This window comes from Panthera uncia, chromosome B1 (assembly GCF_023721935.1).
Source record: "Panthera uncia isolate 11264 chromosome B1, Puncia_PCG_1.0, whole genome shotgun sequence".
NCBI classification, from domain to species: domain Eukaryota; kingdom Metazoa; phylum Chordata; class Mammalia; order Carnivora; family Felidae; genus Panthera; species Panthera uncia.
This window is the reverse complement of record NC_064811.1, coordinates 57,415,609-57,481,734: the sequence shown is the minus strand read 5'-3', so window position 1 is coordinate 57,481,734 and position 66,126 is coordinate 57,415,609. Positions and strand designations below refer to the sequence as shown.

Here is a 66,126-nt window from a genome sequence, read left to right as displayed (position 1 = left end):
TTTTTTGCATCTTTTCAATTTTTCATGTGACATCTCACATATATTTTCAATATTTATTTGCTTCACATAATTGTAGATTTTAAAGAAAAATCTATCATAAGCTTATTTCATTTTAGTTTACATATGAAGAAGTTGAACAAAGAAAGGTTGTATAATATTCTTATGTTAAAAAGTTAAGTCTTAACACAGAACTAGTATCTAGAATTCCTAAACTCTTAGGATTTTATTTTATTAAATGTTTATTTATTTTGAGAGAGAGAGAGAGAGTGGGGAAGGGGCAGAGAGAGAGGGAGACACAGAATCCAAAGCAGGCTCCAAGCTCTGAGCTGTCAGTGTAGACCCTGACACAAGGCTTAAACCCATGAACCATCAGATCATGACCTGAGCTGAAGTCTGATACTTAACCAACTGAGCCACCCAGCCAGGTTCCCCTTGTGATTTTAAAACTGACAAGGGCTTTTATTCCTTGGAGATATTGTAAGGGCAGAGGGTTTCCTGACAGCCAATTCAACAAAGTCTTCTCTGGTTTTACCTGGTTTATATGTTGGGTTTCTATGTTAGAATATATATATGGAATATATATATGGAATATATATATATATATATATGAGTATATATATATAATATAGCTAGAATATATATAGACATATTGATATATTAATATATATTAATATACATTTGATTTCTTTTGTTTTCACTTATTGATTTATTATTTTCTTTATATATGTTTTATTTTCTTTATTTTAATATATATTGTATATGAATCAATAATTTGTAAATGAAAACAAAACAAAAGAAATCAATAAATATTTGCTGAGTACTTTCCATGTACTGGGCATTTTGTGGGCATTGTACAGACAAGCATAACAAGACAAAAATAGATACTACTCTCAGGTAGCTGATGGATTTGACACCTAAAAAGTGATTCTTGAGGGGGCCAGGGTGGCTCAGTTGGTTAAGTGTCTACCTCTTGATTTCGGCTTAGGTCATGATCTCACGGTTCATGGAATCAAGACCCATGTTGGGCACTGCACTGAACGTACTGAGTCTGCCTGGGATTCTCTCTCTTCCACTCTCTTTGCCCCTTCCCCCTTGCATGCAGGCTCTCTCTCAAAGATAAATAAATAAATATAAAGTAAATAAAGTACTTCTTTAAATTAAATAGAATCCTATTTATTTGTAATTTTCTCCTCAGGGTACACAAAGAAATGCCAGTGGCTTAATTTACAAAAAATTCTTAAATTTACAGAGGTAGGTTGATACTATCTTTTCTTCTCCAGAGTAAAACTCCCTAGGTCCTTCATTTTTTTTTGTCTAAAATTTTTGTTTCTTTTAAAAAAAAAACACTTTATTTTTTTACAGCAGTTTTTGGTTTGTGATAAAATTCAAAGGGAGGTACAGAGATTGCCCATACACCCCTGTTCCCACACATGTATAACCTCTTCCATTAGCAACATCCCCGACCAGAGTGGCACATTTTTACAAGGATGAACCTACATGGACACATCGTAATCACCCAAAGTCCATAGTTTACCTAAGATTCATTCTTGGTGTTATACAATCGGGCTGAACAAATGTATAATGGCATATATCCATCATTAGACTATCATACAGAATATTTTTACTGCCTTAAAAATCCCCTGTGCTCTGTCTATTCATCTCTCTTTCTCATTCCCTATCCCTGGTAATCACTAATTTAAAAATTTTTATCCATAGTTTTGTCTTTCCAGAATGTCATTGTAGTTAGAATCGTATAGTGTGTAGCCTTCTCAGATACACTTCTTTCACTTAGTGATATGAATTTAAAGTTTCTCCATGGCTTTGTAGCTCATTTCTTTATAGTATTGAATAATAACCCATTGTCTGCTTATGCCATAGTTTTTATCCATTCACTTACTAAAGAGCATCTTGTTTGCTTCCAATTTTGGCACTTGTGAATAAAGCTGCTATAAACATTCATGTGCAGATCTTTGTGTAGATATAAGTTTTTAATTCCTCTGGGTAAATACCAAAGAGCTCCATTGCTGGATTGTATGGTATGAGTATGTTTAGTTTTAGTAATAAACCACCAAACTGTCATCCAAAGTGACAGAATACAATTTTGCATTCTTACCAGCAATGAATGAGATTTCCTGTTGTTCTGCATTTTTGCCAGCATTTGATGTTGTCAATGTTCCAGATTTTGGCCATTTTCTCATTTGCATTTCCTAGAGGACATATGAGTGGAGCATCTTTTCATGTTTATTTGTCCACTGTATATCTTCTTTGATATTAGTAATTTGCATCCTCTTTCTTTTTTCCTTAGTTAACCCAGCCAAATGCTTATTAATTTTGTTGATATTTTCAAAGAAAGAGATTTTAGTTTCATTGATATTTCTCTATTGACTTCCTGTTTTAAATTTTGTTTATATTTGCTCTAATTTTTACTATTTCTAGTTTTCCTATGGTGGAAACTTAGTTTATTGACTTTAGATCCTTCTTTTCTAGGAAACTCATTCAATGCTATAAATTTCCCTTCAAGTGCTGCTTTTACTTCATCCCACATATTTTGATAAGCTTTGTTTTCATTTTCATTTGGTTCAAAATACTTCAGCATTTCTGTTAGCTTTCTTTTTTGACTTATGTGTTATTTAGAAGTGTGTTGTTTAATCTCCATTTTTGTATTGTTCAGTTATCTGTTATTAATTTTTGTTTAATTCTATGTGGTTTGAGAGCACATGCTATATGTTTTCTATTCTTTAAATATTTTTAAGATGTGTTTTATGGCTCAAGTGGTCTATCTTGGTAAATGTTCTGAGCTTGAGAAAAATGTATATTCTGTTGTATTCAGGATGAAGTAGTCTATAGATGTAAATTATTCAACCAGGCCTTTAGTGATTTTCTTCTGACCAGACCTATCCATTTCTGAAAGAGCAGTATTGAAATCTCCAGCTACGAAAGAGATTTCTCTCTCTCTCTCTCTGCAGCTCTGTCAATTTTTGCCTCAAGTAGTTTGATGCTCTGTAGTTAGGCATGTACATTAAAAAAAAAATTTTTTTTTTACATTTATTTGAGAGACAGAGTGAGAGCACAAGCAGGGGAGGGACAGAGAGAGTAGGAGACACAGAATCTGAAGCAGGCTCCAGGCTCTGAGCAAGCTGTCAGGACAGAGCCTGACGAGGGGCTCGAACCCAGTAACTGAGGCACCTATATGTTAAGAATTGTTTTATCCACAGTGTGCCTGTGTGGCTTGGCTGGTTGAGAATCTGACTTTTGCTCAGGTCGTAATCTCGAGGTTTGTGGGTTCGAGCCCCCTGTTGGGCTCTGTGCTGACAGCTCAGAGCCTGGAACCTGCTTTGGATTCTGTGTCTCCCTCTCTCTCTGCCCCTCCCCCACTCATGCTCAGTCTCTCTCTGTCTCTCAAAAATAAATAAAACATAAAAAAATAATTGTTTTTTCTTCTTGGAGAATTGACCCTTTTATCTTTATACAATGCCCTTATTTATCTGTGATAACTTTCCTTACTTTGGACCTCTGCTCTGTCTGAAATAAACACAGCTACTCCTGTTTTATTTTGATTAGTGTTAGCATGGTATATTTTCATCCATCCATTTAGTTTTAATCTGTATGTGTTTTTATATCTACAGTGGGCTTTTTTGTGTGTGCAGCTAGGTGGCTCAATTGGTTAAGTACTGACTCTTGATTTCGGTTCAATCATGTTTGGTGATATCATGATTGGTGAGATGGAGCCCTGAGTTGGGCTCTGTGCTGACAGCGTGGAGCCTGCTTGGGATTCTCTCTCCCCCTCTCTCTCTGCCTCTCTCCCCCTCTCTCTCTGCCTCTCTCTCCCTCTCTCTCTCTCTCTGTCTTTCTCTCAATAAATAAATAAACTTAAAAACAATAAAGTGGGCTTCTTATAGACAACCAATAATTGGGTCATGTTTTTTGATCCATTCTGACAATCTCTGTCTTTTAGATGAGGGTGCATTTGGACCATTGCTATTCACAATGATTTTTGATATAGTTGGATTGATATTTATCATATTCATTACTGTTTTCAACTTGTTGCCCTTGTTCTTTGTTCCTATTTTTATCTTCCACTCTTTTTATATCTTTTGTGGCTTTAATTGGGCACTTTATATGATTCCATTTTTTATCCTTTCTTAGTATATCAATTACACTTTATTTTTCAGGGTTTTTTTAGTGGTTGCCCTAGAGTGTGCAATATACATTTATAACTAATTCAAGTTTACTTTCAACCAACACTATACCACTTTCAGGTAATGTAAGTACCTTATAGTAACAAAATAATCCTAATTTCTTCCTCCTGTCCCTTGTATCATTGCTGTAATTTATTTTACTTATATATAAGCATATGCAAGAATATATATATATAAGATATTTACATATGATTCATAAATATATTGTTGCTATTATTATTTTGAATAACTGTAATCTGTTAGGTTAATTAAAAATGAGAAAATAAACGTTTTTACTTTACCTTCACCTTATTTTATTTTACCTTATTTTTTACCTTTACCTTATTTACCTTTATTTATTTTACCATACCTTATTTTACTCCTTCTTTGATGATCTTCCTTTCTTTATATAGATTAGAGTTTTGACCTATATTATTTTCCTTCCATCTAAAGAAATTCTTTTAATATTTATTGTATGGCAACAATTTTTTTAACTTTTGCTTGTCTTTATTTTTCCTTCACTTTTAAAGGATAATTTTGAAGGATACCGAATTCTAGGTTGTTGATTTTCTTTCTCTCAACACTGTAAATGTTGCACTCCACTCTTCGAGCTTGCATGACTTTTGAGAATTCGGATATAAATCTTTCTTCTTCTATAGGTAAAATGTGGTTCCCCCCCCCCCCTTTGGCTTCTTTTATGTTTTTTCATTTTTGGTTTTCTGTAATTTGAAAATGATATACCTAAATATAGTTTTTTATTTTTGTTTTTGTACATTTATCCTGCTTAGTGTTCTCTGAACTTCCTGGATCTGTTGTTTGGTGTCTGACATTAATTGGGGGAAATTCTCTGTCATTTTTTTTTCAAATATTTCTTCTGTTCCTGTCTCTTTTTCTTCTCCTTCTGGTATTCCCTTTATATATATGTTACACCCTTTGTAGTTTTCCCATAATCTTTAGATATTCTAAAATTATTGTTCAGTTGTTTTTCCTTTTTGGTTTTCAAGGATTCTATTTATATATTCCCTAACTCAAAGATTTTTTTGTTTTTCTTAGCTGTGTCCAGTCTTTAAAAGCATTTCTTCTTTTCTGTTATACTGCTTTTTTATCTCTAGCACTTCTTTATGGTTCTTTCTTAAGATTTTCACCCCTCTGTTTACATTGCCCATCTGTTCATACATGCTGCCTACTTTATCCATTGGAATGCTTTGCATATTAATTATAATTGTCTTATATTTTTAGTCTGATAATTCCAAAATCCTTGCCATGTCTGGTTCTGATGCTTACTCTGTCTCTTCAAATTTTGCGTCTTGATGCCTTTTAATTTTTTCTTGACAACGGGACATGATGTACTGGGTAAACAAAACTGCTGCTAAATAGAATGTTAGTAATGTAGTGGTGAGATGTGGGGGGAGGGGAAGTGTTCTATATTCTACAATTAGGTCTCAGTCTTTTAGTGTGCCTATGCCTCTGGGCTATAAATTCATATGTGTTTTTAAGTTTTTCCTTCCCTTCTGAAGTGAGACAGGGTGAGTAGGGCAGGTTGGACTTGGGTATTTCTTTTCTTCAGGTCAGTTCGCCTCTGATACTACCTTGGCAGGTAAGGCTCTGGTTAACTACTTTCTCCTGAGGTCAGGTCTTGATTATAAAAACAGAATGGTCTGTCATATTTCAAAGTCATTGTATCCCCGCCCTCTACTCCCATCCCCCACTTGCTAAAAGGCTGAGATGATTTTTCTGAAATATTTGCTGTGGGAACCTGGCAAAACTCCTGAAGGCAAATCTCACAATATGACTGGTTCTCCCTGGAGTCTTTAACTCTCAGAGTTGTCTGCACTGAGCCTCTAGCAATTAATCAGTTATAGTTCAGGTTTTCCTATCCCTTCACTGTTTTCCATGGTGGTTTCTGCTTGTGAGTCTATTCAGGTAAGCCACTACTCCCTGCATTTGCCTGTCTGTCCCTCCAGCCTTATGGGCACCAGTCTGTTCTATGTCTTCCCCCTCTCTTATGGAACAAAGAAGAGTTAATGATTTTTGTCTGTTCAACTTTTGACTTGTTGTTAGGATGGAGTAGTGGCTTCCAAGTTCCTTATTTGTGTGATATTGGAAACTGGAAGTCCCTTCAACTATTTTTTTAATGACATGGCATCAAGTTGATATACTACTGGAGACACTTAACTCCATACATGTTCCAGTTGCCAACATATCTCTGAAGTGTGTGGTACCTAAACCTTTACAGAGGTAATCAAGTTAAAATGATATCTTTAGGGTAGGTTCTAATCCAGTTTGATTGGTGTTCTTACTAAAAGGGGAAATTTGGAGACAGATAGATACACATAGAAAAAAAGACCATATGAAGAGACACAGGGAGAAGATGGTCACCTATGAGCCAAGGAGAGAGGTCTGGAACAAAATCTTTTCCTCACAGCTCCCAGATGGAACCCACACTGCTGACATAAGACTTGATTTCAGGCTTTTGGGCTCCAAAATTGTAAGCCAATAAGTTTCTGTTGTTTAAGCCATACAATTTGTGGTACTTAAAAAAAAATTTTTTTTAATGTTTATTTAGTTTTGAGAGAGCACAGGTGGGGAAGGGGCAGGGAGAGAGGGAGACACAGAACCCAAAGCAGGCTCCAGTTTCTGAACTGTCAGCACAAAGCCTGATGCAAGACTCGAAACCACAAACTGCAAGATTATGACCTGAGCCAAAGTTGGTGCTTACCTGACCGAGACACCCAGGTGCCCCTTGTGGTACTTTGTTATAGCAGACCTAGCAAGCCTATGTAGGTTATATAGAATTGTTCTCAAGTATAAAAAATGCTTATTACAGATAAGATTTACTTAATCACTTCTTTACTTAATCACATTATTAGGAATATCTAAACAATCTAAATATATTAACACATTATCATTCCCTCTTTGAGAAGTAAAAACCCGCTCACAGAGGGATTTCTAACATTGTTCTAAGTCACCCAGTTTGAATTTTGGTAGCTGGCCTACAGAGTCCATACTTTTAAGATTACATTGTCCAGAGAGAATGTGCCAAATTGTAGGATTATTTATTTATTTTTCCAGAATTTAGGAAGATTCCATTTTAATTGGTGAGATTTTTCAGTGTTAGTGCTGGTATTAGTTTTCTGTGATTGCCATAACAAGTTGACACAAATTGGGTCACTTAAAACAACAGAAATTTATTCTCTCACAGTTCTGGAGGCCAGAAGTCTGAACTCAGGGCTACAATCTCTCCAGAGGCCCTAGAAGAGATCCCATATTTTTGCATTTTCCAGTCTCTGGTGTCTCTTTGCATTCCTTGGTGTTCCTTGGCTGCATTACTCCAATCTCTGCCTTGATGGTCACATTGTCTGTGTGAGCATATCCTTTCTATGTATCTTATAAGTGCACTTCTCATTGCATTTAGGGCCCAGATAATCCAGGATGATATTTTCATCTCAAGATCTTTAACTATTTAAAAAATGAGGTAATATTTACAGTTTCCAGGGATTTAATTTGACATGGGCACATCTTTTGGGGACTCACCATGCAACCCACTACAGTGCTATCTTGTATTTTTAAGTTAATGAAGTTTTCTTGTGATCACAGTGAACCAAAATCATTTGGGTAAAAACTAATGAATAAATACAGTGACAAGAGGGAAGGGAAGGAGAGAGGGAGGGAAGGATACGAGGAGATGAGAAGAAAAAGTTACCGCTAGGGAGAGTGACCATTACAAACCACTATATATTTCAATATTTGCTAGCAAAGCTTAATCCTTGTTATTTGAGAATAGTTTAAAATAAGTGAAAAAGTTATTGATTTGTTTGGGAAAAGTATAGTTAAGTGTTTGTATAAAAATGGGGGAAAAGAATTTTTAAGGCAACTGAGATGATCTATTTTAAAATTATAAGCCCTTCAAAAGAGCATTAGCAGAGAGAAACAGCAATTAAGTCATCATCATAATCTACAACAGATCTGTCTTCCTACCTCTGTTTCTATGGCAAACAAATAATATTTCAGCATAGTTTTGTACTATTACTACAAGACTAAGAAACAGTTTGTCATTGGCAAGCCTTGTGAATGCAAGACATCAATGAGTCTTCTGCATATGAATGTTCATAATAACTTGCCAAATCCTAGTTTAAAATGCAGAATTATAAGAAACTGAAATGTTATTCATCATGAAGTTGGACCTTTCTTAACAGCTTTTCACACCCTAATAATAATATAACAATGAGCATGAACAGACAATTCACAAAAGACATCCTATAAACACTAAAAATGAAGTTCAAACTCAGTAATAAACAAATGCAAGTTACATATTTTTATCCAACGGAGTGGCAGTGATTAAAAAGAATAATGATATCCAGCATAGTAAAATATGTGAATGAAAGGGCGTTTTTGTAATTACTGGTGGGGTGTAAACTAGGATAAATTTTCCTAACAGAAAGTCTTCAAAATGTGCAGATAGTTTGACTCAACCATTTCAGTTCTAGGCAGTGTATCCTTAGGATATAAAAACGTATGTACTCAAATATGTATGCACAATGAGACTTTTTCTAATATGTTTATTTTAGTTACAAATTATTTGGATGACACTTTTGCTTTTGAAAAAAGAAGGCTACAGGGGTGTCTGGGTGGCTTAGTCAGTTGAGCATCCAACTTTGGCTCAGGTCATATCTTGTGGTTTGTGGATTCAAGCCCTGCATTGGGCTCTCTGCTGTCAGCACAGAGCCCACTTTGGGTCCTCTGTTCCCTTCTCTCTGCCCCTCCCCCATTCATTCTCTCTCTCTCTCTCTCTCTCTCTCTCTCTCTCTCTCTCCCTCTCTCCACCCCCCCCCCAACCCCCGGTCAAAAATAAATAAACATTAAAAAAAACTGTTGAAAAAAGAAGGCTACAGAAGGATATGAAGCAATTTTGTGAAAAGCATATTTTATTTACGGATCTTTTTCAAATATATGTTTCACATACTTATTACAGAGAAAGAAATATCTTGCAGCAAAAACAGTAAGAATATTAACTAGAATAGAGATTGAAAATAGATACCAAGGTTATGTGAAACTTTTAAAATACTTATTACTTGTATTCTAATTTTTTAATAATGAATTTTAACCACATGAAAAATAAACAAGAAAGTATTTTAGTGATATTTAAATCACTCTTTAGTGGGTTCTACATCAAAGAAACATTGCCTATATGCCTATATGTTAGGTAATGTTTTATAAGCACAGTTTTTATATTTTCCCCATTAAATTTTGCATTGTGGACATATGTAGTAAATAAAAAATACACATAGAGATTTTTTAAGGTAAAAATTTGTAATTTGTTGCCATAGAGAAAAATAAATTTCCAAAACTATAAACAAACCCAGTAATATGTTTCTGCTTGCTTCACAAGGATAGGCACTAAAATATACAGTAGATATATGTTTGACAACTGAAGAATGTTTAGGACTCAAAGAAATAAGGTTAAATGAAGGGGAAATAGGTATTAAGGTAAAATAGAGATTTTCTCTTTTTATTCATGTTTATTCATATTCATATTTATTCATATTCAACTCAATTCAGTAAATATTTATTGAGCTTATAGTCATCATGTTCAAGAATGAAGAGGTTAATGAGCCATAGTCACTATTTTCTAGGAGATCAAGGCTGAATCCTCTCATATTCAAGAAATTTCTAGATTCATACAAGAGACACTTCACTAGTAGCACTCAAAAACACTGCCTAAGCAATGTGACTCTGAAATTCTAATTTTTTAGTTATTAGTTTGCTTTTATCCGTGCTGCACTGAATGCCATTATAGGCAGAAGATTGAAATTATAAACTAATACTTCCAAGGGGCACCTGGATGGCTCAGTTGGTTAAGCGTCTGACTCTTGGGTTTTGGCTCAGGTCATGATCTTGTGGTTTGTAAGTTCGGGTGCCATATATCAGGCTCTGCACTGGCAGTGTGGAGCCTGTGTAGGGTTTCCTTTCTCTCTCCCTTTCTCTGCCCCTCCCGCTCTCACTCTATCTCTCTCTAAAAATAAATAAATAAACTTAAAAAAAACCACAATACTTCCTCAAAGTAAACATTATGATGCCTCTGTACCTTTGTACCTTTACCTTCTTCAATAGCAAATTGCTCTTAGCCCATTCGGGCTGCTATAACAAAATAACAGACTGCATGGCTGATAAACAACAGAAATTTATCTCTCATAGTTCTAGAGTCTGAAAAGTCCAAGAGCAAAGTGCTGACATGGTGACACTTTGGCCCTTTTGAGGGCCCTCTTCCTGGTTCAAGCTGGCACATTTTCACTGTGTTCTTCAGGGTAAAAGGGGCTGGAGAGCTCTCCAAAGCCTCCTTGATACAGCACAAATCCCATTCATGAGGACTCCATCCCCATAGCACTCCCTAAAGGCCCCACCTCCTCATACCATCATCTTTGGCATTTACAATTTCAACACATGAATTTCGAGGGGACACAAATATTCAGACCATAGCATGCTGCAAGAAGAGCTGTAAATGTGACAGGTAACACTAAGGAATGGACTCTCAGTATTGGATATTGTGGACTTCATTTACTTTGAACTTGATCATCAAGTTGAAGGTGATTATAACTTTAACAGGTCTCTATCATCTCATGCTTTGGATCTGTTTAATTAAACATATTTTAAATATTTATAACACATACAAATTGTATTAAAATATATAAATTTATAAAACACACACATGTTAAAAAACAAAATAGAACCCAAAAGACTCAAGACAAAGGGGAAACGCTACTGTTTTTCACTCTTTCCCACCCTCACTACAGTTGCTATAGAGGCAACTATTTTAACCTATTTTCTTGCAGTGCCCTGCATGTTACTAAATAATACATCTATACATATTGCACTCTCTGCTTCCTGTTAGGATATTGAAGAGTTAATTTCTTTTTTTTTTTTTTAATTTTTTTTTTTTTAATGTTTCATTTATTCTTGAGGGAGAGAGAGACAGCGCATGAGCAGGGACGGGGCACAGAGAGAGGGAGACACAGAATCTGAAGCAGGCTCCAGGCTCTGAGCTGTCAGCCCAGAGCCTGACGCGGGGCTTGAACTCATGAACCATGAGATCATGACCTGAGCCGAAGTCGTATGCTCAACACACTGAGCCACCCAGGCGCCCCGAAGAGTTAATTTCTTAAACTTCCTTCCAACTTTACACTGATCCTTGCAAAGTAATCATGTATCTTAATTTTAGGTACATCAATTAACAATATTTGCATTAGGAAGAAGAAATAAATGATTCTTATAGTGTTAAGTATTGACCTTGGATTGGATTTCTTTTCTGGTAAAATTTTGTCCCCTAAAGCTGTTAATTGTTTTACATTTTATTAGAGGATTCTTTTATCAAAATGGTTATATTTCCTAACAGAACATCAGAGCCATTTTGCTAGAAAACACTACAGCCACAGTGTTGAGATTTCCTTTGTGTATGACCCTGAATAGGATGCACTGTGTCCTAGGTCACAAACCTTTTCCTTCTTGATGTACTCTTTGGTGTAAGGTTTAATGCACCCTTAAATATTTTCTAGAAAGTGTACAAAACAGTAAATATATGCAGTCATGCATGTCTGAAAGTCTTTAATCAACCCACACTTAAGATTGATGGCTTTTTAGGATACAGAAACAGGCAAAGAGCTCTTAAATATAAGAAAAAAGTAAGAGACAAATTAGTGCTATCTCACATTTGACTAATAGGTGTTCCAAGAAAGAGACAAATAGAACTTGGGGCAGGATGTTGTGGGAAAAAATAAATAAATCAATAAATAGCCATAAATCTCCAAACTGAAAGAGCAAGCTGCAATTCTTCCTTGGAATTTTTAAGAGATATTCCATTGCCAGCTAGCATCTAGTGTTATATATGAGAAGTCTGAGAATATTCAGGTTTTCATTTCTTTGCAGTTCCTTCTACGCTCTGGAAGATTTTAGGATCTTTTTTTACCTCTAGAATTCTAAAATGTCATAGAGATGTGCTTTTCTGTCAGTATTTTAGAATACTCTCAGTGTGAGCCTTTATGGTTCTTTAGTTCCAGCAAGTTTTTATTTTTGTTTTGTTATGTAAATTTGTTTCTTTTCCTTTTCTGAAACTCTTATCATGCAGATGTTAGATCTCCTAGATTTGTCTTTTACGTCTCTTATTTAAAAAAAAATTATTGTAGTTTTTTGTCGTTTTTTTCTATTTTTCTGAGAAATGTTTTTAATTTTATTTTCTAAACTTTCTGCTGATTTTCAAATATTTAATTTCCAAGAACTCTGTGTTTTCTTTAATTGCTTTTTATAGTGGCATGGTTAATGAAAATCAGTCTGTTTTGTAAACATATTGGAGGAAATCATTTTTATTATTTTTATTATTCTCTGATCTCAGTTTTCTCTTTTTCTTCTGGGACTTTTTTTTTTTCCTGTTTATCTTGTTTGTCCTTAACATAGTGGCCTTGTTTTTATGAAGCATGATAATTTTCAATTGTCCATTAAAAATCTGGCTGTGACCTCTCTTTAATTCTACTTTCAGTTGGCAGCCCTGTTAGTGATCAGACAGAGAGCCAGGAGACTCACAAAATGTCAAAATACCAGACATCTGTTTTCTGGGATTCTTCATTATCTCCAGAGAAAAGCCTTCATACTCTTGTCTCAGAATTAAATTCCTGACTCCTCTTTCTCCTATCCAATCTCAGTGGGGTGTGTTAGTGTGGACATGGGGTTGGGATGAGTGTATGCAGACTTTGAACTAATCCCACGTTTCCAGCCCATCATCTCATTACCTACCACTGCCTTTCTGTCTATGGTTCTACAGGATATGTTGCTTCCTTTCTTCTGAGCCCTTTCTCCAAGCATTTATCCAAGCTAATGTCTCCTCTGAGGTGCTGCATCAGTTACCACTCTTCCACCTGCTTTTCATTTTCCAAAGTTCTGTGAAATCTGTCATCCATTGATAGCCCTCTCCTATCTTTTGGTAATTCTTGGTTTAACTGCATGTTTCTTAATCATCAAGTATTTGTCAAGTACCTGCTTTGCTTGTGTGCTCTGAAAGGTACAAGAGAACTTCAAGAAACAAAGACTGTGCCATGAAGAAACCTATAATTAATGGAAGAGAAAAGGCTGATACAAGTAATAGCGATCAATGGGCAGTATTATACAGCATTGAATTATGGGCCCCAGTCTTATAGTACTGTGGGTGTTCAGAGGACTTGGAGAGAGCTCTGAAAGAAAAAAATATTTCTGAACTTGCGGAAGAAAGACAATTTATTGAAAGTACATATTGTTGATCATTCTGGGTCTTTATTCTTTATTCAGGAATGTGAAGATTTTACAGACTATTAGGAAGGCTGACTGGCTAGTGCAAAGGTTAAATGTTGAAAAGTAGTAGCAACAGGTAATCAGTACTTTAGGGTTTAAACTTCATGTGATAGTAATGATGATAATAAAAAATGCAAGAATTTATATATTGCATGGAAGTTGATTTCTCATAACTCTGTTGAACAGATAAGAAAAACAAAGTGCTGATAATTTAATTTGTCCTTGAGTAAAAGAAAGGGTTCCAGGAACCCAGCCTGGGGATGTAGACCTGATGATTGGTCTGAGGCCCTTTTAAATGCATGTGGTCTAAAGCTAATTTCTGGTGATAATTTATAGGTTTTGTTTCTTTTACGTAAGAATTCTTGCACATACCCAGAGATGTTACTAGCTGAACATTATAATGAATAATTGTAAAGCAGAGGCATACTTTTACAAAATTATTTTGAATCATACCTTTTGTAGTCTTCATTGATCCATTCACTTGCTCCCTAATGCATTCAATATTTTATTCATTCTTTTCATGTAGGTGCTGAATGCTGGTAATGGAAATATGAGTGAGCAAAAGGCTCATTTTATGGATGTAAAGGGATAATATTCATATTTATTTGTTTTACATGATTCAAGCAACTAATTTAGTTTTTTGGATTATTAGCATTATTTCTAGACCATGCTAGTGTTTTTTTAATTAATTAATTAAAATTCCAGTATAATTAACATACAGTGTTATATTAGTTTCAGGTGTACAATATCATGATTCAACAATTCTATACATTATTCAGTGCTCATCATGATAAGCGTACTCTTAAACCCCTTTCTTTACCTATTTCACCTATCCTCCTCACTTTCCTCCCCTCTGGCAACTAGTTTGTTCTCTATATTAAAGTCTTTTTTTGTTTGTCTTCTTTGTTTATTCATTTGTTTTGTTTCTTAAATTCCATGTATGAGTGAAATCATATGGTATTTGTCTTTCTTTGACTTATTTCACTTAGCATTATACCCTCTAGATCCATCCATGTTTTTGCAAATGGCAAGATTTCATATTATATATATGAATAATATTTCATATTGTATATATGATATATATAATATATTCTTTATTTCATGTTAGTAAGGATATTCAATTTGAGTTTAATCATAAAGGATAAAGCAACAACCTAAATCATAAGAAGATAGCAAAACAAAGAGATTCAACATAACAAATTACATGGAATTTTCAGCAAGTCAAAATGTTCTTACAAAAGCAACTTTTGTGAGTTTTTTTTAAAAGCTGAGGTAAAGCTATGCTATTTGTATACAACATCTTCTTTATCCATTCATCTATCAGTGGACATTTGGGTTGCTTCCATATCCCGGCTATTGTAAATAATGCTGCAATAAACATAGGGGAGCACATATCCTTTTGAAGTAGTGTTTTAATTCTCTTTGGGTAAATACATAGTAGTGGAATTACTGGATCATATGGTAATTCTATTTTTAATTTTTTGAGGAACTTCCATACTGTTTTCCACAGTGGCTGCACCAGTCTACATTCCCACCAATAGTGCACAAGGGTTCCTTTCTTTCCACATCCTTGCCATCCTTGTTTCTTGTATTTTTGATTTTAGCCATTCTGACAGGGATAAGGTGATATCTCATTGAGGTTTTAATTTGCATGTCCCTGATAGTAAATGATTTTGAGCATCTTTTCATGTGTCTGTTGGCCATCTGTATTTCTTCTTTGGAAAAATGTCTGTTCATGTCTTCTGCCCATTTTTAAGTCAGATTATTTGTTTTTTTGGTGTTGAGTTGTATAAGTTCTTTAGATATTTTGGATGGTAATCCCTTATTGGATATGTCAATTGCAAATAATCTTCTCCTGTTCAGGGAGTTGTCTTTTTGTTTTCTTGATAGTGTCTTTGCTGTGCAAAAGGTTTTTATTTTGGTGTAGTTCCATAGTTCAACTTTGCTTTTGTTTCCCTTGCCAGAGGAGATATATTTCGAAAAATGTTTCTACAGCTGATGTCAAAGAGATTACTGCCTATGTTTTCTTCTAGGAAGTTTATAGTTTCATGTCTCACATTTAGGTCTTTAATTCGTTTTGATTTTGTTTTTGTGTGTGGTATAAGAAACTGGTGAGGTTCATTCTTATGCATATAGCTATCCAGTTTTCTCAACACCATTTGTTGAAGAGATTTTTGCCTCCTTTGTCATAGGTTAATTGACCAAATAACCATGAGTTTATTTCTGGGGACTCTATTCTGTTCTATTGATCTATGTGTTGGTTTCTGTCATGATAGTGTTTCTGTTTTGTTTTTTCATTGAAGTCTACCCACAATCTGAAAAACAGTTCACCTTTCCCTCTTTCTGATAACCCTCAGCAAGAACACAATGGCCAGGTATTAGAGTTAACAAATATATCCCCAAAATACTTTTTTCCAAAATATTTTAAAAATATTTTGGGTTTAATAGAACCCAAAACACAATGTATTCAGAACATTTTCCCTCTTGATTTCTAAATTCTGACTCATTTATGTGTAACTCAGTGCTACATTATTTTGTGAGAGTGGTTCGATGTCCAAGATTTTTCATGAGTTTTTGACATTTATTCTTTTTCAGTCCTAAACTCCAAGAACCCCCACTCCATCCCACTCCCATCCCACCAGGAAAGCTCATTATATTTACACAGCCCTAAATATCCAGGTTCTGCTTAAAACCAAAAATACAAAAAGTTTGAGTGAAAGTATATATTCATGGCCCTATTCCATATCTGCCCCTCCCACTGAATGAAGGATATTTCAGAAAAACAAGAGCTAGGGAAGGAAGGGAAGGGAAATTTCTTTCTACTAATGTTTTGGCTTATATGTGTTCTGCTGGATTTTCCCCACATGCAAGTGTGATCATGAAGATAGAGCAGGAAATTCTTTTTCCTTGAAGAATATACTGGCATGGGTATTTTTATTGGAACCTGGGCTTTTGTAAAAGCTATGTTGAATCAGAAGAAGAAACAGTGGTGGAAAGTTTCAGCCTCATTCTGTCTTCTCCTCCTTTTCACCCCCAAGGCGGGGGGGAACCCACAGAGAGTATGCAGCACATTCCAAGAGAGTTGATCATTACTGTGTTTTAGCAGTCCTTAAAACTTATAAATAAATACCAGGTTAAATTAACCTGGTGGAGCCTGTAGTTTCATATCTTTTCACTTTCCAAATGTTCCTATTATTTCTGTGGTCATTGCCGTTGTTATTATTACAGGCATCTCACTATGTTTTCAAACAAAAGCCTGGCTCCCATTTATAAAAATGTCATACGAATTAAACTCTCTGTAAAATTTTAAGGAAACATTTTAAAACTAAAACTGCACAGGTTCAATCTGAACTTCATTAATGGCCTCCTTGAAGCCAAACATAGTCTTGAGAGGCCTATTAGTGTGATCTGGAGATGCTGAAGGCCCACATAGTTTCTTAGAGTCCAAAAATGCCTCCCTCGAGTTGGCATCATTCCCTGAACTGTGTTGTTTGAGGCCTTTACTGGGTCCAGGTAAAATTCACATCTTATTTCTTTCTCTTGATTCTGTCAGCTAAGAAAAAATATAAGACAGCACTACCCTGCCTGGAGAATTAGCAGCCAGACGAAGGGCCTTCTTTATTGGCAGGACTGAGAGAGTTTTTCTGCTTCCATGTAAGCGGAATGTCCTGATGTTGCCCTGTGGCGCATGCATTTATGGTTCCTTAATTAAAAATGCACATTCCCTCATGCTATGGCCAAATACATAACAAGGCATTCATGGGAAATAGAATTCTTCATAGGACCCTCAGTGTATCTGAATCTTCCTGAAAAGAAAAATTTATGAAGGCACTTCTGATCCTTAGGCTGTAGGATCAGACCCAGTGGTGAACAGGCTTACTTTTAAATAGCCTATTTCCAACTCTAGTAGGAATGACTTTCATTACTCATCCAACTAATATTTATAAATGACTTCCTATGTACTAAGCACCATCTTATGTGCTGGGAGAAAAATGGTGAGCAAGACAGAAGAAATAGATCCCTCAAGGAACTTGTAATAGAGTGATAGAGACAGACACAGAAAAGCATACATTTTTTTAAAAGAATGTTTTGGATAATAACTCTAAAGAAAATGAAAGCAAGATAACAGGATGGAGAATAATAGGGTGTGTATATGTGTGTGTGGTAGGGGTGGCAGCTATTTTAGATATGCAATCAGGGAAGGACTTCCTAAGGAGTTGGCATTTAAGAGATATCTAGATATAATGAGACAATGAAGCATGGAATATCTAGGAAAAACCCATTCCAGAAGGACAGAAAGGTGAGGGCCAGGGCCCTGAGGTTAAGATGAGCTTCATACACTTTCGGAGAAACAAAACAAAACAAAACAAAACAAAACAAAACAAACAAAAACCAGTCTGGATTGAGGGAGTTAAAATAGGAGAAAGAAAGTATTAGAAGATAAGGTTAAAGTATATGATGTGTTGAATGACTGGCCCAATTCTTTACCTCTCACTGTCTCACAAAGGTTAAAATATATCTCTTGCTCCTTGACCTTGGGATTGTCCAAAGAAATTACATGGTTTTCTTTGGTGAATGGCAAGTGAGCAGAGACAATAGGATGGCAATTCTGAGCAGAAAATTTCAGAGGCTTGGCACATTTCCATTTCTACTGTAGCTAACTCACTGGTCCTAGGAGAAGGATGAGAGAGGCAGGTGGAACCTTCCAAATTGCTGCAGCCTGAGCAGTTCTGCCTCAGGAATGACTGGCTGAAACAGATCCACTAGCCAACTCACAGATCTGTGAGAATACATTATTGAAGTCTTTGAGTTCTGTGGTTGTTTTTCATGCAGCATACTGTGGCAATGGCTAATCAACACAGATACCTGATCATTTAGGATCTTGGGAGCCTTGTTAAAAAGCCAGACATTTCTGATCTTCACTTTCTGAAGAATAGACTATAGAAAAAAAGTGGTATCAGGCAGTTCAGGAGCAGTGATTCAGGAGGAAGATGTTGGTGGCCAAGACACCCCCTTGTTTATCAAGAAAAAAAAAGTAAAAATAGTAAATTATGATTTCTATCTTAGCAACTTGGCAAATATATTAGTGAAATCAAAGGCATTAATTTGTTTTGTGGTAGAGATCTGTGCTTTACTACTGGTATGAGTGTTGATATGGTGTAATCAGTCAAATCTAGGAGAACTATTATCTTTTTTTCCACTGGGGAGGCAAGGAAACCCAGAGCTTGAAATTAGGAAGAATCTCTTCTGATGGCAATTTTTAAATATAAAAGGGACAAGCCAGGGCATGTAGAGAAGAAACCAAATTGTTTTGTTGGTGCTATACTTTCAGGCCTCAAGAACTAGACAGATATTATGTGGTAAGGAGGAAAGTGCAGGAAAGAGAAAAAGAGCCTACTTGGTCAGTAAGACAAGATAGCTCGTGTCTCAAAGGTCTCCCTAAATAATCTTGAGCAAGTGGTAGTCTTCCTCAGGTTTCTGTTTACCCACCAGAAAAATGGGATAATTGCCTGACCTTCTTTTTAGTTATCCTGAGTATACTCATATGCTAAAGTACTTTAACGAAAAGTATGAAATACTCTATCTATGGAAAGTAAAATTATTAAACTTGAAAACTAGTCAAGGTCTTTGCTAGTGAAATATAATTAGTACTATAAATGCAAAAATTCCTGCTAATTTACTTCAAATATTATAATTACTAACATATCCAGGGAATTTTCATTTTTACTGAATACAGGTTAGAATAATTCTGAGTAAGTGTGACCCACTGTGTCTGCTCTTATATTTAAATTTTGAGCTAATATGTCCTAACATGGTAGCAGAAAATACATTCAGACTTTAAAGGTTCTTTGCTGTTGTGGAGGTATTAGAGGATTTGAATTGTTCCAGACAGTGAAATTTAAATGCTTTTTTCTCTCTCAGAAGAAAAAAAAAAAAGTCTACTAAAATTACAGATAATTCCCCAAGTCTAGGACTTCACCCACAGCACACACGAGTTGTCCGTTCTAATGTTTGTGCTTAAAGAGAAACAAGAAATAATGTGAGCTCTCGTGCATGCTTTTCCAATCTCTGCTGCCCACTTCTCTACAATCCCTGTGTCCTTTGAGGGAAAATTCTCCTCCACTTACAACGACAACCATAAAACCTTCATGTGAACTGACATTTTCTAAACCAAACTGCCCACTTACATTTTATCATTTGGTAAAAAATATTCTTGATCTTGTGTTCCAAATTAAACCAAAATGAGGCCATAAGTGGAAAAGTTGGGTAAGGCAGTGAGGACACTGTCCAGAGGAGTGTGACCTGGCCAGCTGGGTTTCCTTCTCAGGTAATAGGGAATTTCAGAGCTGCCAGCAGAGGTGACCAAAAGGCAGAAGTGTTTCTTCATTTCCTTTACCCTTTCATGTCCAATAAGGCAGAAGGGAGTTCTGGAGGGAGCCCACCGTCCAGTCTGGGATTCAACCTCCTCACTTTGCACTGTATTTATGGCTGTTATTGTGGCCTCTTGCCTTGTACAAGCCGACAGCGGACTCTGTTGATTCTCCTGGTGAAATAGCAACAAGTCCTTCCTCTCCTTAGCTTCCTGGCCTTCATATCATCATATGTTGTGGGAAATTATAGGTGGATAAATCAAATACTTCCCCAAACGCAAATGTTGCTGTGACTACCACTTCTTGCTGGCAGCTGGAGGGCAGCTAGGGTAGCACTTGATGGCTTTTTCTGTTGAGATATTAATAGTTCCACACTGCTGTTTCAACTGAGTTGGTTCTTGATTTCGTGTTTGCTTTGGCTTTTTTTTTTTTTTTTTTTTTGCATGAGTATTGTTTATAGCACTTCATGACCTATGGCCTTTGAGCTTTAAGGAGAATGTATGCACAACTGTGTGCGTGAATGAATATGTGTATTGTGCAGCTTGAGGATGAGAGGCTTTCATGATATTTTCAGAGGTCTGTGAGGCAAAAAAATGGGTTAAATACTGTTAGTCTTGCTAATAAAGGTGTCGCTCGGAGTAGCTCCAGGAAATTGGCGTTAAGCCATTAGGACACCATCTAACCCACACTCTGATGGGATATAATAAAAACCAGGGAAGCTACCCAGATTCCATTACCTAACTACTTTTAGACCTGAACTTGTACCCTCCTTCAGACTTCACATTCGAGAATCCTTCAGCTTAGAACCTAGATGTTCCTTTTAAGCCTACTACCTCATTATTGATAGGTTATTTGAACAATTTATCCTTTTGATTTGAACCTTCTTTGCACTGGATCAAAAAAGGGGAGAGGAATTTGGAAGGGCTAGCAAGGGGTTGGGGGGAAGAATGAGAAACTAGAAAAATTTCCCTTGTTTTTAATTAGGCTTCCTTGATGTCACTCCCCCATTCTGAATCCAGAACCACAGATTTCAAGGTTCCAGGGCCTCTGACTAAGTGGGAAAGCAATTAGGACGGTAATTAGGACGTGTAATATAAGTTTTGGTGGTTCTAAGAATAAAAAGGCCTTTAAGACCTGTCTTTCATCTACTACTAATTCAAAGACTCCATTCCAACCATCCAAGCCATATGGAGCCTGTTTCTTTCAATGTCTAACAGATGAAATGGGTTACTTCCCTCTCTGACTTGGATTGACTTGACAGGCCCCAGAAGGCATCTGCACTTAGTTTGGTGCTTCCTGTTGTCTGGTTTCCTGAAGATGATCCTTCCTTTCCAGGATACTTGGACTAGAAGAAGGGTGTGGCTTGGCTTCTTATCTTTGTTCAGTCCTCCTCTCGAACTGCTTTATCAGACAGGATCTGACAATAGCTCTCTTTCTAACCTCTAAACATGTCTATTTAGCAGGTTATATCATCTTTTCTTGATCTCTTTGTAAGTAATCCAGTGGATGGAAGAGCCCCAAGTGTGTAGGCATTTCCTGCCTTTAGATATTCTAGAAATAAGCTGCCAGAGATTAATTTAGCACTTCTCAACTTTGTTCAAAAAATTTACAAACACCAAAATGAACAAAGTTGGAATAATAATAAAGATTGTTATGAAGCTAGGGGGAAATTAAAATGACTTTTTCAAATATGTATCACTGGAAAATAGAGGGTAAAAGTTTGGCCATATAATTTATTCTTCAAAGGGAAGTGAGTCTTTTGTCCCATGTAATGACTCCTCAGTCTCTGAAGGCCAAGCCAGAAATAATTTCTGTTTATATTCTAGTTCTTATTCTGTCTTGTTGACCATGGGTTACCTTGGGCCTTAATTCTTAATTATTTGGACCTCATGATTTCTTAGTTAGAACATTGTAGCTACTATAACTTTTGCATCTTTTAAATATTCCTTAATACAGAATCATTGTCTTAAACACTTCATATACCCACTGTAACTCATAGATTAGGCACATTTTGCCATCATCTGAAATCTGAGATACTTTGTAAAAATAAGCTATTTCTTGAAGTTACATTGTTTCTAAGTTCCTAGGTTGCCATTTAGGACACTGAACCACGAGTAACAACTTGGTATCCATAGGAAGCCAAAAACCTGGAGAGAGAGGGAAATAGAATATAACATATGTTAGTGGTAACATGAATTATCCCAATGACATGCTTTAACAAAATGTTTTGTTCAGGGCACTCTGTTCAGGAGAATTGAGTTGAAGGTTGCCAACCAAAATGGTCAATTAGTGTCTAATCAAGACAGCTAAAATAAATAGTTGGTTCCCATCTTTGAGCATGTCTCATGTCTAAACTGTTTTGAATGAATTTGGCCTGCCTGACAGATGTCAACTGTGAGTGAGCCACCTGTGAGGCTGTAGTAAGAAAAGAGAGCAGACAGCTTAGGGCTGCAAACTGAACTCATCCACTGAACCAGATGCTTCCATCCCGACTTCGGATTTGCTCCTCTGCATGAGGGACTGATATTGTGAAACTGAGGTCAGAGATTCCACAACCTGAGTTTACTTCAGAACTTTGAAATAGTCATCAATTCTTGATAACATTTTGATAGTGTGTTCTTGTAGCAGAATTCTTTTCTTTTTGTCCCTTCCCCTCTTCCTCCTTCCTTCCCTCCCTGCCACCGTCTCCTTCTCCCTCTCTCCCTATCTCTCTCCTTTCTTCCTCTCGTTTTGACATCTGTGCTTAACATTTCAATTTTCTATAGCCATTCTTACCTTTTTTTGTTTAGGAAAAGACATAAAAACCTGTTTTAAAGTTATATCATCTTTGATCCGATAGGAAAGTCTCCAAGATACAGAAAATAAGACTAAGGAAGGCAAACTGGGGCAAAGTTTTAGTATATTTTCACACTTACAATAAATAAAATCCTTTTATTCTGAAAATGTATTTTTCCTTTAATAATCAAAACATTTATTGCTCAAAATCCAACATTTGTTGGGGTTCTCTGTGTAATTGGTTATTTACTGCAACTGACCATGAATCTTTTGTCTTCATGTGAATTTCTCCTTTCTCTTTTCAGGTCTCTTTGCTAGAATATCTTATTCTTCTTTAGATTACTCTCCCTCCTAATGCTCCAAAATTGGAAATTTATTTAACATTTTTAGTAACCTCTGTTAACTTTAAAATATTTTTTCTTGAATTTATTTTCCCTAAAGTCTAATCCATGCACTGATTTCAGATGATTTTTTTCTTCATTAGCCCAGCCTTTCCCCACTACACTTATCATGGTCTTATGTGTCTCCTTTGTTCATGTTATTTCCTTCACTTTGTGTTCTTCTCTAATTCAGTATAACCAATTTACTCCGTGGACTATCTTGAAACTTGCTTTCTCCAAGGGATTACCATAACATTATTTACATACTAGAATTGTAACAATTTTCATTATGTGGCCTAGTTTCTTGCTTAAGTTTCTATGGCTCACATGATACAGTGACTTTATTTACAGCAAACATTAGAGCTGATTCTTCTCTATAATTCTTCTCCTATGCTTGGCACTGAGTAGATTTCCAAACTATATACTGATTGAGTACATTAACATTAAGTTTCTTTTTGTGTTTCCTCATTTATTTATGTAATAATCACAATGGTATACTACAGCTGGCATATACTGGCTTGTGGAAGCTGACTGTTAAATTTTCAAGAGTTTTACAAACTGTTGATATTAAAAATTAAATCAGATAAATGTCATGAAATCAATTAAATTAAAAGCAAAGGTAAAAAGGGGCACCTGAGTGACTCAGTCAGTTAAGTGTCCAACTCTTGATCTCAGCTCAGGTCATGATCTCACAGTTGATTCGTGAAATCAAGACCCACATCCTGCTCTACGCTGACAGCACAGAGCCTGCTTGGGATTCTGTCTCTCCCTTTCTCTCTCTCTCTACCCCTTTCCTACTCACTCATATGCTCTCTTTCTTTCAAATAAAAATAAACTGAAAAAACACAATGGCAATAAATACTCAAAACTTATCACTGCTTAATTGTTTCTACACATTTTACTATTATCTGTGCTCTTGAGGTTATTTATATATATATATACCAAATGGCAAGATTTCATTCTTTTTGACTGCCGACTTATACTCCATTGTATATATATACCACATCTTCTTTATCCATTCATAAAATAATGTATATATATATACATATTTTACTACATTTATTACATAAAGTAATGTGTATATATATATACATATATATATATATATATATATATATATATATATACGTATATATATACCAAATGGCAAGATTTCATTCTTTTTGACTGCCGACTAATACTCCATTGTATATATATACCACATCATCTTTATCCATTCATAAAGTAATGTAGTCTAATATTATTTGTAAATTATTTGTTAAACAACCTTTATATCAATACATTTATAATGAATGCATATAAGTATTTTTATATATGCACACTTTTCCCGATTTTCCCATGTATAAAATATTTAATTTCTTATATTTTCTTCCTTTTATTACCTAGTCCTATTTTCTTATTGTTTCTGTAAGAAGGTATTTCTTTTTTCCTTATAATATTAACTATTAATATATGGCCATCCAAAGAATCAGTCAGTTGTAAGGGGAAGGTAGTAAGAGAGGCAATATATTTTTATGGCATTTGTATTTACTTTAGAGAACAATTAATGTACCAAATTCTGGTATTCATGATGATTTCTTTTTTCAGGTAGATTGTAGCCATTTGTTACTCAAAATTATCTAAGATGTTTGTGCATCTGGAATAACTGCCTACCTCACCCACAATGGTACCTGTTCAGGATATTTATTTTTTGTGTGTAAAGAGAGAGACTATAGGAAGTAGATAAAGATATGTAGCTTTAGAAATAGCAATAGGCAACCAGGCAAACACTCCATTAGATATTAAATTTTAAAACTTGGGGCACCTGGGTGGCTCAGTCAATTAAGTGTCCAACTCTTGATTTCGGCTCAGGTCATGATCTCATGGTTTGTGGGACTGAGCCCACATCGGGCTCTGCACTGACAGCATGGAGCCTGATTGGGTTTCTCTCTCTCTCCATGCCCCTCCCCTTCTTGCACCCTCAAAAAAATTAAAATTTAAAATTTATCAAGTAATGAAATTTTGGGTTTGTGAAGTGAATGGACAGACTCATTTAACTTGATACCACATATTTTATTAACTAATACTTTACTGTCATTCAGGGGTAATTCTAAGTTTCGTGAGACTGATGATTACAAAATTTAGGGGGCCCCCTTTTAAAAAAGGAATACATAATTATATGTAAAATATCAAGTTACAAAAGTGAATATTTGCTTAAAAATTACAAATTTCACAAAGCTGACACATAACATGAACGTTATAACATCTAGAAAAATAACATGCTAAGAATTCATACTGCCTTTTCATATGAAGGCAATTATGCAAAAACATCTTTTATACATAGGATAGAAAGATAATTTAATTTTTCTTCTAGAGTAGTCAATAAAAATTTGTTTTTTATGACTCATAGTTAGAAAAATTTCCCTCAAATTCATAACTTATTAGAAATGTCATGTAAATGTTTAGGATTGTTGTCAAATCTGGGATAACCTCTTTCATATATCTTTCATATATGAACTATAAGATTTCAAGAGTTTTTGGTGTGTGTATAATGATTATTTGTAAATATTCTTTGAATTGGTACTCATTAACTATGTATTATTGATGTCCTCATTGTAGTGATGTGTTTTATATTTTCTTTGTCAGTGTCAGTGTTTTTTTTTTTATCGAATCAACAAGAGATCAACAAGAACCAGTAAAATATAATAATTAGCCAAAGAAAGGGAATGGGCAAAATTATATTCTAGCAAAGGTGAGCAGCCCTGTTGGATAGAGTATAGTGTTCAGGTTAAGACAGGAGGGGCCAAGAGGCAAAAAAGAAGAAAAAAAAACGTCTCAGAGCCAGAGAGGAGTAGGGAAATAATATCACTTCCTGGCAGCAGCTTAGAGATAAATGATCATAAAAAGGTCTACTGGTGGATCATTAATCATATGAAGGGTGGTCTAATGGAAATGATAAGACCATTATAGCATCAGAGAAAGCCAAGTGTGAATCCTGGCTCTGCTACTTACTAACATAGGAGACCTTGCTACCAATGACTTACGTGGAAATGCCTGCAAACAACATACATACATCCCACTAAGCCAAACGAGCTGTCCTCAAATCTCAGCCAGATCCCCAAAATGCTTGTGGCTCTTCCAACACCACCCAATATAAGGGGAAGTGTGATAGATGAGAAATTTGAGTGGAAAAAGTCAGTAGTATTAATCAACTGTAGTGAAAATATCTAACATTTTGCAATTTTTGTTTGTTTTACATATTTCTAGGGGCTTCTCACGTGGCCTTAGGATGGACTGTGCTAGTGAGAGACCCTGAAGTTTATGTTTTATCAGCTTCACAGTAAGTGAGCCTCTGTTGGCAATGTCATGATGGGAACGGTATTTGGGGTGTTTCCTACACAACCACGATAACCACATCACCAAGGTGGAAATTGAGGCTAATTCTGAAGTGACTGCACTCTTGCCATTTTCATCTCATGCACTTATAATAATATCACCTTTCTCTGTGTGGCAAAGGTCTGTCTTTTCACAGCTGCAGAAAGTAAAAAGTGCATGTTATGCACTACTGAAAAGAGCTTCTAGAAATGACTATATTCATTTGCTGCTCTGGCAAACTTCAATTGATTGGAAAAGGCAAGAGGCAGTGGAAGGTCCACAGTAACATATTACCTGTCACACAAGGTTGCTCTTGAAAACTCAACACATTTCAGGCCTGAGGAAGATATTTTTAAAATATAAAACCCAAATTTCTTACTTTCTGAATATTAGGCAAAAAAGAACCATGTTTTTATAAGTGAAAAACATTGTTTGCAGTTCGTTAAGCTTTATACTATTGGATTACATGCTGAAACTCACAAATGCTTGTTATAAAAGGCTTTTATTTTATGATATTACTGCTCCTCTACGTCCTTCTGAATGTGTTTTCTTTCCTCTACCAGGCCAGGGCTTGTTAATCTTGGCTATAAAATAGAGTCATGGGAGTACTTTAAAAAAAAACAAAACAAAAACAAAAAAACAAACAAACAAAAAAACCCAAAAAACCATTACCTAAGGTATCCTGAACTATTCCACAACTTAAAACAAACAAACAAACAAATAAACAAAACAAACCCTAAATGATTTTGACTCACACGGAGGGCTGAGAACCAATGTACCAAACAAATATTGGGGCAAGACATCTCTAGGTTAAACTTGAGTAAGTCCATTACTGTATTCAGATTTAGAAAGGAAATGGAGTCAGGCTGGTTTGTCCTAGTCAGCTAGCATTGCAGCTCCCCCTACTGGGAAGACAAGCTTTAAAAAATTAGTATTTACTCTATTTTCCATAAATACAGTTGGTTCTATTTCAGCTATTGGCAAAATAAATTCAATCTTGATTAACAGCAACAAAATACCAAATACTGTATTTTATAAATTAAATAGAATTCCTAGTTTTGCAGCCTTGGTAGAAGGTAAGGCAGATGTGGATAAACATATCAATGTGCTTCTTCAAACATTGAAGATTATTTGAAGGAGGCATTGCATTCTATCTTTACTTCATATCTCAACTTGATATTTATTCTGAAGAATTCCAACCCATACTTATTGGCGAATGAAACAACTTTATCACAGAAAATAGTAAATAAGATAGAAATGTGCACTTTGGCTCCTGACCTATCTGATGTAACTTCTTCCTTTAACAACCCATTTAGGAAAAAGTACTCTGACTTTGACCTTTACTATTTTGCTAAAAATTAGTTTTGAAAGTCCTCTGATTTCCAGCTCCACTGTTGGGGGAGAGAAGAAAGAACGGTCTCTTGCTTCACTTTTCCCTTGGCCCAGAGCATAAGGGACGGTGATCAGAGCTGAATGTAATTCATTTACATCCAACAAGTACCATAATATAGAAAATATAAGATAAAAATTTGATCTCGTCCCTTCCCTGAGAAAATGCATGCTAACAATCATTATAAGAAATAGTATCATGCAGTGGTGAAGAGTATATGTTCTGATACCAGGTTCCTTGACCTCCAATCTGGCTTCACCATTAACTAGCCCATCCCAAACAAGCTACTTAATGCAGGTGTGCTCTGGTTTTCTCATGTGTAAAATAAAACTGATATCAGTACCTATTTATAGAGTTACTGGAGGATTAGATGTCATAATATTTTTATAAACTACAGATCGATCACCGTCTGGTATACAGTGAGGGCTATATTTGTTAGCTGTTTTCATTATATTAACTAATACTTAGTTATTTACCTGTATGCCAGGTACTCTTCTTAGCATATATTACTACACATTATTTTAAAATTTTAACTTTTTTTTCCTTGTATTTTCTTGGTTTGCTCCCCCCAATTTAGTCAAAGTTGCCTGCATTGTGCTTATTACCTCAGTGGAGACATGTGAGACTATAAATATATAGTTTTGAATTGGATTTAAATGATATTCACACATCGTGATTCTTTAGTATGTCTCTTTTATTTATAGAAGTTCCCCTTCCCTTGTCTTTTTATTGAAGGTAACAAATTTTATGTTCTGTAGTTTCCCATAGTCTGGATTTTGCTAGTTGTATCTCTGCAGTGTCATTTGACATGTTCCTCTGTCCCCTGTTTCCCCTGAAATTTGTTGATTCTATCTAGAAAATTGATAAAATCCAGGTTTAATCCTTTTTTTTTTTTTTTTTTTTTGCAAAACTACTAGGTGGTGTGTTTTTTGTTTTTTGTTTTTTGTTTTTAATTGGGGGTACATGATATTTGATTGTCTCTGTTTTTGTGTTGTTACCAACCACTGATGATCATTACCTGGATTTTTTAGTATTAATAAGAGTGAAATTTCTATTTTTTCTTCTTCATTTATTATCTGGAATATTATTTAAAGAGAACATTTTCCTCATTAAATATTTGCTTGATGTTTATGTAGGAAGATATGATAAATGCTTTGTTCTTTTTCTTTATTTCACTGTTTTCAAAATAATGAAATGCTCCTAACATCCTTCGGGACCTATGAGGGTTCTTCAAGAGATAAAAATGAATATATGAATTTAAACATAAACAAAATGAATGTATGTATGTTTTCTAGTTATTATTTTTACTACTGTTCAAATTATTTCCACTGTCACCAGTGAGAGCCTCTTGAAGTTGTTTATTGAATTCTTTAGACTTAATCTTAGGAGCCTCTGATGGCCTCCTTGCTTTCTGTCATGGCCAGATCTTCTAACTCACATTGCATTTTTTCTTTCTTATATATACAATTAGCTATTTCTTTAAGGGACTCTGGTTCCTTCAGTGGAAAACAATACAGAGAACAATGAGGATAACAGGTATTTAGTTGTTACTGGGTTGTCATTGTTTCTATGCAGATTCAATGTGCAGAACTTAGGTTACATTAACCCTAATTACCTCCCGAAGGCTCCATCTCAAAATACCATAATATCGAGTCTTCAATATTACGTTTCCAAACTCTGTGCATTGAATCAACCTATGAATTTTTGGGGATATAAACATTCAGTCCATAACAAAGCTATAGAGTTTTTGCTAACCTTATTAATCTTAAATAAATGCCTCATTTCTTTCATATCAAAAGTCCTGGCTCTCAGTTACATTAACATAATTACCCAATTACTAGAAGAAATTGTTCTGCTTGTTCTGCTTTTCATATACTTTTCTCTTCTCTCACATTTTGATAGTTGTAGTGAATCTACATCATTACAGCATGTAGGCTCTTCATACCATATATTACTTCCTTATACCATGCATTAATCTGAAGTTTATTCTCTAGCACATTCCTCAGGAAGTGTTCATGGGAACAGTATTCTCTGAGTCCTTGCTTATCCTAAAAGCTTTTAGGCCTTTATAAAAGTTTCAATTGGTATAAAGTTCTTTACTCATACTTTCCTTGAAAGTCATAAATTTATTACTCCATTGTCTTCTGGAATAGAGAATTTCTGTTGGAAAATATGATGATGATATCATTTTCTTACCTTTATGGGTGTCTTGTCTCCTTGGCTGTATGCCCAGCAAATTTTTCTTTTCCTTGAAAGTCCAGTAATTTTAGTAAAATACATCGTGGTATTAACTGTTTTAGGTTGTTTTTCCCAGATATGAAGCATGCCATTTCAAAATGCAGTTTTAAATATTTTTTATTATTTCAGAGAAATGATAAAACAAGTTTTTCTTGTTTTAGTGGTTTTTAGTATTTGTTGTATTCAGCTGTTTTTTTTTTTTCTTCAACTCCTATTATATACACTTAAACATACACATTTACATGTGTGTTAGATTTTCTATCTTCTAAACCTGTCCATTTTGTTTGAATAGTTTTCCATCTGATAGGTCTCTTAAAATAGTTATTATTGCGTATATTCACTCTTGTGTACCACATAATTTAGTCTGCGTTTCTGAAATAATTATTTCTATTATTCTAATTCTTTCCTGAATTTTGTCAACTCTCTTCAAATCTTCCTTCTCTTCAATCACCTCTTCAATCACCAATTTTGGTGTTCTCCTGATTCAGATTTATGTTGTTTATCATACTGTCCATCATTTTATTGGTTTCTGTAAGAAATTAAGAAATTGTTTCAAAATACGATATTACAGTATACCCAGGTCTGATTGATGTATGTATCTTCCTGCTCTGCTATTTGTCTGTAGGGACAATGTTTCTCCATCCCACGTTGTTTTTCCTATGATACCTTTGTTTTGAATTCCACTGTGATCTTTTTCACTTCAAGTAAAATGGATTTTCTGAACTTCTGGAAGGAGAAGTGGGCCAGGTTAGCTTCCCTAGCTCATAGACCTAAGTTCCCTCTTCTGTTGTTTGTTTTACTACAGAACCACAGCCTTCTTTTCTGTACAAACTTCTGTTGTAGCGCAGTCTCCTTGTACTAATGCATAATGTGGAACCTGCCAAACTGCTGTCTGTTTTAGCTACTTTTCTCAGAATGGCCCACTGTTGTTTTGCTGATTAGGGGCTCCCCTATCTTATGAACATCATGTGCCTTATTCCCTTCCCCCTAATTCTTCTTACATACATGCCGATAAAGCAGTTCAGGTGGTTTGACTCTACCAGCTTATGTGAAAATAGCTTGTCCCTAGTTTTGTGGGAGGTGCTGTCTATGGATTTTTGGTTTTGCCATTGTTGTTGCTCCATATATTTTTATGGGGAGATTTTCAGAAATTCTGCTCTGTCAGTCGATTCTTCTGCTATTATATGGTACAGGGTCCTACTTCTTTTAATTTGTAGTTCCTGTAGTTCCTGATCTTTTCTGGACCAAAAAATAAGCTTGTATGTAAATCAACAGTAAAGAAAATCCTCAACATCTCACGGAGAGTGCTATAAGCAAACTACTTGCATAGTGGTTAAGACTATGGATTCTGGAATTGATGAGACTATCATTCAAATCCCATCTTTATCACTTAGTGGTAGTGATCCTAAGCAAATCCTTTAACCTCTCTAATGCTCAATTTTCTTATATTTAATATACTTGTACTTATTTCATAAGAATGTCATGAGGATTCATAAACAAGACATGTAAAGTATTTGGCATAGGAAGTACATAGACATTATAAATGTTAGGGTTTAAAATTGTTATTTGAATATCATTAGGGTCTTTTTTGGTTTCTAAGTTTTGCTGGGTATACATCATTCAAATTGGGAAGAGGCCTACAAACAAGTGAAGCGTTATTTTATATTTATTTAGTTATTCTATGAGTTTCTGCAAACATCTAGTATTTGATTGGTTAAGTTGTATAACTCGGTAACTGAAGTTAGCTTAAAACAAAGATGCAGTCTCTTTGTGAAGTCATGTGAAGGTCATGTTGTTTAGTGGGAAGGATCTACTTTTTAGGTATGATCTGAACGAGCTACTTGATTCTTCGAACCTCATGACCAAAGTATAATTGAGATAGTGGACTAAATTTTTTTTTTTAAATATTTCCAGTCTTCAAATCCTTTGATATTGTATTTTTTAGGAGTTAGTTTACTGTTATTTTTAACCACAGTCATCTGGGAGTAAGAGATAGAAAAGAGTGGTATCTGGGACTGGGAAGAGCCCCACCTCATTATTGTAGGAAGTGACATAAAGATAGATGAGCCTGGAAATGATGGAGAAATCCTAGAATGGGTGAAATATAGACCATTAAAAGAATGAATGTGTGATTTGGGTATAAGATTTGGACAAGGAATGTAGGAGAAGATAGTATACCCAATAGAAAGCAAAAATATTCCTAGGCTTGGCAAAGCAAGCTCTTGGAGTCTTCTAGAACTAGCATCTAATCCCTTTAGAATCGAACTTATGAAGTTGTTTGCTTAAGGTCAGGTTCTTTGATCCCCAATGTCTGTAAGTTCTAAAAGGAAATTTAAATTGCTCAAGTGTCTCACAAGGAATGACATAGCTTTGTAATGCAAAAAATGAAAATGAGGGTTTCTCCTATCCAGCCTACAAATGTAAAACTTTATTGTTTCAAAATAGGTATAGGGAGACAAGCTAGGACCTTCAACTGAAGACATTTGGAATATGCTTTATTGGGTGAGGGGCAGGGTGGGGGGATGAAATATGCTTTCTAATATGTTACAAAAATAACCAAAATGGTTTGAGTTTCAAGAGCACTTGACTAGAAGTCACAAATAAATCACCTGCATTTTCTTTTGTAAATTTGACCTTGGCCGATTTGGGCTATCCCAGAGGAAGCAGGAATATGTCCTCTGGGTTGGCTGTCTGAACAGCTTTATTGTCATCTCCAAGACCCAATTAGTTTCTATTTTCTTCCCTTTTGTAAGACTTCAGCTAATATTAAAAAAAAAAGTTGTTAAGCATTTATATTGTATAAAGATATAAGAGGTCATTTTACTCTGTAATACATCATTTTGAGCTCTAGAAAAGGAGATGTTTCCTCATTTTCACTGTCAAGGCAATCATGCCATTGCTTATTAAAGGGAATATGTTCATGAATACTGTGGTGAAATAGATTATGTTGAGAATAAACACTAGGCAAAGTAGAGTAGGATAAATAAGAATTTAGAGAAATTAGAACAAAGGCAAAGCTGGCTGTAGTTATAATTACTTGTTTTTTGTTGTTTGGTTTTTTTTTTAATTTTTTTTAACATTTATTTATTTTTGAGACAGAGAGAGACAGAGCATGAACAGGGGAGGAGCAGAGAGAGAGGGAGACACAGAATCTGAAACAGGCTCCAGGCTCTGAGTGGTCAGCACAGAGCCCGACGTGGGGCTCGAACTCACAAACTGTGAGATCATGACCTGAGCTGAAGTCGGACGCTTAACCGACCAAGCCACCCAGGCACCCCTAAAATTATTTGTTAAACATCCTCTCCCAAACCAGTTACTGGTTGCACAAAGGGGGATACAGAGCTTGAGGTGGGGAAGAAAAGAGAACAATGGCATTCTGCTTCTCCTTCGGCAACTATCAGACCCTCTCCTGCATTTAAGTGTTTGAGGATTTCTGGGCACTGTGAACTAGTCATTTTTGCTAGTTTAAATTTGTTTCCTTCCCTTTTTCCCACTTCTGCTGCTTTCATGTTCCTTGAATCTTAAGTTGTAGATGGGCAGGGAGGGTTTGCACATCCTTTCATTCATCAGATAGGGATTAAGTGCTTTCTACACGCCAGACACTATGCAGGTGTGGTAGATTCGGTGGGAAGTGGAGATGTGGGGGGTTATTTGAGTTTCTTTCTCTCTTCACATTTTTAAGCCCAGAGGGATGATGACTAAAAAGTTTAATGAGATATTGGAAATTATTCAGATCTATTTGTTTCTCTGATGATCTTTTTATTTGGTGAGAGCGTGAAGATGAAGGAATAGTATTAATGTAATGTCTATAGTACTGCATATTAAAGCTCTCGTAAGCAATATTAAGGAGGCGTCCCACCCTACCTTGAGCCCAAGTTGCTTCCTCCACTGAGATTCTTGCAAACACAGGAAAATGTAATGAGCTGACACGGTGGGCGGTCTGAAGATATCTAGTTGCATGAATTGATTAACAAGGGGAAGGTTGACTGTCAAGAAAGAGGAGAATGGGATGGGATACAGAAGAAGGCAGTAAGCTGTCTGTTTCAAGCATCTGTCTCCTAGCACAATGTCATAGAATTGTTTCTGAGACTTAAGGAAAGAGAGACTTCTAGCAAATCCTGACACTGGGACAACAAGGAGGGCTTCTTGGGCAGCACACAGGAATCCGGATATGAGATAGTAGTAGAAAGAAGACTATTCCCCTGACCTCTGCTTAGATATAGCACCCTGAGGTTAATAATATCAGGAGAATCAGAAGATAATAGTCCTGGCACAATCATTCGAAATTTTTCCATTTCCCACCATAGTTTCAAAGTTAAGGCAGCCTCAAATAATTTCATAGGCAGTGGGCCTGGATGAGTGAGTGGAAGCAGGAAGACTGGATCAGATTCCAAGCAGTTAATGTGACTGACAGAATGAATAGTTGTGATATATGCAACATATTCTCTAAGCATTAGTAAACATAAATAGGTGAATCTCATAGGAGAATAAAGTCTTTTAAAAATAAATCATTGTTATTAACATGAAATTTAGATTATATATACCTTCAAAGAGGACTTGTATAGAAGGATAAAAAATATTCAACTTGTTTGAATTTGGTTATTTATCTTTTTGTTTTTCTTACTCTTTTTGTTAGAGGCATATGAGCATTCAAAGAGACTCAATATTTCCCCCAAACTCTTAACTCCCATCTAAATATCAAAGCTCTGTCTTCACTTCTGGGAGCATTTGAAAACTAAGCAAACCTCTCTCTTTGCCTTCAAAGAAAGACAAACCAGCTTTTTGATAGTTAATCATTTGGGTTTGGTTATAATGTGCCATCAAGATCTATTAGGAAGGCAGCATTCTTTAAAATAGTCAAAACACAGAAATAAAAACTTACATCTACAACTAACAATATGGAGTCATGTTCATATAATATATGGTATAATATTTAGTGTAAAAAAGTTCCAGAACATCATATACAATATGATATACTTAAAAAATTAAAAACAACAAAAATAGACCATTTTTAAGGAAACTTATAAAATAAAACTTTATTTTTAAAAGAACAAGGGAATGAAATGCAAGGGATCCAGGATAATAGTTACTTTGAATGGAAGTTGAAGGGGAACAGGTGGGGGAGAATCATAGAGATATATAAGTTACTGTTAAAATTCTAGTTCTCAGGCACTTGGGTGATGCAGTCAGTTAAGTCTCCAACTCTTGACTCTGGCTCAGGTCATGATCTCATGGTTTGTGCGTTCAAGCCCCCCATCAGGCTCTGTGCTGACACCACAGAACCTACTTGGGAGTTTGTCTCCCTCTCTCTCTCTCTCTCTCTCTGCCCCTCCCCCACTTGCTCCCTGTCTCTCTCTCAAAATAAATAAAAATACACTTTAAAAAATTTTTTAAAATAAAATTCTAGTTCTCATGATGGGTGTAGGGATTTATTAAATTTGTTAAATTAATTAACTTCTTAATTTATTACTTATTAAAAATATGTGCATACATATGTATGAAGAGGAGACCATACATAGATCAATGGTGAGAGTGTGTCAGGAACCAAAGATTGCAATTAATTCAAATCTGTATGTCTGAGTTTATACATACATAAAGAGCAGCATTACTTAAAAAAAAGGTTTAAATGGTCGAGAAAATGATTTCATTTTGAAGACATATCTCCACTTTATATATATCTTCCTACCTCTTTTTAAAATACTTTCTCTTATTTTTGCTTAATATCTTTGAAGAAATGGCTTTTGTATATGTAAAATAGTTTATATGGAATAGCTTTAAAACTCATTGGTCTTTGATTTGCAACAATAAGTACCCAAACTATTAATACCTAATATTACAAACCTTTCTCTTTTTAATTTGGTTCAGTAAACTATCAGCAAAATGTGAATTTCATAACCATGGTTTGTTTATTTCCACATTAACCATTCTATGACAATATTACACACAGAGTAAGTTTTTAACATCTTATCATTTGGCAGCCACAGCTAATGAGGTTACATAGATGTAGCAAGTTTATTTTTCTTAGGTTTTAAAATAATCAGGGGAAAGACTTGGTTCCTCTCCACTTAAAATTTCTATTTAAAACAAGAAAGAAAAGAGAATGTAAGCAAAATGCTCGTAAATGGTTACAATGTCAGCAGGACAAATAGAAATCTAAGAGGCGAATCAACACTGACTGTCCATCGATTAAAGTATGTGAGTTTTGTTCCCAGCAGGGGAAAAGGTATCACAATATACCTCACCTACACAATCCCAAATAAAGGAGAGGGAGGTGAGTGCTTTGAGACACCAGAAAAAGAAAACAAAACCAAGCACTCACCCTGAATGAAGGCAATGGCAGATGTTTCCCTTCAAAGATGATTACAAGTGGGAAGCAATTAGAGACAGTGAGGTCCTACAGAGAATTTCCTCATTCAGAGGATGATTTAAAATAAGTTAGTTAGAGAGGAACAACTGTCCCTGTGTGGTACTGAAATGAAGCTGGATTAATTCCTCAAGGAATTGGCCATAAGGAAGACTCTAGTCAAAAGGCACCCTGAGAACTTGAACACTGTGAATTAGACAACAGAGGAAGCCTTCTCAGAGGATGGGTACTCAGTGGTTCATAAAGTTCACAAGAGATAGGGCAATTGTGAGAGCAGTGGAATGAGACATCTAAGAGTTCTGCTTATGAAGACTGATTTCATTTTTCAGACATTCCCTTTTTGTTAGGAAACAATGTGAATGTGTCATATTCTAGTTGGCTCCAAAGTGTCTCTCTTCTGGAATTCCATGCCACCCTTTTTCATTGCTCTCAGATATGTTCACATACATGGCCATATATACATATATATTATATATACATGGATACATAACAAATAAATTACATATTTATATTTATGTATTCACATGGGGAGTAAGTCTACTCTCAAAAAGACTATGATGGCTTAGAGTTTAGTGCCCCTTAGGTTTTCTTTTTTTAAAACTATCATTTCCCTTCCCAAGCCTTGCAAGTTTTCTAAGGAAGGTGAGATTAAATAAGAGATTATTTGGACTCATCTCACTGGCTTCAAATAAGATAAAAATGATTGCACTTGACAGTAGATGCACAAAATGTTTTGATTCTTTTTATTGTATCAAGGAATTGGTGACCCTGGAGAGCAGGGCACTAAACATGGTAATGAGACACTAGAATATGGTCTTTTTTACTTTTTTTTTTTTATTTTTGAGAGAGAGCGAGAGACAGAGCACAAGTGGGCAAGGGGCAGAGAGAGAGAGGGAGACACAGAATCTGAAGCAGGCTCCAGGCTCCAAGCTGTCAACACAGAGCCCAACGCAGGGCTCGAACCAATGAGCCATGAGATCATGACCTGAGCCAAAGTCAGATGCTTAACCGACTGAGCCACCCAGGCGCCCCTAGAGTATGGTCTTTTAAAAACAATGACAAACAGGCCCAGCACTGGATGGCAGTGACTCTGAAGTTACTGATGCCCACAAGGATCCTTTCAGAGTCAGTGTGGAACACTGCATGTTGACAAGGTACTTATGTGCCCTGGAACTGATTACTCTCACAAACACTAAATCAGGGTAAGTAGGATTGAGAATTTCTGAAGGAATCAGGCTTTATTAAGAATATGGAATACACCTGAACACGGAGCATTGTTGGATCCAATGAGGGGCCCCAAATAAACAACTAATTAATCATGAAAATGTGCAGGTCACAAGTCTCTTAGGTAACAAACCTAGGCAGTGAGACTTGATTTACAAAAAATTCTGAATGTGAACTTCTAGAAGATTAGCTTTGACAGGACCCAGGTCCGGGGGAGGGAGGGAATGGGATTGGTCATGGTAGTACCATCTTTCCTCAGTGGTCATAGAAATAGAAAAGATTGCTAACCTATGGGTTCAAGAGAAGGCCTAGTGATTTCTGTGTTGATACTAAGAAGATTAACACCAAGGATGAGAAACATCTCCACTTAATGATCTCTCTACTCAAAATATTCTTCCGTAGGCTCACCTCTACTATTTGATGGCCCTAGCAAAACTATAGATGGAGGGCTGGCCTATGGCCTGACTTTTCTCTACCTACCTTGGTCTGTCTCACACTGTGAAGGACCTTGTATATATACATTAGAACATGTAGCTGCAAGTTCATGTTCTATCCCAACTCCTCCCCACTAGGCAACAAGTAGCTTCTTGGTTACCCATCTGTTCCAGAGGTGCAGAAGTGGTTCACCTCAGAGGCAAGAATTTGGGGATAAGGCCTTCACAGGCCCTGAAACAGCTCAGGGCCGTTTGAGTATAAAATGTGGTTTATAAGAAGGATACATGGATTCTGGTGGCCACCCCCCTTGGTCCTGTAGACTCTTTGCTCAGTGAGAGGAGGGAGTATGACTGCATGCCTGAGTGGGGCCCTCTCAAGTGCAGACCCAGAGCAGGGACCTTCATTACCTGTTGCCTACCATATCCTTATGATCCTTTCCCTTACTTCTCTTACTTTTTTCCAGAGTGCAGGAAATTGGAATAATTTGCAATTGCTTTGGAGTTTTTCCATTTCGGTTCTGGAGGTATTTACTCAACAGATTTGTCATCTGCAATGTTTGACAGTGTAAACACAGAGTATGTTCATATTTCAATAGTAAATGCATTTTCAGAAATTAAAAAAAATTTTTTTCAAAACTTATTGTGAATGATAATGATCAAAGAAGTACATGTCAAGGGAAGTGGAGCACAAAAAAAATGGCTTGGTGAAGGTACACCATCAGGGTCTTTGTGGTATGGGCTAGCTCCAACAGGGTAAGCACTTTAGACTATGAGAGCATTTTTAATTTCATGGAAATCTTTCATGCTTTCTACCCTGAGTGGTAAGTGTAGATATGGAAAGTGAAGAAGGAGGGTAAAATATTCTCTCTCTGCCAATGATCCAAAGTCAAACTGAACCAACTCACAGAAGGTGATTGTTAAAGTCTCAAGAATTTTGCAAGCCAAAGTTGTGTTAAATGCAGTTGTTGTTAAAAATCAACTTATGGAGTGCCTGGCTGGCTTAGTCAGCATGCAACTCTTGATCTCGGGACTGTAAGTTTGAGCCCCACGTTGGGTGTAGAGATTACTTAAAAAAAATTTTTTTTAACGTTTTTTATTATTGAGAGACAGAGAGACACAGAGCATGAGCAGGGGAGGGCTAAAGAGAGGGGGAGACACAGAATCCGAAGCAGGCTCCAGGCTCTGAGTTGTCAGCACAGAGCCCAATATGGGGCTCGAATTCACAAACTGTGAGATCATGACCTGAGCCAAAGTCAGTCGCTTAACCAACTGAGCCACCCAGGCACCCTAGGTGTAGAGATTACTTAGAACTAAAATCTTTTAAAAAAATTAACTTAAACAAACTTAACAATTAAGTAATTTGTATTCCGAACAAAGATAGTAAGTACTAAGACCTCACTAACTACTAATTATTAGGCCACATTTTATTCTCCTCTATGCTCTAAAAGTTATTTATATAAGTTATATGTACATGGTAGAAATACTATAAAATGATGTATTCTGTGTATCCTGTGCTTCTCATCCCCATGTCATGTTCAGTGATATGTCCTAACCAATGAACCCTAAAAGTTCATTGATATGGTGGGTTTATTTCCTATGCTCTGGTGTATATCTTGTAGATCTTGGTCTATTATTATCTACTAACATAATGTCACTGAGATAATGCATTAATGCAATGTTCTACAGAACATCCTGACAGTCAGATCCCTTTGGACTATATTAAGATAGAAGGTAAGAGAGCCCTAGTGTAAGACCATGGATGTACACTCTTGTTCATCTCACATGAATACAAAGTACTTCTGATCCTCTTTTCTTGTAGGGATAGAAAAGAAAATTTGCTGGATCAACGGCTGCATGCCACATGCCAAAGGTGTGTTAATTTGTCAAGATATCACATTTAAACTGTCACTATTTGCAGATGACATGATACTATTACATAGAGAACTCTAAAGGCTCCACTAAAAAGACTCTTAGAAGTAATAAATGAATTCACTAAAGTGGCAGGAAACAATACCTAGAAATCAGTTGTTTCTATACACTAATAACAAAGTAGCAGAAAGATTAAGAAAATTCCATTTACAATTATACCAAAAAGAATAAAATATCTAGGAATAAACTTAGCCAAGGAGGTGAAAGACCCATACTCCAAAAACTATAAAACACTGATGAAAGAATTTAAAGATAACACAAAGAAATGAAAAACCCATACTCATGGGTTGGAAGAACTAATATTGTTAAAATGGCTATATTACACAAAGCAATCTACAGATTCACTGCGATCCCTATCAAAATACCAACAGCATTTTTCACAGAACTAGAACAAATGAAATTTGTATGGAACTACAAAAGTCCCCAAATAACCAAAGAAATCTTGAGAAATAAGAAAAAGTTTGGAGGTATCACAATCTCAGACTTCAAGACATATTACAAGGCTATACTAATCACAACAGTATGGCACTGGTACAAAAATAGACATATAGATAAATGGCATAGAACAGAAAGCCTGTTATATGGTCAATTAATCTATGACAAAGGAGGCAAGAATATACAATGGATAAAAGATAGGCTCTTCAATAGATGGTATGGGAAAAACTGGACAGGTACATGCAAAAATAATGAAACTGGATCATTTTCTTGCACAATACACAAAAATAAACTCAAAATGGATTAAAGACTTCAATGTGAAACCTGAAACCATAAAATTCCTAGATGAGAACACAGGCAGTAATTTCTTTTGACATCAGCTGTAGCAACATTTTTCTAGATATGTCTCTGGTGAGAGAAACAAAAGCAAAAACAAACTACTGGGACTAAATCAAAATGCAAAGCTTTTGCATAGAGAAGGAAACCATCAACAAAATGAAAAGGCAACCTACTGAATGGGAGAAGATATTTATAAATGATATATTCAATAAAGGGTTAATATTCAAAGTATATAAGGAACTTATGCAACTCAACACCAAAACAACTATAAATAATCCAATTAAAAATGTGCAGAATATTTGAATAGACATATTTCCATACAGATGGCCAATAGATACATGCAAAGATACTTAACATCACTAAGCATCAGGGAACTACAAATCAAAACCACAATGAGATATCATTTTATGCCTGTCAAAATGGCTAGACTCAAAAAGACAAGAAATAACAAGTATTGGCAAGGATGTGGAGAAAAAGAAACCCTCGTGTACAGTTGGTGGGAATGTGTGTATTGGTGCACTATGGAAAACAGTATGGAGGTTGCTCAAAAAAAAAAATTAAAAATAGAAAACATTCAGCACAACAAAATTGAGGTTTCTTTGCTCCATTTTCATCTGTCATGATCCATGTGGTTTTTGTGAGGATCAGACTTATGGTTTAAATGGATATGATGGGGAGTATCACTTCTTTAGGTATTCAAGACTGGAACTGATATCTACTATTCCCCTCAGAATATGGTAATTTAAAAAATGTATTAGCTTTGTTGTAGTGAGCCAATTTCGGACATTTTCACTTATCCTTAACCACTAGGGTAATTCTTACTCCATAGGTCAAGGGATTAATGTGCGGGTTCTGTGAACTTCCAAATATGTCCATTTCTTTTTTTCTTCTTCTTTTTCTTTTTTTTTAATTTTTTTTGTCCATTTCAATATGCATACAGCTTTCTTTTTAAAAAAATTTTTAAATGTTTATTTATTTTTTAAATATGAAATTTATTGTCAAATTGGTGTCCATACAACACCCACTGCTCATCCCAACAGGTGCCCTTCTCAATGCCCATTACCCACTTTCCCCTCCCTCCCACCCCCCATCAACAGCTTTCAAGGAAATGTCCACCAGGTGGTTCTGTGGATCCAGTGGATGCACTGTGAACTTAAGCTACTCCATTATGTAGTTTACAGGTAATGATGTTGGTATGGTATCACATTGGATATCTGGGTATCAGCATCAGTTGATACCCCATATTCAATAATTTTTTTCCATACTCAATAATTTTTGAAACTACCTACTGTTACTCCTTCCCCAATTCATGGTGACCCAAGTAAATGACATAGGCCCTGGTATTTCAGGGTCTTTCATCCTAGGGATCTGGCCTCTCCCTGAATTAATGGGTTCTACATCTGGAAACCTAGTCAGATCTGGAAACTGGGCCAGGGATTGACTTTTTCATCGGACAGCTTCCTTAAACCTCCTAAGCATTCTTCTTCAATTTTTTGCTGTTATATAAATTAAGCAATATCTGTGTTGGCTGCCTTTGTACCATGCCTCTAGGAAGATCATATATTTTTGACCCTCCCCATACTTCTCCATAGTTTGGGCCACTCCTGGCTACCAACCTTGCCTCTCATTGCAATAATTGCACCCACTTTGCTTCTGATGGTTAAATACCATCATTTGGCCTCTATTGCTTTGGGAGTTTAGTTCTGTAACAGCGTCTCATTCCCCTGCCCTTATTCTACAGAGGACACCACTACTGAGCTTCTCAATAATGCTGATGTCCCTCTTACCACCGATTTCCTTATGCCTTTGCTAAATGGGGTTTCCTCTGGTCCTCTACAGAACAAATTTGGCTAATGGGGTTTCTAGCCTTTTGTAGTTTATCTACTCTAACATATCTACTTTTCTGAGCATTTTTAAATGTTTATTCTTGAGAGAGAAAGAGAGACAGACAGAACATGAGCAGGGGAGGGGCAGAGAGAGAAAGAGGGAGACACAGAATTCGAAGCAGGCTCCAGGCTTCAAGATGTCAGCACAGAGCCCAATGTGAAGTTTGAACCCACGAACCACAAGATCACGACCCAAGATGAAGTCAGACACTTAACTGACTGAACCACCCAGGTGCCCCTATATTTGGAGTTTTAGTGTTTAAAGACATAGTACAGCCAAGCGAACTTTCTGTGTTGGTAATTTTTACAATGTACGCTCTCTTCGTATGATTATAACATGATATGTTAGTTATTTCCACAATTGTGAATTCTAAAGCCCTTTCTCTCCAAGATGGAACTAATTTGTGCCCATTTTACCAGTGACAGTTGACTTGTGATTCACTAGTCGCAAGAACAATGGCAGCAGGCCTCAGTTTTGTTGTGGGACAAAATAGTTAGCTTTGCCTGTACAAGGAAAGGAAGTCTACAGGAGGCCACTGAATTTCAAATTACCACTGAATTTCAAAATGTTCGTTTGCATGATTTCAGGTGTATACGTGGGTGTTCTTTTTCTGATATAATTTTGTCTTGTCATTTCATTACAAAGAAGATAGCATCTCAGATTTGGGGGGGTGGGGGAGTCATTTGAACACCCAGTGGCTTATGGAAGCCTAGCATATCTTATTCACAATTCAGAAGGTCAATAGCAAGACTGTGGGTGCCATTTGTTCTGAAAATCAAGGGGATTAGTTGTTAAATTCACCATTATATGCACCTAACCAGTTATGGTATTACCAGGAAACCTGACTTCCGGAAGGAGGCTACTTCACCGATTTTACAGCCAAGTACTGTATGGGGTGGGAAGATTACCAAATTCTGGGGTGTCAGCTCTAAAGTTTAACTCCTAAGTCACCAGGCTGGGAATAGCTTATCAAGTTTTTCTCTCCATCCCTATGTTGATTTAACAGTAGAAATTGTTCTCAAATGGCCCAAATCCAGTCACTGCAGAGAGTTGGGGAGCTACTAAAACTCGCATTTACTACTATTTCACATTATCATTTTCTTTCCTCAAAAATTAGCAGGATTTTGGCTTAATGTTTGGAACCAAACTATACCTGGCATATTGATGATGCTTACCACTTCCCCCTTTTGTATACTTATAAAAGGACAACATATCCTAAGTACCTTCTTTAAAAGATCCTCTGGTATCTTGCAGGTGCAGCCTTTACAGAGGAAAATTTTTAAAAATTAGTAAAAAGCATCTGACAGATGTCACAGCGCTGATTTCACCCTCTGCCAATACTAGGAGAGGATGTTGTAGTGGAGTGAATATCGGATGGAAATGAGGAAGTTAGGAGTTGCAATAATTATCAAAGACTTAAGGTTAGAGGGACAAGTAACCTTGCCCAGTGGCAATCCAATTCCAAATATGCGGGGCCACTTACAAATAAAAGGATATTATGTGTCACGTTTGCAAGATAAAGAATAGTTCTTCACCTGGAGGAGGCATGGAGTTGTATGGCGTGTGGAGCGGACTCCATTGGCTTCTCTAAGCAGTTCTCTAGACCAGAAGGGAGGGGGAAGGTTGGTTTCGGACGTTTAACCCTGGCTCAGTCGTTTAAGGGTCCCACTCTTGATTTCCGCTCCGGTCATGATCTCACGGTTGGTGAGGTTGAGCCCAACACCAGGCTCTGCACTGCCAGCGTGGAGCCTGCTTGGGATTCTCTTCTTCTCTCTGCCCCTCCCCTGCTCACACTCACTCGCCCTCTATAAATAAATAAATAAACTTATTTAAAACAAAAACAAAGGTGTGTTCTAGCTTTTTAGTTTGGCAGTACCCTAAGCACATGTCTGTAATATATATCCTTTGCCATATTACCTTAAAATGGCCTGCATGTCCGCTTAAAGTACTCTAGAAACTCCATTGCTACTTGAGATGGTCTGTGCCTCCGTTTTCTTACTATAAAATGGGGAGTAACCACGTACCTCCCTTGTAGGTGGAAGTGAGGATCAAGGGAGCTGTATGTATGCACGCAGGTGAACAGTGACCGCCTCAGACACCTGCTCCACCCTTCCCTCTTCCCCTCAAATGCCCTTTTCTTCCAGATGCCCAGGGTCAAGGTCAGGACCTGCTGGGAAGTTGCCCTGAGATACTCTCTTCCTGTGTTCTCCGTGAATTGTATGGCTATTATGGAGTTTTGTTTTTAATTGGAGAGACCATCTTGTATTGTGCTGTTTCTTTCAGTCTTTGGCATTTGTTGAGTAAGTGTGCTAAGGGTGGGGATTCGCGGAGGAGGAGCTGATCCGAGTGATGGGACAGGAACAGGCTGACAGCTTGATGCCCACACTGAAAAGTTTTCTGTTTTCTGTCTTCCTCCTCCGCATGCCTGCTGTGCAGCTCTGGGAAGAATAAAAGGATAAAGAGAGAGGGACAGTGGCCTCTGGGTTGGGATTGAATGCACAGGAACGTGGGAGGTAATGTGAGAATGAGAAAGGAGAGATTTGGCTGTTAAAAGTCTGCAAAACGAAATTTTAGAAGCATCGCAGCCATTGATTTCCAATATAGCCTGAGGGACCAATTAATCTTGACGAGATTTCCCAGTCAGTTTGGGGTTAATGGATCTTTGTGGAAACCAGACAAACTGGAATCAGTTAAAATTAAATACCAGGCCTCAGGCACATCTGTCTTGCAGTCCTCTACTCTTCAGTGGTATTTTCTTATCTATCTGTATTATGTCATTGATTATTTTGGACTTATTATATGTCACGGCTGATATTACAGGATCATGACTTCTTCATCTTTTTATTCCCAGCGTATAACATGGTATCTTGCAAATAATAGGGACACAATATGTTTGAAGAGAGAAAAATAAGAGGAAGCTTACAGAAAAGGAAGAGAAAGGAATGAAAAAGGACAGGAAGGCAGGAAGTTGAAAAGGAAGGTAGGGAAGGAGAGAAAGAGGGAGGAAGGGAAATGCAGGTCAGTGCTCATTTTTATAGCTGTTGTAAATGACTGCAGACAAATTATTTTCTTAAAGAGCTCTAGGAAAGAGTATCACATAATCTTTCCCAATAATATATTCCATAGAGCAATGAGCTATTTGAGCAGAGATGTTATGAAGACCATAGATCTTTATATAATTTAATCTTTACTCTGCAAGAGCAAGTTTTAGGGGACATAAGAAATGTATTAAAGAGAAGTTAATCTGATTAAATTTAGACAGTACATATATCAAAAAAAAAAAAAAAGCCATGTTCAAGGGGGGGGGGGGGGGGGGGAGAAGGTAATGTGATCCAGCAAACATTTTGCATAATGCAGTTGAAATGCTATTGTATTATTCATCAAGAGTCCTTCCAAAGTACAAATATGAACTTTTTACCTATTTGTAATTCCTTGGTACACTGTATAAACTAAACCATTTCACTTTTGTTAAACCAGAGCACCTTTCAAAATTTTCTCAGCCTCTTGAGGTTGATGAATTATTTATTGTTAACCAATGTCGTTGCCAAAAGGAGACATTCTAATGAGATTTTGGAAGCTAAATATGAAAAGCTTCATGATTTTGAAAGAAAATAGTGCCCTTGTGGAGAAGTGGTTTACTCATATACAATGATTAGCTCATTTCCACCAGCACTCGTTGAAAAATATCTTAAAAAAAAAAGTTTGATATTGTAAATATCGGCTAGAGGTAAAATGGTGATTAGAAAGAAAATACAGTTCCCTCATAAATATGTTAATTCAAAATAAGATGTCAAGATTTTAATTATAAAAGAAAGTATGCTGCTCAATTCAAGTTCCCTTGGATACTAGAACAGAACTAATATATTCTAGACTTTTCTGGTGTTTACTTCTAAATTGAATGAACAAACAGGAACGGGCTCAAAAATATCTTAGCAAACTCTTAAGTACAGTGTTTGTATCTTTAAAGGTTGTGAACACAAATACCCACTTACAACTCTTCTTCCTTTCCTATTTCAAAGGAGAAACTGGAGGCTTTTCCATGACATGTGACTCTTAGTTATATATATTTTACATATGGGTACTTCAAGCAACCAGCAGTCCCAGGCACACAAGAAGCATTCAGAATTGTTTGTTGAGCTGAAATTAGTAGTTACACTCAAGAAGTACTATTTAAATGAATAAATGGATGATGACCCATGAGTAACACCCCTTTCATTGCCTATCACAGTTATTCAACGTGCATTAGCAAGGAATATAAAAAATTCAGCCTCATTCTTGGAGTCTGTTCATATAAATACAAAGTTTCTCTGATTAAATTCAGTAAGTACCCCAATTTCAGGGATCATAAATATATACTGTATAAAGCAAACAGCATTTAGTGAATGGAAACAGAACACACACTTGGCCTTCACATCAACCATGTGCCTACTTTTCTTAAGTAGAGACTCTTAGACATGACTTTTTACATTCATGGGAAGAAAAGAAATGATAAATTATCATTTTCATAATGGAGAAAAGTCTTTCATTTTCCAGGAACTTAAAGCTTGTTTAATTGATTTCCCTCACACTTTTCAATATGAAATTGGCAGGCGTTAAATATGGGATGTTTCTGTTTAAAGGGATTGTTTTTTAGGAGTAATAACCAACTGTGTATAAACTATAAGAATGGAAATCATATCTTCCCCACACTGGTGTATTTGTGTGATGCTATCCTAGAATCCTTCCTTGGAAAGACTTCATACAGGTGGGAATGTATCAGTTTTGAGATACTTGGAAATACTAGTAATTGCCTTAGATGGGGTTCAAATTAAGCCTACCTTAGCAAAAGGTGTTACATTACATATTCAGATTATCAGTAGCAATATTAGTGACTACTGAACACATCCCACAGAATACTAAGCAGGCTAAGACAGGTTCCTTGAACCAAATTGACCGGAAAATGCTTTTTGAAAATGGGCTTAGTTTATACTTTGAGAAGCATGTGTAGAAACATTCTCCTTTCTATTGGCCCGTAAATGTTTCCAGCAAATGACAAAAGAGAGTTTTAAAGAAAAACAATTTAATAATGGGGATGGTGTGTCTATTCATCCATGCTGAAAGAAAAGAGTGAAAGAAAAGGAGAATATTAGAGTTGGAAAGGGCAGTGGAGATAATTTACATGTAGTTCAGCCCCTCCATTTTATAAGTTACCAAAATGAATTCTAGGAAGACGAATGGCTTGCCAAACTTAGTCTGTGGTGAACAGAGCTGGGACTTCAGTTCTGAACTTCATGTTACTTCTCTGTAACAGGACACCTTAGATTAACAAAACCCCAAGCATCTGGAATTTTCAAAGTATTATGTGAAACTGAGGGTGAGATATTTAGTTCTGCTCAGCAAGTGGACCATTCGTCAATGTTCTCATGCTAGTGGTGTTGGTGTTGAGAGAGAAAAGAAGAATGGTGCTTATTAAACATGAGTAAACAGATGGTAGAATCAAAGTGACTCTAACACAGACTTCAGGACTGATAGTAGGGTAGATAAGTGGAAAGTATGGCATCCAGTGAAGAAGAGTTAAACATAAAATGACGCCATATGTTGTTTAAGGCCCAGATAGTAATAAAGAGTTGCATGGAAATAAGTGACACCTAATCAGGATATTAGTTCATTTAAGGGTGAGAGAGAGTGGCTCAATCTGGGAGTGGTAAGTGGAATATTTGATGACAATAATATGTCATTTTAAGCTGGAGATGTCATTCTTTAAACCTGCATGCATCTTAAATATTGTATAATGACTTTATGAAGATTGTGCAAGAGCAGTCTTTAATTTCAGATGTGATTACAAAGGTTAGGCATACCTGTGCTCATAAACATTCCTTTTCCCAGCCCACCGTGCAAATCCTGGTTTAACAAAGATATAACATTAATATGTTATTTAAGTTGTCAAAATTTAACATTTCACGTTATCAGCCTAATGTTCAGACTCTATTGAGAGGCCTCTCCTCTGTCTCCCACTGCAGTTGTCACTACCTATTTCCACCAGATTTGTCCCCACCTACCAGTTTGTGCTTGGGCCCTGGCACTCTTGGGCTCACACCCTCACCATCTCCTACAAACTCAGATCAGTACATTATCAATACTTTACTTGCTGGCCTGTCTTTCTTTCTTAATGGTGGGGAGAATCCATTTCTGTGGGTTCAAACTTCTAGTATAAACACTAGAAATGCTACAAACTTCAGATTCCCTTAGCAAGCAATTCCTACAATAGTCTTCTTGATAGTTTCAGTACATGCACAGTTCAGTAAATTGAGTATTTACAGTTCTGGATGCAAACAATATGAAGATTCACAAATGACTATTCAAGCACAGTAAGTCATGAATTAATCTAATAGGCATGCGTTTGCATTTTCATTGAAATCTCCTCAACTCTCTGATTCATAATGCCCTATTGAATGAATGTTCGGAAAGTGTCAACTATGTACCAGGGACATCATTAAGCCCTTTACCTAGTTTTTTCATGCCAAGAATAGAGGCTGCTCCCTGTGTTTGCCATCCAGCTCCTGTTTTATTTGAGCCATGTGAGGAAAAAACCAAAATAGAACAAAATTCTTCTTAGGTGCAACCAAATGTCTATCCAGGTTTAAAGATGTTATAATGCAGATTCCTGTCTCAAAAATCTCATGGGAGTGATCATAACGCGTGAGACCATGTGAACATGGTGATGCATGGCTCTCCATACACAGCCTCATGGTGGTCTAAGTTCTCAGGAAATATTAAGGGTACATAGGCAGGAGTGAAACTGGAGGCCAAGTTTGTCCTGAAGAAAAAAACCTAGTTACCAGCATAGCAGTATCATGAAAGAGACACTAGACCTGATGTCTTAGTTTCTATATTTCTTCTATCAAATCTAGAATGGTAGCATGTGTCATGAGGCAAGGAAATACCTAAGATGAGAGAACTAGTTTAAAATTTTTTTTTAATTTTTAAAATGTTTATTTATTTTTGAAGGAGAGAGAGACAGAGTGTGAGTGGGGGAGGGTCAGAGAGAGAGGGAGACACAGAATCTGAAACAGGCTCCAGGCTCTGAGCTGTCAGCACAGAGCCCAACGTGGGGCTTGAACTCACAAACCGCGAGATCATGACCTGAGCCAAAGTCAGGTGCTCAACTGACTGAGCCACCCAGGTACCCCGAATGAGTTTAAAATCTTAACTGTGGCACCACAAAGTGGCAGGGTCAGAGGTTAGAAACTCCCAGGAGTACATGTTCTGCATTGAGATTATCCACTTAAAAGGGAGGCAAAGGGGATCAGCTTTCCTGATTGGCTCCTACCGCTGGCCCTGATGTTAACGGTAAAACCGTAGATGCCCTCATTTCCCCTCTGCTGGTCTCTGAATGCCATTTGTATGGAGACCATTTTCAGCGGAAGCATTCCTCTTTTACGATCCCATATTATTTTGGCTCAGCAGCCTGTGGCATCATAAAAGTCATTACTCAAAACAACGGGTAGCTAAACCACAGAGGCATGGGCTTTTTCACATTGCCAGCTGGGAGAGGAAGTCGAGAATGTGGCCTGACGTGGACTTCTAATGGGATTACGCTGGACGGAAGAGAACATCTCAGTCACCGTCTAACTAGCTTTTTGGCTTGAAAGTTGGGAACATCATTCAGGGGGCAGTAGCCTCTGAGAATGAAAGCAGTATTGCCCTCTGGTTTCTTTAACGTCACCTTTGGCTAATTTTCAGGCAGCAATTATTAATAAAGGAAAGAGAATGAACAACCGAGGCAAGATCCCTGAGAAGCTTCTCAAGGTATATGTTAGTTGTCAAGTTGTACGTGTAAGGCCTATGAAGGAGTTTCATGATGATGTTAGGAGAGATGGCTTAGAGCATGGAAGATGTGGATTTTTATTCTCAAAAACTGACAATTTTTTTCTTTCAAAATTTGCCTTTTTGTAAAGGATTGATTCCTCCCTCCCCAAGTTTCTATCTTTCCCCTATTGATTTAAAGAGTTATGTGTATATAAGTATGAGCACGTGTTTCTTACTCTGTAGTTGTGTCTCAACACCAAAACACATGCACTAATTTAATTTAGTCACAAGAATAATATATTTCAGGTCTCACCAAAATCTCATGAAGATGTTGATATTATCACCACTATTTAATAAATGAAATTGACTCAGGGAAGTTAAAGAGGTTGTGTAAAAATCCAGAGCAATTTTGTTAAGTGCTGGGTTGTAACTAAAGGAATCTAATTTTTATTTAGTTGAAATTTGTAGCCTTTAAAGTACCTAGATATTTATATTGAGGCAAATACGTATTCCTCTGTATGTTTAGGGTGTTTTTTCTTTTTCTTCCTCTAATGGAAATAGAGCTAAGTAGTAGATGACATGTCTAAAGAATGAATAATTTGAGAGCTCTGTTTTCTTCTTAGTTTCCATCTGTACATGAACAATTTTGTGTCTAAATTTTTTTTCAATTACCATTATAACATAAGCATTTTCCATGTTATTATAAAATCTTTGTAAACATCATTTTGTATGATATTCCCTCAAAGAGTTATAATACCGGTTATCTACCCTTTCTCCTATTCTGTAAATGTAAACAGTTTTGAATTTTTCTCTAGCACAAATAATGGTGCACTAAATATCTTAGCGGCTAATATTTCTTGTGTATTTATAATTACTTCATTAGAACAAATCATAGAAGTAGAATAAATGGGTCAAAGGGTATGAGTATTTAAAAATTATTGGGCTGCCTGGGTGGCTCAGTCAGTTGAGTGTCCGATTCTTGATTTCAGCTCAGGTCATGATCCCAGGGTCGTGGGGTCGAGCCCCATGTCAAACCCCATGTTGGGCTCCATGCTGAGCACAGAGCCTACTTAAGATTCTCTCTCTCTCCCTCTACCTCTCTCCCCTGCTCATGCTCTCTCTCTCTCTAAAATAAATAAATGATAAAATAATAAAAAACATAAAAGTAAAAACTATGCAAATACTAAACAATTTTTCTATGTGCTATAAAACTAACATGTAGGTGTGAGTTAGCTGTGTTACATTATCTGCATAAGTATATATATATATGGCCATATATATATATATATATTTATATATATATATATATATACACACGTATATACACATGTATATATTTATATATATGGCTATATATATATATATATATACACACACACACACACTATATCTATGTATATATGGATGTATATATACAAAAGATAAGATATATGGGTGTATATAACACAATATATATGTCTGTATTGTATTATCTATACATTTGTACAATTTTACAAATTTGTACAAAATTGCAAGTAATGTTGTCAGTATATTCAAGTTTAAGTAATAGAGTCAAATGTTGATTGATAAATGAAATCCATGGAATGTTTCGCTGATATTTCAAAATTTAGAAAAAGGTACTTAAAAAAAACTAAAATTGTGCTTAATAGAGACATTGCTTCAGATAGGTATCTATAGCATTGAGCATCTATAGCATATATTTTTGATATAATAAATATCTATACCATATTAGTAAATAAATATGTTAATCAACCACATAAAATTAAATAAGATTTTAGAAATATTGGAATGCAGACCACATAGTGTTGGGCTACAGAACAGACAATAATTTGAGATGAAGCAAAAATGTTAAAATGTTGATGGGAGCTGAACCAATGTGAATCATTCCCTAGCATTTGTGGGCACCCCTCATTCATTATTTTCTAAACATGCACAAAGCAGGGAAATTCCCAGGTATATGATCCTGAAACTGAGCAAACCTAATCACCATATATGAGCTTTAAACTACTAAATTAATGTATTCCAATAATAAAACCAGTTCTTGAAGAACTGTCTTCAGAGATGACATATGTCACAGATATAAATAAATTTAGAAACCAAGAAAATGTCTCAATAAAGTGCCAAATAAGTGACCAAGAATATGTAAATAAGATGGATAATCTAGTTGTACATTTGTTATTTCAACTTGCATGAACTTCAATGAAATTAAATAAAATACTGGTTTCCAGCATTTTCATTCTTCATTTACAACTTCTAGATTTTTCTCAAATTTAGTTCAAAAAGTTATTATAGAAAATCAGACCTGGAAATTATGCTCAGCCCAGGCAACTTAAGAGTGAGTTAAATAACACCCACCAAATTGTCATTCATTGTCAACAAAAAAATGATGAGATGAATTATTACCAGTATTTGTCTTTATATATTATATATGATTACAGTTATTTAATAAAGAAACTGTTCTTCTTGTCCAGGGAGCAGTGCTGTTTTGAATTCTTCCTTGTCCTTTCTGAGACCCCTGAGACTAAACATACCATGTCAGCCTCCCTGCTCTGTACTCCACCATGTTGACAGGTATCCAAGGACTTTGCTTCCTTTTTCAGGGCACTCCCAGGAAGGAAAGGCAGAGTGTGCCTCAGCCCTTAGATTACCAAACCTTTATGTGTTCAGTTATCTCTCCCTACAACACACGCACACACACACACACACACACACACACACACACACATGCATCCTGCTTCAATGGGGCAGGGTGGAATCCCTCTTTTTCCAAACCCAACCAATATCTAACTCTCCCACTTTGTTTGTTTCAGCTCTCCCCCTTTCACCCTTGGTCACTGGAACCCTAAGAGATTTCTCTTTCCCTTTCAATACTTTCCAGCTTTGCCTTTTTGTTAGGGACAATGAAAAACATACTTAGTGTAACTCTTGAGTTATAAACAAGACTTTCTCTAGGAAATTTCGAGACTCAAGTCCACTATGGAGTGTGGAAAACAGGCATAAATTAGATCCTCACCATCCACATTTTTTCACAATAGACTCAACTTAAATACACTTTAAAGACACACTGAAGTGGGAATACATTTTTCTTGATGATGAATGGGTATCATAAACCATGGAATTAGTTTCATCAGGCAAGCTCTTTATTGAGCACTCTATTTCTACCTCACTTCAAAACCTAACATACCATGTTACACTGCAGTGAAATTGATATCAGGCTAACTTTCTCCTCTACTAGTCTGTAAATGTCCCAAAAGCAAGAAGAAACTTTCTCTTATTCATCTTTCTAGGGCGCCTGCCCTTTAAGAACACTCAGTAAATAATTGTTGAGGGAACGAATGAATGGTAGTCTTTTTGATTTCAGTGATGGCACTACCTCAGTTTTACCTTACTGGCAGCTTTTGTGAATCACTGTAACATAGCCAGAAAAACGCCAAGAGGATGGACCAATGATTAGGAGACAAGAGGAGAAGGATTTAGCAATTTTAGTAACAGGATCATATTTTAACTTGTCTTCTCATGAGCAGGTCCAATTCAGGGGTGTTCCAATTGTGGAATGAATTGGTTAGATGTGTGATATTATATAGAAGAATAAATCATCTTTATAGCAATGTCAACAAAGAGCTTTATTTCCCTACCGATTTTTCATCTATAATATATTAATATTAACTTGATGTCATAAAATATATTAAGCTATTTTGTCTTTTACAGTTTAAATAATGGCTTCCATACCATCATCATATCTAATCTTGAGAAATATGTTGAAATTTAGGACTTGATAGAGAGATTAAGGTCTTGATCACAGTGACACAGCCAGGAAGAGATAGACTTGAATCAAAGTCATCTTCCTCCAAATACTGTTTCCATCCTGCTGTAGCCGCAAGACCTTATCATGAAGAATTCAAAGGTGAATCGGGCAAAGACACCCCAAGAAGTATACAATCCACAGGCGAGATCGCTGACCACATTTCAAGGAGGAACTTGGAAGTACTTTCAGAGAAATACAAATAACTTGCAACGAGAGGATAAAAGAGGAATAGCTGATTTCCACCTGGGGGAGGGAGAAAGTCTTCACGGATTGGTGAAAGGACTTTTAGGATATCAAGAATTTGGAAATCTGGGTTGTAGAGGAAGATTATTTTGAGTTGAAGAAAGGACAGCGGCAAGCACAGGGCTTGGGTAGTGGCTCAGGGAACAGCAAGTGGCTTAGTTTGGCAGGACCTTGAATGGGTGTAGCGCATAATATGGTCGGAAAGGTCAGTTGGGGCCAGATTGTGAAGGAACTTGAATTCCAGACTAAGGCGTTCAAATTTGTTATGGAGACAGTGATCACTGAGGATGGAAGTTCTCTGAGTGGACCATGAAATTATTGAATGGGGCAAATTAGATGCCTGGGCCGTATCCACTGCACTCGTATCCCCCATTTTTATCAAATCAAATATGTGTGCACCTGTTTCTCTGGCTGATGTCAGGAAATCCTTTGATATTTCCCCAGGGTAATATTTTCCTTGTATACCTCAAAAAGGGAAACTGAAAATCCTCTGAGCATTTCCAAGAAATGGGCTGTCCCAGGGCAATGAGCCCTGACTTCTGCCCGACAAAACAGGTCTGCTTTGGACAGGGTGTGCAGTGCACACATTCAATTGATAGCAATGGGAAAAGCAGATATTCCATCTGCCAATGATAAAACACATAAAATCACACAGGAATGTACAGTATGCTGGGTTGAACTACATAGGCGTTTGCCTCAACCAGAGAGAAAAGACCTGCCTATTTATGTCCCCTGGTAAGGACATTAGTGAGGAAAAGCTTTGATGTTTCAGCAATCATATAATTGACTCTACTGTTGGATCCAGAAGTCCAGGGTTGGTTTCAGGAATGAACACTGAACATTTTTAATGGCACTATGAGCAAAGGAGGCGTGTGGTGAAGATGTTAAGCAGATAGACTATTATCCGAAATATTCTGATTATGCAGATTTTAAACTTTCCCTCTCAACAGGTACATTGTCAGCTTTGCTGAACTTAGGTTTTAGGTTCTATATCCCTGGGAATCTAAAAAACAACCTACATTCTCCAGTGTGGTGGCCAGCTATTTTGTACAAGTATCGAGAAGACAGGGTAGATGGAAAGGACTCAGATGGCTGCAGGAGGACACATCTGTCCGACGATTTTGTGATCAGAAGTGGAGCCAACTTCTCATCCTTTTACTTCACCCTATATAGCTGATGGATTTGCCCAGTCCTATCAATTCATTTTTGATAAAGCTACAACCATCTGCTTGTTTCTGTCACCAGCTTTCTCCAGAACTTCTCTGCCTCTTCCTGGATTAGTGTAAGAGTTTCCTAACTGATTTTCCTGCTTTCCGCCTCCTCTTTCCCCATCCGATCTGCAGACTACCTCCTTTTTCCCTATACAACCTGCAATCGTTCCAAACTAACGTTCTTAAAATACTACTCTCTCTCCATTATTAATCTGTTCATACCACCACATGGTTCCTCATTGCCTGCTCTACAGCCTGGCAGTCAAGTGCTCTTGGTTAAGTACACCCAGTGGCTGATCCGCCTCCATTCAAGTTTTTATTAGTGCACACTCTTCACTGTGCCACACTAGTCACACTATTTTTGAGATTTGTTTTCCTCTTCATCCTGTCCTTTGCTTAGCATGCTCTTTTCTCTAATCTTCCCCTTTATTAGCCTAAATCTCAACTTTTCCATGGTTATTCCAGTCCACATTGGTTTCTAAGTTTTCAGAGTGACTTTCCAAATTTATGTCTGAACCCCTATCTCTGGCACTAAGTTATGGACTGCCTTGTTTGGTTATTTAACCACTTTACATCCAAATATTGTCCCCTAAAACAATTTTATGTGCTGTTAAAGCAAGGATCATTTGTGGTTCTTCTTTTGGAATCTCTCGTGTTCAGCAGTTTTATAGAATGATCTAAAAATAAATGCTTTTAAAAATAAATTGAGTTGCATCGTGTTATTTTCACACAAATAAATGGCAACAAAGTTTATCTAACTTATTTTATCCCAAACCCAGAGACATGATTAAAAAGTGAGATAAACAGTGAGAGCTAACAATTAAGTTATTGCTTATTTTGTTCCAGGCATGCTTTCATAAATATTTGATTCATGACTTTATTTAATATCTTCAGTGATCTTGTGAGGTAGGCACTAATATTATTCTTACTGTACAGAGAAGGGAAATGAGATTTACAAGGCTAAAAAACTTGTCCCCGGTCACACAGCTGGTAAACGGTGTCTAAGCATATTTGTTCAACTTCAGAAACCATATTCTTAATTACTTTTTGCTATGGTCTGAATGTTTGTGTCCCCTGAAAAGTCATAGGCTGAAATCCAAACAAGGTCATGAGTATTGGGAGGTGAGGCCTTTGGGAAGTAATAACATTTTAACGGGAAATAATTTTCTGTTGTTTATCAGCCACTCAGTGTCTGATGTTTTGTTATAGCATCCTGAACAGACTAATAAACTCATATAGTCCAGATTTCTTAGAGGAATATCAATGCTCTGTCTGTTGTTTATTGATACAAACACACATTTTATGATAAAATATGATTATTTACTGTTGATAAAATTTTGCCTAGCTAACACGTAAGGCAACTGGTACTAGAATACCAAACAGCTCTGCTCATGTAAAGAAAAATTGAGGGAAAATGATTTTATAGAAAACACATACTGTGATTGGGGTAGATAAAAGTCACAGAAGAATGGCAAGATACACTAATATAAGCATGTCATTTAGGCATTGCGATCTATATTTTGTAGTCTGAACATATATTACATTATTACTTATAGCTAATAGGCATTATTTTCAAAAAGAAACGACTTGTTTCTCCAAATTTAGCAATAATTTGTCTTTCAATGGATTTTTTTTTGTTCAGTGTGAAATCTGATAGCTGGTAAGTTACAAAGATAACGTTTTGGAAAAGATCTTCTATATTTAGAATTATTTCTCTTAAATTATACTGTAGAATTTTATAGAAAACAAGACTGTCCAGCTGTTCTAAATTTTCATTGAAAACAGATATGAGGAAAATAGATATTCTTCCAGCAGGAGGGTTCTAAGCAGTAGGCATTGTGAGTTTGGGAACAGTCTTCTGATTGAGAATTATGGTTGCATAAAATCAATGTTTATTATTTAATTTTTTAAATGTTTATTTATTTTTTAAGAGAGAGAGAGAGACAGTGCGAGTGGGAGGGGGCAGATAGAGAGGGAGACACAGAATCCGAAGCAGGCTCCAAGCTCTGAGCCAACAGCACAGAGCCCGATGCGGGGCTTGAACTCACAAATTGTGGGATCATGACCTGAGCTGAAGTCAGACACTTAACCGACTGAGCCACCCAGGCACCCCTATTATATAATGTTTTATATGAATGTTATTAAAGAAACTTGATGGGAGCACCACTATTCTCTTGAAAATATCTACATGATCCTTCAATAACAGAGAAATTTAGAAAGTAGTTAGGACTGGTGACCAAAACAGGGCTTGGTAGGTTTCCAAAAGGGGGAGGGGAAGTGAGCTTGGAAAGTGGAAAGCCTGGAAAGTTCTACTCTAGCTGAAAGACAATGCAATTTAGAGTAGTTTCAGATGAAGATTACCTAAACTAGAAAGGCCACACCAGTAGCCTCGTTTATTTTTTTATTTCATTTTTAATTTTAATTTTAAATTTTTTTACTTATTTTTTTATTCTCAAGTTAGTTCACATATAATGTAGTCTTGGCTTCAAGAGTAGAACCCAGTGATTCATCTCTTACATATGACACCCAGTGCTTATCCTGAAAAGTGTCCTCCTTAATGCCCATCACCCATTTAATCCACCCCCTAACCCTCACCCCCAATCAATCCTCATTTTGTTCTCTGTATTTAAGAGTCTCTTATGGTGTGCCTCCCTCTCAGTTTTTATCTTATTTTTTCTTCCCTACCCCTATGTTCATCTGTTAAGTTTCTCAAATTCCACATATGAGTGAAATCATATGATACCTGTCTTTCTCTGACTTATTTTGCTTAGCATAATACCCCCCAGTTCCACCCATGTTATTGCAAATGGCAAGATTTCATTCTTTTTCATCGCTGTGTAGTATTTCATTGTGTGTGTGTGTGTGTGTGTGTGTGTGTACCACATCTTCTTTATCCATTCATTAGTTGATGGACATTTGGGCTCTTTCCTTAATTTGGTTATTATTGATAATGCTGCTATAAGCATTAGGGTTCATGTGCCCCTTTGAAACAGCATTTTTGTATCCTTTGGATAAATACCTAATAGTGCAATTTCTGGGTCATAGGGTAGTTCTATTTTTACTTTTTTGAGAAACCTCCACAGTTTTCCAGAGTGGTTGCACCAGTTTGCATTCCCACCAACAGTGCAACAGGGTTCCTGTTTCTCTACATTCTTGCCAGCATCTGTTATTTCCTAAGTTGTTGATTTTAGCAATTCTGACAGGTGTGAGGTGGTATCTCATTGTGGTTTTGATTTGCGTTTCCCTGATGATGAGTGATATTGAGCATCTTTTCATGCATCTGTCAGCCATCTGGCTATCCACTTTCAATCTCCAGGTGTCCTCCATTCTCAGATGAGTCTCTTTGTAGGCAGCATATAGATGGACCTTGTTTTTTAATTCTTTCTGATACCCTCTATCTTTTGATTGAGACGTTTAATCCATTTACGTTCAGAGGGATTACTAAAAGGTATGAATTTAGTGCCATTGTGTTATCTGTAGATTTCATATTTGTGGTGATGCCACTGATCCTTTGTAGTCTTTGCTGCTTTCCACTCAAAGAGTCCCCCTTAGGATCTCTGGTAAGGCTGGTTTAGTAGTCATGAACTCCTTCAGATTTTGTTTGTCTGGGAAAGGCTTTATCTCTCCTTCTATTCTGAATGACAGCCTTGCTGAATAAAGGATTCTTGGCTGCATATTTTTCCTATTCAGCACATTGAATATTTCCTGCCACTCCCTTCAGGCCTGCCAAATTTCGGTGGACAGATCTGCTACTACCCTTATGTGTAGCCCATTTGTCCCTAGCTGCTTTCACAATTTTCTCTTTATCTTTGTATTTTGCCAGTTTCACTGTGATATGTTGTGGTGTTGACCTGTTTTTGTTAATTTTAAAGGGAGTTCTCTATGCCTTTTGGACCTGGATGTCTGTTTCCTTCCCCAGATTAGGAAAGTTCTCAGCCATCATTTGCTCAAATAAGCCTCCTGCCCCTTTCTCTCACTCCTCTTCTTTTGGAACTCATATGATACGGATATTGTTTCATTCCATGGAAATACTTAGTTCTCTAATTCTCCCCGTGTGATCTAGTAATTTCCTTTCCCTCTTATTTTCAACTTCATTATTTTCCATAATTTTATCTTCTGTTTCACCTATTCTTTCCTCTGCTTCTTCACTCTCTCTGTCACTGTATCTAGTTGATTTTGCATCTCATAGCATTTTTTAATTCACTGTGACTAGTTCTTAGGTCTTTGATCTCTACAGCAAGAGTTTCTCTGCTATCTTCTATGCTTTTTTCAAGCCCAGCTATTAGTCTTCTATTATCCTAAATTCTTGTTCAGATATATTGCTTATGTCTGTTTTGAGCAATTCTCTGGCGGTGATTTCTTCTTGAACTTTCTTTTGGGGAGAATTGCTTCATTTTGTCATTTTGGCTAAGTTTCTGTTTTTCGCATGTTTTAAAAGTTTGTTATGTGTCTTGCACCTGTGAGTAGTACTCTATTAAAAAGGAGTCATACACTGTCCAAGGCCTGGCACTTCAGGAAGTGTTTTAGGAGTGTGTTACATGGACTCTGTTGTTGCATTTTGGCTGCTCTATCCCACTGGTCAGTCGTCTGCAGAGCTCCTTGTTTGTAGTGGTGAGTGTTTGGACATTCAACCAGTTGTGCTTTGATTTGTTTGTTGAGGTAACCCTGGAAAAAGAAAAGGAATAAGGTGGGGGGAAGCCTCATCCCATAAAAAGAGAAAAAAGGAAAGAGAGAAAAGGTGACCAAACAGGAAATCAAAAAACTATAAGGCTAAATCCAGATAACGAGAGTGGAAAATAAAGAAGACGAAGAAAGAGAAAAGGTGGATAAAGAATAGAATAAAAATACCTGATCCAAAAAAATTTATACACATATGTAAAATAAAGATTGACCAACAATAAATCAGAAGCTATGAGCCTGATTCCAAAAGAAAAAAAGAAAAGGGAAGAAAGAACAATAAAATTTAATTTAATTTAAAACAAAAACAAAACAACAAGAATAAAAAAAACAAAAAACAAAAAAAACCCCAGCTGTCTCTTGGTGCCTGGGACCCGTGGCTGTGCTGGACTGGGGGAGAGGCCATCTGGTTCACTCAGTGTCAGTCTTGCTGCAGTAGATAGGCAATTGCCAGGCTCAGAGGGGTGGGGTTCAGTGCAAGCTTTTCCTGCCTCCACTGGGGGACGCTGTCCTGTTCTCTGAAGTTCCACCATGTTGGTGATGGGGAGGAAAATGGTGACACCCCAATCTCTCCTCCCCAGACCAGGTGTCTCAAACCACGCTTTTCAGGCATCCCTCACAGAGTAGCCTGGGCAGTTGGTTTGCCCTGCTCCACAGTCTCCTGTGCTTCCTAGGTGCTCTACTGGGATTCAAAACCCAGTGTCTTAAAGGACCTTGCACCACGAGGACCCTGTTCTGGAGTAGTGCCATTCTACCCTGCTGATAAAAGACTTTTGGCTGGCATCCTTGGGGAGGCAATAAACTCTCTTACCAAAGTACTCCGGGAAGGGGACTGTTCTCTCCCAGTGTTCCCCTGAAATTACTACACGGAGCTATGCATTCTGGGGCCCATTCCCTCCTCCCCAGGACTTGCAAGGCTTCCAACTCTGTTTGGATATAGTCACACAATTTCATACCTCTGCGTTTCAGCTCCAGAGGCTCAATCCTGCCAAGCTGTCTCCCTCCAACTATGGAGATTTCTGCCACTCTGCAGATTGATTTACCTGGGTGGTCCAAGTGATCTGACCTCAATATAGCTGTGTTTGAGGGACAAGGAAAATCCTAGTCACCCTACCTCTCCACCACCTTAACCCAACCTCCTGATGAATAGTGTAGTTTATTTATTTATTTTTTAATGTTTATTTATTTCTGAGACAGAGACAGAGCATGAGTGGGGGAGGGGCACAGAGAGAGGGGGACACAGAATCCGAAGCAGGCTCCAGGCTCTGAGCTGTCAACACAGAGCCCGACGCGGGGCTCGAACTCACAGACTGTAAGATCATGACCTGAGCTGAAGCCGGACGCTCAACCGACTGAGCCACCCAGGCGCCCCTGAATAGTATAGTTTAAAACAACAATTAAGGAGTCAAGAACTTGAGAACCAAGGTTGAAGAGTAATGAATAATCCATTTATGAAATCATCCACTCAAAAAACAGCCTTTATCCAACACGTGTATGCACCAGGCACTCTATTAGGTACAGAGATTATAAAAAAACATTTTACAAAAGTAGGCTTTGCCTTCAAGGGTGTCAACATGGTTTTGAACCAATGACTTGTATAGAGAAGTGGGTTAGGGTTGAATATAGGACTCTTAGGGCTTTAGATGTACTGTGGTACGTTGACAGAAATAAGTGTTGCAAGGTTGCTTAACAGAATTTTCCCCAAGGGTTCCTGGGTGGCTCAGTCAGTTGAGCTTCTGACTCCTGATTTCGGCCCAGGTCATGATCTCACAGTTTGTGATTTTGAGCCCCTACTGGGCTCTATGTTGATAACACAGAGCCTGCTTGGGATTCTCTCTCTGCCTCTCTTTCTGCCTCTGTCTCTCTCTCAAAATAAATAAATGAAGTAAATAAATAAATTTTTTTGTGCCCCAAATTCATCCTGGGTGTTATAAGGGGAAAGCAAAGATACTTACTCACTTCAGTATAGACAGGAAATTATCTATGGCTATGGAAGATGTGGCCTGTGACCAGATCAGCTCTAGACCTGAGGCTCATCAGACCCTGAAGTAAGCTATGAATTATAATCCTAGAAAAACAGAATTGGTGCTGAGTATATACTCTATGGTGTATCTCATCTCGACCATCACCTCACAGAGGACAGACATCTCTTATTAAGTACTTTAGTGGAACTAGCTTCCCTAAGAAAGATATAGAAGGAATGTCAAAGATATAGAAGAAATGTCAAAGCCATCTTTGAGTTATAGGATTAACTTACTTCCTATTATGTCCTCCCAAGGCACCACCTTTATTCCACTCCTCTGCTAAAGCTCATAAAACTGAACCATGAACAAAACAACTTTCTCATTGTTCCCTTAAAAATGGAAATGATGGCCAGATTCTGATCAACATGGGTATGCTAGGTAACTTCTTTGAAGGGAGTTAATATAGTACCTTTAAGGAAGGGATAATTGGAATAATTATAATCTTAAAGGATCTGTCATTTAGTCACGGCTTGCTGTGTCCTAGGCATAGTACTAGATATATGTCATTTTTGTCTCAAAATACATTTTTAAACATTTATTTATTTACTTTTGAGAGAGAGGGAGTGAGTGGAGGAGTGGCAGAGAGAGAGGGATAGAGAGAGTATCCCAAGCAGGTTCAAACTCACAAACCCTGAGATCATGACCTCAGCCAAAATCAAGAGTTAGACGCTTAACCAACTAAGCCACCCAGACGGCCCTGTGTCAAAATATGTTTTGAGGGGCGCCTGGGTGGCTCAGTCGGTTGAGCAGCCGACTTCGGCTCAGGTCATGATCTCACAGTCTGTGAGTTCGAGCCCCGCATCGGGCTCTGTGCTGATGGCTCAGAGCCTGGAGCCTGCTTCTGATTCTGTGTCTCCCTCTCTCTCTGCCCCTCCCCCGTTCATGCTCTGTCTCTCTCTGTCCCAAAAATAAATAAAAAACGTTGAAAAAAAAAAAAAAAAAAAAGTCTGGATTACCGGTCCCCATCGCAGCTGTGCCGAATTAAATCTCAGGAGGTAGGGCCCAGGGAGTCACATGTTAAACCAGCATCATTAGTGAGTCTCGTGTTGACCAAAGTTCCGGGCTGTGTTTTAGTGTGAAGCACTGGTTCTCAATCAATGGGAGTTGATTTTGCCTCTGAGGGGATATGTGGTACCACCTGAAAACATTTTTGGTTATTCCAACGAGAACGGGGATTGATGCTACTGGCAATCAGAGGGGAGAGGCCAGGGACGCTGCTCTACATCCTATAGTGTGCAGGATAACCCTCAGCACGAAGCGTTATCTGGCTCAGAATGTCAATGGTGCTGAAACCCTGGCACAGAGCAAACAGCACCCTGTGCTCAGGTGATCAATAAATGTTTCTTGAATAAACAAGTTGAGCAAGGTAAAGGTAGGTGTTCTTAATAGGGGCTCAGCTGCATTTCTTCTGGGCCATGCCTGATGGGGCTGCCTCACAGCTTCATAACTGCCTAGTTGTATGGGGTCACGAAAGCCCAGGACCTCCTAAAGCCTGTCCATTTGGGTGACCATACATCACACTTAGCAACCTTGGTGTAAGAGAAACAGTATTGTTGTTTTTATAATGTTCACATTGTAGTGAATTTCTTCTTTGACTTCTTTACATGGTTTCTTAAATTGTAAAAGTACCTAACATGTATTTCCTTAGGTGATCCCAATATTCCTGGAATAGGAGGTAGCATGATTCTCTGTACTGCAGACAACTCAGAGAGTTCCATGATTTGCTGCCTTCATGCAGTTAATCAGTGTCCTCCCTAGGATTAGAATCTACTATTTTCCACACACAAACCATGAAACCACACTGCTTTCCAAACACTTCTTTTGACATCTTTGGGCCTTCATTTGAAAATAGAGTCTTCTGAAACCTAATAGCACATGCTTGAAATGTCTTCTCATTTATCCTTTTGATTGCTCAGTCCTGAATGAATCATCATTCCTCCAAACGGCATAGCATTTCCTCTGTCTAGAGAGAGGGTGTGTTTATGTTGTCTCTACAGAAGTCAAAGATCAGCTCATTTTGACAGTGGTCAGTTGGGAAGCTTATAGCTTATGATCTTAGTGCGGAGGTTATTTTCAAATGTAGGCCATGTGGAACTTGAGGCTGTGCAGTGTTAATGTGGTAAGCAAAGGATTTATTTCATGAGCATAAACTCTCAGAGATTACATATGTGTGTAAATGTATATACACATGTAATTCTACAATACTGAGATCAGAGACATGAAACTTAAATAAAAGATTTGGTTAGACTCCTTTCTGACTCTTCTCTTCCACCACAGTTTCCCACTTTTGATTTTTGTTTGGGTTAGAACTCCCCAGCTAGGCTGCTCTGTGTTGAGGTTCTCTGGCATTTGGATAATGCTCTGACTCTGTAACATCAAGAAAGAAAAGAATGAGGATACAGTTACAGTGTTCCATCTTAAAAATATTCTTATTTTTTAAAAAAGTTTATTTATTTTGAGAGAGAGACCACGAGAATGTCTGAGCACACACAAGCAGGGGAGTGGGAGAGAGAGAGAGAGAGAGAGAGAGAGAGAGAGAGAGAGAATCTTAAGCAGGCTCCATGCCCTCAGCACAGAGCCTGACACGGGGCTCAAACTCATGAACCCGTGAGATCATGACCTAAGCTGAACCAAGAGTTGGACGCTTAACCTACTGACCCACCCAGGTGCCCCTAAATTCTCATTTTTAAAAAAATGATATTTATTTACGCAGGAACTTTTTAAGATATAACTACAATGCTATAACACGTTATAGATTCCTCCACAACTTTTGTCAAGAATTTGGGCACAGGTATGTTATTTTCTTTTTCTTTCTTTCTTTCTTTCTTTTTTTTCAATATTTGAGAAATTTAGTTCTGGTCTGTTCAGGTCAGAAGTAAAAAAGAGTTTAAAAGACTGGAAAGTATTTAATAGTGTATAAAAACATTTTTCTTGGGTGGTCTCCCTGTAACTCATCTTTTTTTTTTTTTTTTTATTTTCCTTCTCGTTATCACCTTTATTTTCAAACCTGTTTCAGCGTCTGACAAGTGAATTAAGAAGAAATAACTTCTTTAAAAATCTATCTAAAGAGAGGAAAAAGGAGAAACAGAAAGGCTGATTAATAAGGGGTTTTGTGTTTTCTCTTCAGCATTTAGCACAAGGCTAACTTTCACTGCTGTCTAATAAAGTGAATCAAGAGTGAAAAGTTCAAATATTAGGCTTTCCTGTGGAGCTGGTTTCATGAGGTCCTGAAAGCCAACATCAGCGGAGTGACAGAAGGGCGTTCATGTTTCTGTCTCGTCTGTGGTGGACTGGCTGAGATGGCTACTTGAGGCAAATGAGACTCCCCAAACCAAAATTTAACCTGTACCCCAGAAGTTCAGTGACCTAAGGTGAAGAACTTTGCTTCAAGTCTCTGCCGACTTCCTCTGCTTTTCACTAACCCCTCTCCCCAAATTGCCTCCTTTAAGCAAAACAAACAAAAAACGTCAAAACACCAGACTTCTCAACAAAAGGCATTTTGTTTTCGACTCAACTGTTGTGTACAATATATGAAAGTCACAGTCATGGCAGAAGGAAACTTACATTAAATTAACTTCCCCAAAACAACTTAAAATCAATGGATGTGTTTTCCTCCAGAGAAATCCATAATTACTTTGGCTTCGACACAGCAGAAAATAACAGAGTATCATAGACAGTTTCTTGAGCTGACTATAGTTCAGATCAAGATCCACATATGCTATAAATCTCTGTAATGGCAAATAACTATCAGGGACGTACCAAGCCATT

The 66,126-nt window shown here is 36.9% G+C and overlaps 1 long non-coding RNA gene across 2 annotated transcripts; it reads left to right on the top strand.

Moving 5' to 3' along the window:
• The first annotated feature begins 5,595 nt into the window (after positions 1-5,595).
• On the top strand, positions 5,596-56,357 carry LOC125922804 (uncharacterized). Of its 2 annotated transcripts, none has more exons than XR_007457795.1 (3): positions 5,596-5,775; positions 26,263-26,335; positions 55,397-56,357. It is a non-coding gene; the product is annotated as an uncharacterized LOC125922804 (long non-coding RNA). The 2 variants fall into 2 exon arrangements; XR_007457796.1 differs by lacking the exon at positions 55,397-56,357 and adding an exon at positions 38,485-38,576.
• Positions 56,358-66,126: the final 9,769 nt, after the last annotated feature.